This window comes from Oncorhynchus masou, chromosome 14, assembly GCF_036934945.1.
Source record: "Oncorhynchus masou masou isolate Uvic2021 chromosome 14, UVic_Omas_1.1, whole genome shotgun sequence".
In the NCBI taxonomy this organism is placed as follows: Eukaryota; Metazoa; Chordata; class Actinopteri; order Salmoniformes; family Salmonidae; genus Oncorhynchus; species Oncorhynchus masou.
In genome coordinates this window covers 27,600,178-27,672,266 of record NC_088225.1, presented here as the reverse complement: position 1 = coordinate 27,672,266, position 72,089 = coordinate 27,600,178, and the positions used below count along the sequence as shown (strand labels likewise).

The following is a 72,089-nucleotide window of genomic DNA, read 5'->3' as shown; positions in this document are numbered from 1 at the left end:
GTCACACCCCTTTGCTATGACATTCCAAGTTGAGCTCAGGTGCATCCAATTTCCTTTGATCATCCTTCAGATGTCACTGCAACTTGATTGGAGTCCACCTGCGGTCAAATCAATGATTTAGATAAAAACACACCTGTGTTTATAAGGTCCCACAGCTGACAGCGTATGTCAGAGCAGAGTCGCAGTTCAACAGCTCAGACACAAGACGTATGTGGCAAGGACTCCAGACAATCACGGATTACAAAGGGAAAACCAGCCACGTCACGGATACCGACGTCTTGCTAAACCCCTTCTTCGCCTGCTTTGAGGATAACCCAGTGCCACCGACTTGGGCCGCTCCCGAGGACTGTGGGCTCTCGTTATCCGTGGCCAATGTGAGTAAGACGGCCATCCCGAGCCGCATCCTCAGAGCATGCGCAGACCAACTAGCTGGAGTGTTTGTGGACATATTCAATTTCTCCCCATCTCAGTCTGCTGTCTCCACATGCTTCAAGATGTCCACCATTGTTCCTGTTCCCAAGAAAGCTAAGTTAACTGAACTAAATGACTACCGCCCTGTAGCACTCACTTCCGTCATCATGAAGTGCTTTGAGAGGCTAGTCAAGGATCATATCACCTCCACCATACCTGACACCCTAGACCCACTTCAATTTGTTTACTACCCCAATATATCCAGAGACGACGCAATCGCACTGCACACTGCCTGATCCCACCTGGACAAGAGAAATACCTATGTAAGAATGCTGTTCATTGACTACAGCTCAGCATTCAGCACCATAGTACCCTCCAAACTCATCATTAAGCTCGGGGCACTGGGTATGAACCCCGCCCTGTGCAACTGGGTCCTGGACTTCCTGACGTGCAGCCCCCAGGTAGTGAAGGAAGGCAACAACACCTTCACTACGCTGATCCTCAATAAAATATCCTCAATATACTGTATATCAGCCCCCTCCTGTACTCCCTGTTCACCTATGATTGTGTGGCCAGGCACATTTCCAACTCAATCATCAAGTTTGCAGTCGACACAACAGAAGTAGGCCTGATTACCAACAACAATGAGACAGCCTACAGGCAGGAGGTGAGGGCCCTGGTGGAGTGGTGCGAGGAAAATAACCTCTCCCTCAACGTCAACAAAACGAAGGAGCTGATGGTGGACTTCAGGAAACAGCAGAGGGAGCAGACCCATATCCACATCAACGGGCCGCGGTGGAGGAGGTGAAAAGCTTCAAGTTCATCTGCGTACTTATCACTGTCAATCTGAAATGTTCCACCCACACAGACAATGTGGTGAAGAAGGCGCCACAGAGCCTCTTCAACCTCAGGAGGCTGAAGAAATGTTACTTGGCCCCTAAGACCCTCGCAAACTTTTACAGATGCACCATTGAGAGCATCCTGTCAGGCTGTATCACCGCCTGGTACGGCAACTGCACCGCCCGCAACCACAAGTCTCTCCAGAGGGTGGTGCGGTCTGCCCAAAGCGTTACCGGGGGCACACTACCTGCCCTCCAGGACACCTACAGCATCCGATGTCACAGGCCAAAAAGATCATCAAGGACAACAACCACCGGAAGCACGGCCTGTTCATCCTGCTGCCATCCAGAAGGTGTGGTCAGTACAGGTGCATTAAAGCTGGCACTGAGAAACTGACAAACAGATTTTACCTTAAGGCCATCAAACTGTTAAATATCCATTACTAGCAGGCCTTCACCCAGTACCCTGCCCTGAACTTAGTCACTGTCATTAGCCGGCTGCCACCCAGTTACTCAAATCCTTCACCTTAGCGGCTGCTGCCCTATGTACATAGACATTGAATCACTGGTCACTTCAATAATGTTTAAATAATGTTTTACTCATTTCATATGTATATACTATATTCTAGTCAATTCCATTCTATTCAGCTATTGCTGTATATATACACAATTATATCTAACGTATTCTACAGATATACTATATATTCTATCCACATACTGTCCACAATGTCAATACATCCTATCACGTGTGTGTTTAGTATATCTGTGGATAGAATATTTAGTATATCTGTAGAATATGTTGGATGTAACAGTATGGAGACCCTTGACTTTTTCCACAATTTGTTACATTAGAGCTTTCTTCTAAAATGTACTTAAATGTTTTTTCCCTTCATCAATCTACCCCAATAATGACAAAGCAAAAACAGATTAACTATTTTTTTTATAGCTAATTTAGAAACATTTTTAAACTGAAATATTACATTTACATAAGTATTCAGACCCTTTACTCAGTACTTTGTTGAAGCACCTCTGGCAGTGATTACAGCATCGTACACCGGTTTCTCCCATTCGTCTCCGCAGATCCTCTCAAGCTCTGTCAGGTGGGATGGGAATCGTTGCTGCACAGATATTTTCAGATCTCTTCAGAGATGTTCAATCAGGTTCAAGTCCAGTCTCTGGCAGGGCCACTCAAGGACATTCAGAGACTTGTCCCAAAGCCACTCATGCTTAGTTTTGGCTGTAAGCTTAGGGTCGTTGTCCTGTTGGAAGGTGCATCTTCGCCCTAGTCTGAAGTAATGAGAGCTCTGGAGCAGGTTTTCATCAAGGATCTATCTATCTATACTTTGCTCCGTTCATAGTTACCTCGATCCTGACTCGTCTCCCAGTCCCTGAAAAACATCCCCACAGCATGATGCTGCCACCATTATGCTTCGCTGTAGGGATGGTGATAGGTTTCCTCCAGATGTGACGCTTGGCATTCAGGCCAAAGAGTTCAATCTTGGTTTCATCAGACCAGAGAATCTTGTTTCTCATGGTCTGAGAGTCCTTTAACTCCAAGCAGTCTGTGGTGCCTTTTACTGAGGAGTGGCTTCCATCTAGCCACTCTACCATAAAGGCCTGATTGGTGGAGCGCTGCAGAGATGGTTTTCCTTCTTGAATGTTCTCCCATCTCCACAGAGGAACTCCAGAGTGACCATAGGGTTCTTGGTCACCTCCCTGAACAAGGTCCTTCTCCCCCAATTGCTCAGTTTGGCCAGGCAGCCAGCTCTTGGAATGGTCTTGGTGGTTCCAAACTTCTTCCATTTAAGAATGATGGAGGCCACTGTGTTCTTTGGGCCCGTCAAAGCTGCTGAAATGTTTTGGGACCTTATATAGAGAGGTGTGCCTTTCCAAATCATGTCCAATCAATTGAATTTACCACTGGGAACTGCTGATGTTGAGATTGGTGTTTTGCGAATACTATTTAATAAAGCTGCCAGTTGAGAGTACTATTTAATGAAGCTGCCAGTTGAGGACTTGTGAGGTGTCTGTTTCTCAAACTAGACACTAATGTACCTGTCCTCTTGCTCAATTGTGCACTGGGGCCTCCGACTCCTTCTATTCTGGTTAGAGCCCGTTTGCACTGTTCTGTGAAGGCAGTAGTACACAGCATTCTACGAGATCTTCAGTTTCTTGGCAATTTCTCGCATGGAATAGCCTTCATTTCTCAGCACAACAATAGACTGACGAGTTTCAGAAGAAGGGCTTTGTTTCTGGCCATTTTGAGCCTGTAATCAAACCCACAAATGCATGATGGTTGCTTATAATGGGCCTCTGTACGCCAATGTAGATATTCCATAAAAAAATCAGCCGTTTCCAGCTACAATAGTCATTTACAACATTAACAATGTCTAAACTGTATTTACGATCAATTTTATGTTATTTTAATGGACAAAAAATTTGCTTTTCTTTAAAAAACAAGGCCATTTCTAAGTGACCCCAAACTTTTGAACGGTAGTGTGTGTATACAGTTGAAATCGGTAAGTTTATATACACCTTAGTCAAATACATTTAAACTCAGTTTTTCACAATTCCGACATTTAATCCTAGTAAAAATTCCCTGTCTTAGGTCAGTTTGGTCAGTTTGGATCACCACTTTATTTTAAGAATGTGAATTGTCTTTCAGCTTTTATTTCTTTCATCATATTCCCAGTGGGTCATTAGTTTACATACACTCAATTAGTATTTGGTAGCATTGCCTTTAAATTGTTTAAATTTGTGTCAACCGTTTCGGGTAGCCTTCCACAAGCTTCCCACAATAAGTTGGGTGAATTCTGGCCAATTCCTCCTGACAGAGCTGGTGTAACTGAGTCAGGTTTGTAGGCTTCCTTGCTCGCACACGCCTTTTCAGTTCTGCCCACAAATCTTCTATAGGATTGTCAGGGCTATGTGATGGCCACTCCACTACCTTGACTTTGTTGTCCTTAAGCCATTTTGCCACAACTTTGGAAGTATGCTTGGGGTCATTGTCCATTTGGAAGACCCATTTGCGACCAAGCTTTAACTTCCTGACTGATGTCTTGAGATGTTGCTTCAATATATCCACATCATTTTCCTCTCTCATGTTGCCATCTATTTTGTGAAGTGCACCAGTCCCTCCTGCAGCAAAGCACCCCCACAACATGATGCTGCCACCACCGTGCTTCACGGTTGGGATGGTGTTCTTCGGCTAGCAAGCCTTTTTATTCCAAACATAATGGTTATTATGGCCAAACAGCTCTATTTTAGTTTCATCAGACCAGAGGACATTTCTCCAAAAAGTACGATATTGTTTCCCATGTGCAGTTGCAAACTGGCTTTTTTATTGCGGTTTTGGAGCAGTGGCTTCTTCCTTGCGGAGCGGCCTTTCAGGTTATGTCGATATAGGACTCGTTTTACTGTGGATACAGATACTTTTGTACCCGTTTCCTCGGGCATCTTCACAAGGTCCTTTGCTGTTGTTCTGGGATTGATTTGCACTTTTACGCACCAAAGTACGTTAATCTCTAGGAGACAGAACGCTTCTCCTTCCTGAGCGGTATGGCAGCTGCGTGGTCCCATGGTGTTTATACTTGCATACTATTGTTTGTGCAGATGAACATGGTACCTTCAGGCATTTGGAAATTGCTCCCAAGGATGAACCAGACTTGTGGAGGTCTACAATTGTTTTTCTGTGGTCTTGGCTGATTTATTTTGATTTTCCAATGATGTCAAGCAAAGAGGCACTGAGTTTGAAGGGAGGCCTTGAAATACATCCACAGGTACACCTCCAATTGACTCAAATTATGTCAATTCGCTTTAAAGGCACAGTCAACTTAGCGCATGTAAACTGCTGACCCACTGGAGTTGTGATACAGTGAAATAATAGACTTGAAGATTTCTGTTCACCACCACTCCCCATCCATCTTAACAGAGCTTGAGCAAATCTGCAAGGAAGAATGGGAGAAAAGCCCCAAATCCAGATGTGCAAAGCTGATACAGACACAGTGCCAAAGGTGCTTCTACAAAGTATTGACTCAGGGGGGTGAATAGTTATGTAAATTAGATATTTTTGTATTTCATTTTCATTTCATGTGCAAATGTCCAAAACCAGTGATTTTTGTTGTGGTTTTAATCCATGTTGAATTCAGGTAACACAACATGTGGAATAGGTCAGGAGGTATGAATATTTTCTAACGTGACCGGGATTGACCAATAAGGTCAGGGACGTATTTCCATTGTGGTCCTACTGTGTATGTCAATACATATACAATTACAGAGACACATTACAGAGATACACACAAAAACATGGTTATACTGTTCACACATTAGCCAGCTTTTGACATTCTTTTAAAAGTGGTTATGGATGGTATGGCTTTGAGTTACTGTGGTAGTTTGTTCCACTCAACAGCGCCGGTATATAGACATTTGTTCTTACCAGATAGACTGTTATATTTAAAACAGTGAATGTTAGTCTCAGGCTATGGTCTTACACTCGGACAGCTTTAATAAATGAAAAACAGTTGGATAGGTTTCCTCTGGGCTGAGTCCATGATAATTCTCTGGACCAGAACTCGTTTTTCCACTGATAAGTAGCCGAGATGCTTTACAGGCCCGACCTCCAGATGAGTATGAGGTTCAATACAATTCTTACAAGCTTGTTTGGCTGGAGGCTTATTGTTGACATGTTTGGGGCTGCTGGTGAACCATGAAGTCAGGCATAATCAAAGTGACACTGGACTAGTGCCACAGTGTTTCTGGTGTCTATAACTAGGTTTCCATCCAACTGGTGAAAGATTTTCATGTGAATATTTTTAAAATCTGCATTAAAGCAATATGTGCATTTTCCCATCAGAGTTGCGTTTCCATCAAATTAACTTGTTGCAGATTAAAGTCTGTAAATACGTAATGCACATAAAAATACCTTGAGGTTAAATCCCCATGAACTCAATAAAGAAGGCAAGTTAAATGGGTTTCCATGGCGTTTTCAACTCGGCCTACTGTTGTTTTTGAGTAGATCTAGTGAATGTGCCCACTCTGGTGTTGACGTGTACTCTAGCCAACAGCTCACAGACACAGTGCAGGTACAGCCTACTACATGATGACATTATTATGGACAAAAGTGCAACATCTATTTTATTTGTCAAACGGCAGCCAATCATCAATCATGGCGGCAGTGTAGCCTAGTGGTTAGAGCATTGGACTAGTAACCGAAAGGTTGCAAGTTCAAATCCCCGAGCTGACAAGGTACAAAATCTGTCGTTCTGCCCCTGTACAGGCAGTTAACCCACTGTTCCTAGGCAGTCATTGAAAATAAGAATTTGTTCTTAACTGACTTGCCTAGTAAAATAATTAATTTTAAAAAGTCACCAGAATAAGACCCTCAATATGTATTGACAGGAGCATCAAACTATCCACCTCCCTCTATCAGTATGAATGGTGGATAGAAGACAGGATACACTGTGGTATAGTAAACGTTAGCACATGGGAAAAGCCTAATGCATGAGGGGAGAAGGACATAGGATGGACTAGATAGAGTATAGTAAAACCTGCAGAGTAAACCAGGAAATACACACTACCCTCCGCTGTGCCCAATAAAACAAACACAACGCTCCCCAAAGCAAAAACATATCTCAGAGAGGATGCCAAACATCATGCAGCGCAAAGTGAACATACTCTCTGTGTATGAGTGTGTGTATATCTTAAACATGTCTGAGGTACTGAGATCCATCTGACACCAATTACCCCTCTTATTAAACCACAGGCATTCTGCTTAATACCTGACATACCATACCACACACACACATACAGAGGGAGAGAGAGGGAGAGAGACAGGGGGAGAGAGAAACAGAGGTGGAGAGAGTCAGAGGTAGAGAGAGAAACAGAGGTAGAGAGAAACAGAGGGAGCGAGACAGAGGGAGCAAGAGACACAGAGAGGAAAGAGCAACATGAGACCTATCTTTCACCTCGGTCAATAATTCATGCTGTGCATGTATGCTCCTTGTGCATCATGGGAAATGTCCACTTCTGGCTGACCTTGAGTGACCCCTAGTGGCCCCCACCCCCCTCTTCCCTCTGTTTTTATCGGTGCCAGAGTGATAAAGAAAATCCCTCCGTTACAGACAGAGAGGAGAGATAGCCAGCTCTCACTGCTGCTCGGACTGTGTGCTTCCGTAACTAATGCCTAGGCTTCAGCTCAGTGGGTCTCAGGCAGAGACATGCAAATCACCTCAGATACACTACGGCTGGGCTTCTGACGGGGTCCTCTTCTATTATATAGTGACTCTAAAAAACTACGGTCTTTGGCTCTTTGAAAAGTGCTCTATAAATCCCACATTATTATTATTAAACCATTCTGATTGAAAACATCACTTTGACATACATCTATTGCTGAGCAGACGTGGGCTCCCGAGTGGCGCAGCGGTCTAAGGCACTGCATCTTAGTGCAAGAGTCCCTGGTTCAAATCCAGGCAGTATCACATCTGGGTTTGGCTCAGCGTTGTCCGGGTTTGGAGTATTTGTCATTGTAAATAAGAATTTGTTCTTAACTGACTTGCCAGGTTAAATAAAATTAAAAATTAAAAAATGACATCACTGAAATCATTCTGAATGACTTGAGTTCTCACAACAACCAATAGAGAGTAGTGTGTTTGTCCCACTCAGAAGCGGGCTTCAGCTCAGCTGTGGTGTTTCTCTCATAAACAAGGGCTGCATGGAGTCAACAGACTAGTAAACCTCTGAGTGCCTCATGCTTAACCTCTCCCTCCTTTTTTCTTTCTCTTTTCTCTCACTTCTCTCTGACTTTCCCCCTCTCTGCCCTTTCTCTCCCTCCCTCCCTCTCTCCTCTATTTGCTCCCTTCATCTTTAACACAAACAAGGGGCCAAAACAACCATTCTTCCTAAATGTTCATTGTTTCAATGCAAATATTTCTGAGGTCTGAATCTGGGCCTATTTTCTTTTGCTCATTTACGCAAATCTTGAGGCGCAGCACACATCTCTCCCCGACACTGTGACCGTAGCGCTGCACTCAGCAGTGGCTGGAAAGGAAAGTGGCCGATACTTTATGTAGAGTTTATCAGAACCAACATTACAGAAATTCGGAATCTCTCTTGCACACGAGCTCACACAGAAGAGGACCTGACAATCACGAGCCTTAATGGTGTATCCCAGAACATCTATGTCCCTTCTTACAACAACATAGTAAGACAAGGCAACAAAGAGGAAGACCAGGAGACAACATATTTGGAGAAGTTCTCTCTTGGACTCCAAGGTTAGGTTCAATAACCTCATCCATAGTGAACACATGACATGAGGATGGTGAGAAAGGTCAGGGGGAACAACCAGACCTTTCCACTCTTACTGGCCTAGTTCCCACTCTCAGAGGGTCATCGGGCCCTGGCCACCTCTCAATTAACACAAATAAAACTCGAAACCAGCCTTAAATAAACAGCCACTTATATAACACCATACAAACATATCATCAACGCATATAAAACCATAAACTAAACTTCCAAAAACATCCACTTATGCTAAATATGCAACACTATACAAACCCACCATTAACACATAAAACCCTAAATAAACCTATGTGATTGTATAACATTATACAATCACATAGAGAACCGTGGGTTCTGGTCCTGCAAGGTTTCCACAGGAGAGAGACAGCTTTATCACTGTGCAAGTGGGATTTAATAGGCCAGTGTCAACCACCACAACAGGTGGGAAGAGTCAATATTGGACGCCAATGTTTAGAGTCACACAGGCCTTTATCTGATGCTTTATTTTCACACCAATGGCCAGTACTTCCTACTTCTGCTTTAATCACCTCAGCTGCTATCCGAGCACATATTTGCCCTATCTTTTTTTGTATAAAATCATTTGATATAACTTTATTGTTCCCCATGTCCTCCTTCATGGTGACTGCTTTAACTCACCTCAGCTTCCACCCCAGGAACCACATATATATTTTTTCAATTCAATATTATTCAATTTATCTTTATTGTCCACTATGGTATTTTGCTCCTTTAACTCGATTGCGATTGTCACAGTTCAGAAACCCAGGAACCATATTTTTTTTAAAGTAAATTCAACACGGTACAGTTGAACTGAATCCAACTTTATTGTCCCCTATAGGGTACCCTACTTATTGCTTCCCAAACTACTACTGTATTAATCCTATCTATCACTTTCAGTGTTCCCAAAAAATCCCCCCAGAGAACCCTCTCCTTCTCTCTCTCCCCTTCCCTCCCTCCCCCTCTCTCTCCCCATCTCCTCTCCCTCCCTCCATGTGACTTCCCAGAGTGCCAAGGACCAGGTCTCTCCCACTCTCCTCTCGGCAGCTTCCCACGGACACATAGTGGCTACTGGGCTGGAGGAGGACTGTGGGAAGGCAGGGAGCCAAGGGCTTTCTGGGGACGAATAGTCACGTCTGTCAAGAACCCACACACAAACATATGTGCATGGACAAAATGTGCGCACACACGCAAACTCCCGATCACACGTGCAGATGCTCTGTGTGGGTGCTCGCGAGTGCAACCCTCTGCACCGATTCTAAAATATATTTGATGCTGTTCATAGTCACGTCATAGAGCTAAGTCTCAGTTTAAGGTAAAGATTGGGGGTGGGGTAATCTGATCAGAGATCTGCGGTTAGGGACAATATCTACCTCGAGAGACAGGGAAGAATGAGAAGGGGTTTTACAGTGTTGAGTCTATCAGAAAATAACCATGTTGCTTGTTCCCAGGCTGTCCCTATGGGAGGGGGGAGAGGGTTCCCAGAACCACCCCCACTCAACCTCATTCATTATTCTATTACTCTCTATCTATCTATCTCTATGTGTGAGTGTGTGTGTCCTTCTCTCTCCCTATCTCTGTGTGTGTGTCCCCTCTCTTCTCTGTGTGTGTGTGTCTCCTCTCTCTCTCTCTCTCTCTCTGTGTATGTGTGTGAGTGTCTCTCTCTCATTCAGGAGCCAGGGAGATTCAAGTCTTCCTCTGTTGAGGCCCAGGTGGAAACACCATTATGTGAGCAGGTTCTATAAATAGCGACTCGGTGAGTCCAGTGAGAGACTGGTGCAGAGCAGACTCTGGACTAGTAACACTGTCCACCACTAACATGACGTCCTGTATGTAACACTGTCCACCACTAACATGATGTCAGGTATGTAACACTGTCCAACACAAACATGATGTCAGGTATGTAACACTGTCCACCACTAACATGATGTCATGTATGTAACACTGTCCACCACTAACATGATGTCATGTATGTAACACTGTCCACCACTAACATGATGTCATGTATGTAACACTGTCCACCACTAACATGATGTCATGTATGTAACACTGTCCACCACTAACATGACGTCATGTATGTAACACTGTCCACCACTAACATGATGTCATGTATGTAACACTGTCCACCACTAACATGATGTCATGTATGTAACACTGTCCACCACTAACATGATGTCATGTATGTAACACTGTCCACCACTAACATGATGTCATGTATGTAACACTGTCCACCACTAACATGATGTCATGTATGTAACACTGTCCACCACTAACATGATGTCATGTATGTAACACTGTCCACCACTAACATGATGTCATGTATGTAACACTGTCCACCACTAACATGATGTCATGTATGTAACACTGTCCACCACTAACATGATGTCATGTATGTAACACTGTCCACCACTAACATGATGTCATGTATGTAACACTGTCCACCACTAACAGATGTCATGTATGTATGTAACACTGTCCACCACTAACATGATGTCATGTATGTAACACTGTCCACCACTAACATGATGTCACAGGATGTCATGTATGTAACACTGTCCACCACTAACATGATGTCATGTATGTAACACTGTCCACCACTAACATGATGTCATGTATGTAACACTGTCCACCACTAACATGATGTCATGTATGTAACACTGTCACTGTCCACCACTAACATGATGTCATGTATGTAACACTGTCCACCACTAACATGATGTCATGTATGTAACACTGTCCACCACTAACATGATGTCATGTATGTAACACTGTCCACCACTAACATGATGTCATGTATGTAACACTGTCCACCACTAACATGATGTCATGTATGTAACACTGTCCACCACTAACATGATGTCATGTTCAGTAACACTGTCCACCACTAACATGATGTCATGTATGTAACACTGTCCACCACTAACATGATGTCATGTATGTAACACTGTCCACCACTAACATGATGTCATGTATGTAACTGTCCACCACTAACATGATGTCATGTATGTAACACTGTCCACCACTAACATGATGTCATGTATGTAACACTGTCCACCACTAACATGATGTCATGTATGTAACACTGTCCACCACTAACATGATGTAATGTATGTAACACTGTCCACCACTAACATGATGTCATGTATGTAACACTGTCCACCACTAACATGATGTCATGTATGTAACACTGTCCACCACTAACATGATGTAATGTATGTAACACTGTCCACCACTAACATGATGTCATGTATGTAACACTGTCCACCACTAACATGATGTCATGTATGTAACACTGTCCACCACTAACATGATGTCATGTATGTAACACTGTCCACCACTAACATGATGTCATGTATGTAACACTGTCCACCACAAACATGACGTCCTGTTCAGTATGGAGTTACAGGATGTCCTGTAAGCTTTATGGACATACAGTGGATGTAAATTGATAGCCACTGGTCTTTATCACAGAGGTCCTACACTTCCCTACACCAGTTCAACCATTCTGACTCCATGTTCTATTTCCCATAAGAATATAATGAGGGCAGGTGAGAAGGACTACAATGTAAAAGAAGAAAGAGTAAGGAGAAAGAGGGAGAGGAATAGAAAGAGAGAGAACAGAAGACTGAGAAAGAGGGAGAGAATAGAAAGAGAGAGAACAGAAGACTGAGAAAGAGGGAGAGAATAGAAAGAGAGAGAACAGAAGACTGAGAAAAGGGAGAGAAGAGAGAGAGAACAGAAGACTGAGAAGAGAGAGAACAGAAGACTGAGAAAGAGGGAGAACAGAACTGAGAAAGAAAGAAGAGAGAACAGAAGACTGAGAAAGAGGAAGAGAATAGAAAGAGAGAGAACAGAAGACTGAGAAAAGGAGGAATAGAAAGAGAGAGAACAGAAGACTGAGAAAGAGGGAGAAAGAATAGAAAGAGAGAGAACAGAAGACTGAGAAAGAGGGAGAGAGAATAGAGAGAATAGAAAGAGAGAACAGAAGACTAAGAGGGAAGAGGAGAGAGGAAGACTGAGGGAGAGGAATAGAAAAGAGAGAACAGAAGACTGAGAAAGAGGGAGAGGAATAGAAAGAGAGAGAACAGAAGACTGAGAAAGAGGGAGAGGAATAGAAAGAGAGAGAACAGAAGACTGAGAAAGAAGGAGAGGAATAGAAAGAGAGAGAACAGAAGACTGAGAAAGAGAATAGAAAGGAGAACAGAAGACTGAAAAAGAGGGAGAATAGAAAAGAGAGAACAGAAGACTGAGAACAGAGACTGAGAAGGAGAAAGAGGGAGAGGAAGGGAGAGAAGAAGAGAGAACAGAAGACTGAGAAAGAGGGAGAGAATAGAAAGAGAGAGAACAGAAGACTGAGAAAGAGGGAGAGGAATAGAAAGAGAGAGAACAGAAGACTGAGAAAGAGGGAGAGAATAGAAAGAGAGAGATGAATAGAAAGAGAGAGAACAGAAGACTGAGAAAGAGGAATAGAAAGAGAGAGAACAGAAGACTAAGAAAGAGGGAGAGGAATAGGGAGATGAATAGAAAGAGAGAACAGAAGACTGAGAAAGAGGGAGAGGAATAGAAAGAGAGAGAACAGAAGACTGAGAAAGAGGGAGAGGAATAGAAAGAGAGAGAACAGAAGACTGAGAAAGAGGGAGAGAATAGAAAGAGAGAGAACAGAAGACTGAGAAAGAGGGAGAGAATAGAAAGAGAGAGAACAGAAGACTGAGAAAGAGGGAGAGAATAGAGAACAGAAGACTGAGAAAGAGAAAGAGGAAGAGAACAGAAGACTGAGAAAGAGGGAAGAAGAGAGAACAGAAGACTGAGAAAGAGGGAGAGAATAGAAAGAGAGAGAACAGAAGACTGAGAAAGAGGGAGAGGAATAGAAAGAGAGAGAACAGAAGACTGAGAAAGAGGGAGATGAGAATAGAAAGAGACAGAAGACTGAGAAAGATGAATAGAGAAGAGAAGAGAACAGAAGACTGAGAAAAGGGAGAGGAATAGAAAGAGAGAGAACAGAAGACTGAGAAAGAGGGAGAGAATAGGGAGATGAATAGAAAGAGAGAACAGAAGACTGAGAAAGAGGGAAGAGGAATAGAAAGAGAGAGAACAGAAGACTGAGAAAGAGGGAGAGGAATAGAAAAGAGAGAACAGAAGAAGACTGAAGAAGACTGAGAAGGGAGAAAGAGAAGGAGAGAGGAGAGAATAGAAAGAGAGAGAACAGAAGACTGAGAAAGAGGGAGAGAATAGAAAGAGAGAGAACAGAAGACTGAGAAAGAGGGAGAGAATAGAAAGAGAGAAGAAGAGAGAAGAGAATAGGAGAGGAAGAACAGAAGACTGAGAAAGAGGGAGAGAACTAGAAAGAGGAAGGAGAAAGAGGAGAGAGGAATAGAAAGAGAGAGAACAGAAGACTGAGAAAGAGGAGAGAAAGAGAGAGAACAGAAGACTGAGAAAGAGGAGAGGAATAGAAAGAGAGAACAGAAGACTGAGAAAAGAGAAAGAGAGAACAGAAAAGACTAAGAAAGAGGAAGGAGAGGAATAGAAAGAGAGAACAGAAGACTGAGAGGGAAGAAGGAAGGAGAACAGAAGACTGGAAAGAGGAATAGAAAGAGAGAGAACAGAAGACTGAGAAAGAGGAAGAGAAGACTGAGAGAGAGAGGAGACAGAAGACTGAGAAAGAAGAGAGAGAACAGAAGACTGAGAAAGAGGAGAGGAATAGAAAGAGAGAGAACAGAAGACTGAGAAAGAGGAAGGAGAAAGAGGGAGAGGAATAGAAAGAGAGAACAGAAGACTGAGGGAGAGGAATAGAAAGAGGGAGAGGAATAGAAAGAGAGAACAGAAGACTGAGAAAGAGAAGGAGAATAAAAGGGAGAGAATAGAAAGAGAGAACAGAAGACTGAGGGAGAGGAATAGAAAGAGGGAGAGGAATAGAAAGAGAGAACAGAAGACTGAGAAAGAGGAAGGAGAAAGAGGGAGGAGAATAGAAAGAGAGAACAGAAGACTGAGGGAGAGGAATAGAAAAGAGAGAACAGAAGACTGAGAAAGAGGAAGGAGAAAGAGGGAGAGGAATAGAAAGAGAGAGAACAGAAGACTGAGAAAGAGGAAGGAGAAAGAGGGAGAGGAATAGAAAGAGAGAACAGAAGACCATAAAAACTACAAATAATGATAATAATACAAGATATCAGAAAAGGGGGAATGAAAGGGTAGATGGAAAGAAAAAGTAGAAAATAAAAGAAAGGGGGAACAAACAAAAAATAGAAAAATAGCCGAGCAGCGAAATGGTAAAAAAAAGCTCAATAATTGGAGAGAAAGAAGAGAGAAAAAAGCATGGAAAGGAAGAGAAAGGGGTAGGAGGAGGCTGCTGTGTGGATAAGTAGTACTTCAGTTTGGAGCCTTTGGCTGGCAGGGTCAGGGCTCTTGGACCAACCCCAACCAGCTCACTGTTGTACTGGTTCCCCTGGGCAACACTACAGTGGTCCGGATTCCGTGTCGCCATCTTTAACTGGGCCATAATGATTAGGGAGCTGAACGTGCTGACGGCACCGGCTCATGTTATTACAGCAACCCTGATTTACACTACACCACCACCACTCATAATGGGGGGTGGAGATGGGTGGGTGGGTGGGTGGGTGGGTGGGTGGGGTGGAGATATGGGTGGGGGTGGGTGGGGTGGAGATATGGGTGGGGGGGTGGGGTGGAGATATGGGTGGGGGTGGAGATATGGGTGGGGGGTGGGGGTGGAGATGGGTGGGTGGGGGGTGGGGTGGAGATATGGGTGGGGGGGGGGGGGGATATGGGTGGGGGGGGGGGGTGGGGTGGAGATATGGTGGGGGGTGGGGTGGAGATATGGTGGGGGGGGGGTGGGGTGGAGATATGGTGGGGGGGAGATATGGTGGGGGGTGGGGTGGAGATATGGTGGGGGTGGGGGGGTGGGGGAGGGGGGGGGGGTGGAGATATGGGTGGGGGGTGGGGTGGAGATATGGTGGGGGGTGGGGTGGAGATATGGTGGGGGGTGGGGTGGAGATATGGTGGGGGGTGGGGTGGAGATATGGTGGGGGGTGGGGTGGAGATATGGTGGGGGGGTGGGGTGGAGATATGGTGGGGGGTGGGGTGGAGATATGGGTGGGGGGTGGGGTGGAGATATGGTGGGGGGGTGGGGTGGAGATATGGTAGGGGGGGGGAAGAAGTGAGACAGGGAAACCTTTATTTAACTAGGCAAGTCAGATAAGAACAAATTCTTATTTACAATGACGACCAACCCTGGACGACACTGGGCCAATTGTGCACCGGTTGTGATACAGCCTGGATTTAAACCAGGGTGTCTGTAGTGTCGCCTCTAGCACTGAGATGCAGTGCCTTAGACCGCTGCACCACTCTGGAGCACAAGAGGGAGAGAGAGAGAAACACACAGTAGATGGAGGAAGAGGCACTGCTGGGTGATTTGTATGTGTGAATCTCCGTAGTTGTGATAAACTGCTAGAGATGATTCAGGTTTGATGTTCTTGGAAAACATAATGGACTATATGGGACTAGTACATCTGGGCCTGGAGAACATGCATGAAGTCGTTTGTCTATTCCTGCAATTTACAGTCATTTGTTACAGGTGTATGTTACAGTGTGTGTGTGTGTGTGTGTGTGTGTGTGTGTGTGTGTGTGTGTGTGTGTGTGTGTGTGTGTGTGTGTTATATGGATCATAACTGTGGGTAAACTATGGAAGAAGAACGAGCCACAGTGGCATAAATGAGGAATGACAGTAACAGTTGTGAAAAACAGCTGTACATAAAGCATAGTTCATCCATTCTGAAGTGTCCCTTATTCCACACAGAATAGGGTGAAAACATGTCCAGACACACACGTGCACCGGCCCAGGAGCCAAAGCCCTGTGGTGTGTTTGTTGAATCGTGCCCTTGCAGGGGTCGGACCCAGCCAAGGTACACCTACAGAGCCGGGGGGAGTGACGCCACCCACAAATATACAGGGGGAGTGTTGACCTCAGACCAATTACTTTCACAGTCGTGTGGCAACAAGCATAGTGGTAGAATGCCCTCTGGCTGCACTGCTATGGATGACCAAGTAGAGTCATTAACACATCAGAAGAGAGAGAGCTCTGTGTAAAATAGTTGGATTCATTTGAACTGTTTTTGAGTTATCCTGTATAGGCCAAGATTGAGAGTCCTGTAGATATAAAATATTATATAAGGAATTAGACTACTTATAACAAACAGAATTCCATGCAATGTGTTGATATGAAAAACTCCTTTTAGATCACTTCTGTCCTGTTCCCAACTATATTATGGACAAATCTGAGACAGTATGTTTCTAAAAGTATCTATATCTGAGTATGTGACATGGTTACACCATTACTGATAGATATCCCATTACTTCACCTCGTTGGAAACCGATTCTAAGACACTTTAAAATAGGGTGCCAGCTGCCGACGGGCTGTAAGGCAACTCAGCAGTAGGAAGTATTCAATGCCTACCAATCTCCAAGTTAAACGGTGCAACAACATTCATGAATTAAGACACCATACGTGCCAATGAGAGACTTGACAATTGACACGTGCTTTTCTCAAATGCCAAGTGATTGACAGTCAAAATACAAGGCTGTTCGCTTTTCCATTTCATACATCAAGCCCATATGAACAATTATCCAAGAATAACACATATAGGCTGATAGACTAAAAGAAACATGGAGCCATTTTTTTTTTTTTTTTTTTGCCTTGCCCCAACTGTTTCTGTCAAGGAGGAGCGCGCAGCATATGAGCGCTGCTTTCCAGGCCCCTGCAGCAGACAGTAGTGTGGAGTTTTGAGCGCTCTGGGTCGCGTTCCAGCTCGCCTCGAGTCGCCCCTCCCACTCTCGTTAAAACTCTCCGTTCCATTCGCCAATAAAGCGCTTTTGTCTTGGGGTCGGGAAGCTTATGGGCTCTCGCCGGACACTTGAAGCGCATTCCTCGACGTGGAGCTTTCAACCACTCGCTAGACACCGGTGGCTGAAGAGTTAATGTATTTTAATAACGTTATGCTGCTGCACAGTTTCGAGGACTTTTGACAGAGTGCACCACGGACGACTAAAGGATTTCCAACTGTTTACTTGTTCTATGTGGGTCCACTTGGATAAAAATATTATGTAGCACACATTTCTGAGTGCTCCGCAACTCAAACTTTACGCAGGGAACAGAACCGGTAAGTTTTTTCCACGAACAGAATGGTTTTACGAATAAACTGTAACGTTTATATAGTTTATATATGCAAAGTTGTGTGACACAGATTGGTCAGTGCAGTTTGGAAAACAAAGCCCTATAGCTGAGAAAAATGTGGGGTAATGACTTTGGATAAAGCTTGTGTTTATCAACTCTGCATGAATAACTTAGGTCATTTATTGAAAAGCAATAACATTATTCAATTGAAAATGAATTATTTATTATTATTATTTTTCTTCATAAAGAGACATTAGTTTTTAAGAAACATATATGCTTACTAGTACACCCCAACCTTCTACAGACTCCACACTCCCACCCCTGTTATGTTATGCTGTTTTAACGTTCTATGACAGGAGTTGGCTGGAGGTGAAATGTTCACCCATTCCAGACACCTTCTCACTGCACTGAATGAGAACCCTACAAGACCTACAACCTGCTGTAAACAACAGGTTGTCAGCTTCGAATTTGTACCATGCAAACCGAGGATCATTTAAGCAGAAACATTCAAAATCACTTAAAAACATTAAATAATGTAGACATAATTTACAAATATTGAAAATCACTCATAGCCAAACGAGCGATAACAAATCAGTATAGGAAAGTCAAACGCCGCAGCATTTCTCTAATCTGTGCGTAAACAACAGCTGGAAACACTTCAATCGTAACTTTATCACTAACTAGTAGACTGCTGAAGTGTTGGACCACAGGACGCTGTGCTGGGCAGAGCTGGCGTCTAGACCGCGCCGGTCCTTTTTTTACCACCGGGAGAAGCTGTTTTCGACGTGCGGCTGGTGCTGGGGACCGGCCCAGATGAGAACACACACGGCATAGGTCATAGGATAGGGACGTTCAACAAACAACTGGTTTCAAAATACAAAAAGTAAGCGTCTAATTTGCTCTGTTCGCTACGAGTTCAAAGGTAGGCTAATGGTATAGGCTGGTCTAGTTCTGGAGGCAAATATGTTTGGTCACACCGGGTAAAACGAGATGAACTGTTATTATCCATGGGCTTGCTGTGAATTTGCAGCAGAACAGCAAGCAAGGACCTCACATTGATTTGGAGAACCTGCAGTCCCATGACAAAATAACCAATCATTTCAATTAAAAGATCAAGTGTTCGAACCAGTTGCCAGTTTTGGTTCCGTATTAGCGCAATTGAATTCGACTGTTTTTATTTCAACATAATGGTTATTGCTGCGCAGCAATACAAATAGTATCTACCTCCCCACCTGTAGGGTAGGTACTCAGTTATTAACGTTTCCATTAGCACCTGGAACATCTGGAAAACACTTGTTCCGGTTTCAAACAGCTATTGATCTTCAGTCTAATGATTCATGTGCGTCGGAGTTTGCTAAAGGCATCAGTAAAATCATGCGAGTTGCCTTTCAACTTAAAACTACTCAGACACTGAATAACGTCGGAGAAAACTCTAGGAAAACAGTTGTTAAAACGTTTTAAATTGAGGGGAATTATATAAATAAATCACCAACAGCTATCTCCTCATTGCTACAAGCCTACATCCCATGCGTAATTGAAATGCGTAACAGATATACGCAAGATACTTTACTCAAATCTATAGGATATATGTCTATATATCTAACAATTCCTCCCAATAACAAACTACATGGATATAAACCAGAGGCTATCAAAAAGCATGTGATAAATCATGAAAAGGCCTATTAACCCTTCGGGCCCAACGTAAACTACTCAATAACCCCCGCCCACACAGGCACGGGACAAATCGCTACTCAATTTGTGTCAACAAACTTTAATTAACAGTGATCATAATAAACGTATCCTGCCCACCTTCCCAAAACAACATCCAGATGACGGCACGGGGGCTGTTCATGTTATCTCGCCAAGTCCAACCGCTACATCTCATACGCCATCTTTGCGTCTTCGCCACTTCCGCCACTGAGCGAGATCCAGGCCAATTTTCCATACCCTTCGGGCCCAACAAAAATGTAATATTACTCCAAAATGGGCCCAACAAATATATTATTATTATTATATTTCGGGCCCAACAAATGGCGGGTAAACAACCCTTCGGGCCCAACAAATGGGCGGGTAATAATTCGGGCCCAACAAATGGCGGGGCAATAACCCTTCGGGCCCAACAGTCTTATTTCTGAGCGAGATCCATCTGCTGGCTCTGCGCGCCCGCACACAGGCACGGAAAATCGCTTCATCTTTCACTGCGGGCCCAACAAATGGCGGGGTAAACTACTCCAATAACCCTTCGGGCCCAACAAATGGCGGGGTAATCTACTCCAATAACCCGGGCCCAACAAATGGGGGGTAAACTAAACTCCAATAACCCTTCTGGCCCAACAAATGGCGGGGTAAACTACTCCAATAACCCTTGCCCAACAAATGGCGGGTAAACTACTCCAATAACCCTTCGGGCCCAACAAATGGGGGTAAACTACTCCAACAAACCCTCCAATCTGGGCCCAACAAATGGCGGGTAAACTACTCCAATAACCCTTCGTGCCCAACAAATGGCGGGTAAACTACTCCAATAACCCTTCTGGCCCAACAAATGGCGGGTAAACTACTCCAATAACCCTTCTGGCCCAACAAATGGGCGGGGTAAACTACTCCAATAACCCTTCTGGCCCAACAAATGGGTAAACTACTCCAATAACCCTTGGCCCAACAAATGTAAACTACTCCAATAACCCTTCTGGCCCAACAAATGGCGGGTCCAATAACCCTTCTGGCCCAACAAATGGCGGGTAAACTACTCCAATAACCCTTCTGGCCCAACAAATGGCGGGTAAACTACTCCAATAACCCTTCTGGCCCAACAAATGGCGGGGTAAACTACTCCAATAACCCTTCTGGCCCAACAAATGGCGGGTAAACTACTCCAATAACCCTTTGCCCAACAAATGGCGGGGCCCAACAAATGGCGGGGTAAAACTCCAATAACCCTTCTTCTGGCCCAACAAATGGCCCAACCCTTCGGCCCAAATGGCGGGTAAACTACTCCAATAACCCTTCTGGCCCAACAAATGGCGGGGTAAACTACTCCAATAACCCTTCTGGCCCAACAAATAACTCCCCTTCTGGCCCAACAAATGGCGGGTAAACTACTCCAATAACCCTTCTGGCCCAACAAATGGCGGGGGCCCAACAAATGGCGGGTAAACTACTCCAATAACCCTTCTGGCCCAACAAATGGCGGGGTAAACTACTCCAATAACCCTTCTGCCCAACAAAGGATCATCTTCTGGCCCAACAAATGGGGGACTATTTCAAATAACCCTTATGCCCAACAAATGTTGCCCAACAAAGGACTCCAAGATGCCCAACAAAGCTGTCCAATAATTCTGGCCCAACAGTCAAGTACTGTATGTAGCCTATAGCTGCAGACCTCTGCCCAACAAACAGGCTACATAATTATGTGTTGTGAAAGGCCAGACAGACTCACACAGGCTACATATTAGCCAGACAGACTGACGTTGGCTTGAACAGAAGTGTGGCTATTGACAGACGTATGTGTATGTGCTATACAGTAGACAATGAATGTTTCATTTGACTACCAAGGGCCATATATACAAAACGTTGTACCTGCCATGCATAGGTCATGAGAAGACAGGGGGAAGTGTGTCACTATAATGACAGACAGTAACAGAGACACAGTTCAGACTGGACCACTATGGTCATGAGAAGACAGGGGGAAGTGTGTCACTATAATGACAGACACAGTAACAGAGACACAGTTCAGACTGGACCACTATGGTCATGAGAAGACAGGGGGAAGTGTGTCACTATAATGACAGACAGTAACAGAGACACAGTTCAGACTGGACCACTATGGTCATGAGAAGACAGGGGGAAGTGTGTCACTATAATGACAGACAGTAACAGAGACACAGTTCAGACTGGACCACTATGGTCATGAGAAGACAGGGGGAAGTGTGTCACTATAATGACAGACACAGTAACAGAGACACAGCTCAGACTGGACCACTATGGTCATGAGAAGACAGGGGGAAGTGTGTCACTATAATGACAGACAGTAACAGAGACACAGTTCAGACTGGACCACTATGGTCATGAGAAGACAGGGGGAAGTGTGTCACTATAATGTAACAGAGACACAGTTCAGACTGGACCACTATGGTCATGAGAAGACTGTCACTATAATGACAGACACAGTTCAGACTGGACCACTATCTGTGTTTCTGTGTCAGACTTATGGTCATGAGAAGACCGCTGGTGGCACCTTATTTGGGGAGGACGGGTTCATAGTAATGGCTGCAATGGAATAAATTGAATGGTATCAAATACATGGTTTCCATACCATTTCCATTCACCACTCCACTTAATTCCAGACATTATTACGAGCCGTCCTCCCCTTAACAGCCTCCTGTGGTAGGTACTCCTCTGCTGTGTGTCTCAGTATTTGAGCACTGACTACTTGGCACAAGAGAAGACCCTGTCACTTCTCAGTGCTGAGAGACAGGCTTTCTGGACGGGACAGAGACGGTGGCGGGGAGATGGTAGGAATTATCAGGCGATGAACAGTGGATGAGAAAGAGAGAGAGAGAGAGAGAGAGAGAGATAGAGAGATAGATAGAGAGAGGGAGAGAGAGAGAGGAAGATATAGAGATAGAGAGATAGATAGATAGGAGAGAGAGAGGGGGAGAGAGAGAGAGATATATAGAGAGATAGATAGATAGAGAGAGAGGGAGAGAGAGAGAGAGGGAGAGAGAGAGGGGGAGAGAGAGATATATAGGGAGAGAGAGAGAGATAGATATAGAGAGGGAGAGAGAGATAGATATAGAGAGAGATAGATAGAGAGAGAGGGGGGGAGATAGAGAGAGAGGGGAGAGAGAGAGATAGATAGAGAGAGGGAGAGAGAGAGATAGATATAGAGAGAGAGATAGAGAGAGAGGGAGAGAGAGATAGATATCGAGAGAGGGAGAGAGAGAGGGGGAGAGAGAGATATATAGGGAGAGAGAGAGAGATAGATATATAGAGAGAGGGAGAGAGAGAGAAATATAAGGGATGAGAAAACATTCCTTTGTCTAGTATAGTGTGATACTTGACTAAGATGACAGAGACGATGGAATCACTGAGATTGTTTAACCTCAACACTGCCATGACCCTAGATTTAGACTAGGAGCACGTGTGTATAGATGTGTGTGTGGGCCTAAGTTTATGTCTGTGTGTCTGTGTGTTGAGGGTATTAACATAAAACACACACACACTGACCGGGTGGATAACCCAGTGGCCCTGGGACCCCTCTTGTGACTGGCTGCTCGTGGAGGTGAGGCCTGGTCAGGGGGACTCTGGGGGGGCTCGGCTATTTAACACCATTAAAATAATTAAACACATGTCTCCTGTCAGAGAGAGAGGCTGGCCCCCTCTTCTCCTGCTCACACACACACACTGTACATAATCATGCAGGCACGCACACATACACAGAAACAAGCACCCACACCCACCCACACACCGAGCGACCCACAGACAGGTAGCCACACACACACATTACCCCTGGAGGGACAGACAGGTAGTCACACACATAACCCCTGGAGGGACAGACAGGTAGTCACACACATTACCCCTGGAGGGACAGACAGGTAGTCACACACATTACCCCTGGAGGGACAGACCGACAGCCACTCTTGGCATTTGTTTCAGACATGTGACCACACCGGGGTTTAATCTCTGCTTCAGGGTAATACAGACATGTGACCACACCGGGGTTTAATCTCTGCTTCAGGGTAATTCAGACATGTGACCACACCGGGGTTTAATCTCTGCTTCAGGGTAATACAGACATGTGACCACACCGGGGTTTAATCTCTGCTTCAGGGTAATTCAGACATGTGACCACACCGGGGTTTAATCTCTGCTTCAGGGTAATACAGACATGTGACCACACCGGGGTTTAATCTCTGCTTCAGGGTAATTCAGACATGTGACCACCCCGGGGTTTAATCTCTGCTTCAGGGTAATTCAGACATGTGACCACACCGGGGTTTAATCTCTGCTTCAGGGTAATACAGACACCGGGTTTAATCTCTGCTTCAGGGTAATTCAGACATGTGACCACACCTGGGGTTTAATCTCTGCTTCAGGGTAATACAGACATGTGACCACACCGGGGTTTAATCTCTGCTTCAGGGTAATACAGACATGTGACCACACCGGGGTTTAATCTCTGCTTCAGGGTAATACAGACATGTGACCACACCGGGGTTTAATCTCTGCTTCAGGGTAATACAGACATGTGACCACCCCGGGGTTTAATCTCTGCTTCAGGGTAATACAGACATGTGACCACACCGGGGTTTAATCTCTGCTTCAGGGTAATACAGACATGTGACCACACCGGGGTTTAATCTCTGCTTCAGGGTAATACAGACATGTGACCACACCGGGTTTAATCTCTGCTTCAGGGTAATACAGACATGTGACCACACCGGGGTTTAATCTCTGCTTCAGGGTAATACAGACATGTGACCACACCGGGGTTTAATCTCTGCTTCAGGGTAATACAGACATGTGACCACACTGGGGTTTAATCTCTGCTTCAGGGTAATACAGACATGTGACCACACCGGGTTTAATCTCTGCTTCAGGGTAATACAGACATGTGACCACCCCGGGGTTTAATCTCTGCTTCAGGGTAATACAGACATGTGACCACCCCGGGGTTTAATCTCTGCTTCAGGGTAATTCAGACATGTGACCACCCCGGGGTTTAATCTCTGCTTCAGGGTAATACAGACATGTGACCACACCGGGGTTTAATCTCTGCTTCAGGGTAATACAGACATGTGACCACACCGGGGTTTAATCTCTGCTTCAGGGTAATACAGACATGTGACCACCCCGGGGTTTAATCTCTGCTTCAGGGTAATACAGACATGTGACCACACCGGGGTTTAATCTCTGCTTCAGGGTAATACAGACATGTGACCACCGGGGTTTAATCTCTGCTTCAGGGTAATACAGACATGTGACCACCCCGGGGTTTAATCTCTGCTTCAGGGTAATACAGACATGTGACCACACCGGGGTTTAATCTCTGCTTCAGGGTAATACAGACATGTGACCACACCGGGGTTTAATCTCTGCTTCAGGGTAATTGGAAAACTGCCATTCATCCATTCAGAAGAAGTGTGAATATAGGAGACTGTGATGACAAGTCTCAGTCTACCAGTCAGAATAACAACCTACCTGCTTTCCTGCTGTACTGTCCAAACTCTCTCACACACACACACACACACACACACACACACACACACACACACACACACACACACACACACACACACACACACACACACACACACACACACCTACCTAGGACCAGGCAACTGCTCTGCTCCTCTGGTCTCTAAGAGCAAAGGAATTTCATATCACACAGTATTCTCCAGCCAGTAGCCCCCTTTTATACCCAATTAGGAGTGGTCGTCTGAGGCCCTCCACCCTTTACAACCAGGGATTAGGGTGGAGGGCCTTCCACCCTCTGCAACAACGGATTAGGGTGTTAAAAGTCAGGTGGCGAGGCGAGGAGGCCTGGGGGGGGGGAGAGGATGGGAGCAGGGCAGTCACACAGCAGGCAGGGAGTTGGAGCTGGCAAGGCATAAGAAACATGTGTGTGTTTTTGTGTGTGTGCCTATGTGTGTTTTGTATTAGCGAAACCGTGTGAAAGCAAGCGTGCGTCCCAATTAGCAAGGGGGTGTGTGTCGGAGTGTATGTGTTACAATCAGCATGTTTGGAGTGTGTTTGTGCCTACACACACATTTGGTTGTGTGTGTGTGTGTTTATTTGGATCTTAGCTACAGTCGCAGTGTCACAATGAGTTCAATGTAGGCCTCAATCCTACCACCAGAATCAGGTGTTCCACAATACACAGGGCGGGCCACTGTTGACGTCCCAGAGTTAGAGCAGCTTTCTTGGGCAGGGCGCTTAAAGAAAGCTCCTGGCTTTAATCTCTTCAAAGGGCCTCGCACATCAATGCTGACCCGGCGGTATGCGAAAAGCAAACCGATCCCCTCACGGTGTTTGCCCGCCAAGCCAAATTGAAGAAGACTCAAGCCGTTCCAGCCAAATGATGCGTTCCAAAGAACCACTTCAAAAACTCTGTATAAATATACACGAGCACGCAAAGGCTACAAGCGGAGCCCGGCTTGAGCCGAACGCAAACCGCAAATAACTCCTGTCTCACACACTCCCTCTTGCCAACGCTCAGAATTGGCGTTTGAAGAGGAGAGATGGGGCTCCGAGACAGATGTTCCCCCTGAAAGACTGAATTACAGTTGGAAAGACAGACGTTCAGATTCAGAATCTCTCAGCCTTTTGACTGGAACCAACCTATTTCTCCCTCCTCCTCTCTCGTTCCCTCTTTCTCCTCTCTCGTTCCCTCTTTCTCCTCTCTCGTTCTTTCCTCTTTCTCCTCTCTCGTTCCCTCTTTCTCCTCTCTCGTTCCCTCTTTCTTCTCCTCTCTCGTTCCCTCCCTCTTTCTCGCTCTGTCTGGAAGTACATGGAAAATGGCAAAAATCTGAAAAACGGCCACTAACCAAAAGTGAGAACTGGGGCCAGAGAGAAAAGGCGAGAGAGGGATCGAGAGAGAGGACAAGGGGGAGGGAGAGAGAGAGCGAGCACATCTCAGAGAGCCACCGCAAATTGCCATGTTTCAGTGAGGCCGTAAAAAAAGATAAACGACTCTTAATCTAAGGTTGTAATTACCTCGGGCCAACACTGTCATTAGCAAATGAGCCTTGAACCAGAGAGATGGGAAGAGCGAGAGAGAGAGATCTAGAGAGTGTGTGTGTGTGTGTGGGGGGGGGGGTAAAGGAAGGGGAGAAAGATTTGGATGGTCAAAGAGGGATGGAGAGTAGTAGCTTTGTCCCAGATCTGTTGGTGCTATCATATCATGCTATCAACTCCTTGTCATGTCTGGCATGATGAGACAAACAGACTGGTACCCACCCAGGCTAAAATGGTCGTGGCTGGAGAAACTTAAAGGTGGGGGAATTCAGGGAGAGAGGGAATGAGAGAGGGGGAGAGAGGGGAAGAGAGGAGGGGAGAGAGGGGAAGAAAGGGGAAGAGAGAGGGGAGAGAGGAGGGGAAGAGAGAGGGGAGAGAGGAGGGGAAGAGGAGGGGGAAAGAGGAGGGGGAGAGAGAGGAGGGGAAGAGAGGGGGAGAGAGGAGGGGAAGAGGAGGGGAAGAGAGGGAAGAGAGGAGGGGAAGAAAGGAGGGGAAGAGAGAGAAATAGATTAAGAGAGAAGGGACTGCAACGGTTACTACAAACAGTGACTAGGCCTGCACACACAAAGAACACTCATACTTAGTTTAGTGTGACCCCAGCCTTTAACCTTGACTGGAGGGTCAGATATTTAATCATTGGCTATTAATGACTAATGGAAGTTCAACTAAAGAAACAAATGGTCAGATGAACATTAACTCGTAACGTTTACCCACAAATAGATTTAATGTTAAGTTAAAGAGTAATGATTAGGGGAATGGTGAGCTGATGTGCTGCTGCTGCTACTGTGTCTGCCTTAGGGTCAGTAGGCACAACTGAAATCACAGGAAGAGCTGACTAGTACACACACACACACACACACACACACACACACACACACACACACACACACACGTTTACCATAAACACCAGCTCTGGTTGAGTCACTGTATGTTTGAGATCCTTGGCCCCTGGTCTCCCCAGGGTCTATTTCAGTCACTGCTAACAGCAACGTTATCAGCTACCATACGCACAGAGAAGTGTGTGTGTAAAACTAAACTTCAACCGTATTATAGGATCAACGTCAGTAAAACGTGGTCCTATTCACAAGGCACGACACTGAAGACAAAACTGGGAAGTTCTATCAGAGGTTGTCCATTAAGAAACGCTTGTTTCCATTCTCCATTTCTAAATATTTTGCTATGCTGTGCCCGAATAAACATGACCCAGTTGTGATTGTGATACAAATCAGGACTAGTCAGGTCACATATTAAATCAGCAGAAGACTCTTTCTAAGAATCTTAGAAGTCCTAAGGGTGACTATTGAAAAATCAAACATCAACATCGGACAGCATCCAGTGTTTTCTCTACTTCGCTCCATGTATCCCACACAGACCATCTTCAATATGGTGATCTTGTTGTTTCTAATGTGGACATGTTGCCTCTGGTTGAAACTTTAACGCCACACTGCTTTGCTCTCAACAGCCTGGGGAGGACTGAAGTCATAAGTCACACAGACAGGAAGAGAGAACTGGGACAGTCAACAGTCGAGAGAGAGAGAGGTAGAGAGAGATCGTGGTGGAGGACTAAGGAGAGAAACAGAAAGATAGACTGAGGGAGGAGGAAATTCGAGATTCGGCAGTCGAGAAGGAGAGGGAGGCAGTCGAGAAGGAGAGGGAGAGAGAGATGAGAGAGAGAGATGGGGGATGGGATGGAGAGAGAGGTGAAAGATGGGGGAGAGATGGGGGATGAGAGAGAGAGTGGTGATGGGTCAGAGAGATGGGTTAGAGATGGGATGGAGAGTGAAGAGGTGATGGGTTAGAGATGGGATGGAGAGTGAAGTGGTGATGGGTTAGAGATGGGTTAGAGATGGATGGAGAGTGAAGTGGTGATGGGTCAGAGATGAGATGGTGAGTGAAGTGGTGATGGGATGGAGAGTGAAGTGGTGATGGGTTAGAGATGAGATGGAGAGTGAAGTGGTGATGGGATGGAGATGGAGAGTGAAGAGGTGATGGGTTAGAGATGAGATGGAGAGTGAAGTGGTGATGGGTCAGAGATGAGATGGAGAGTGAAGTGGTGATGGGTCAGAGATGAGATGAGATGATGGGATGGAGATGGAAGTGGTGATGGGTTAGAGATGAGATGGAGAGTGAAGTGGTGATGGGATGTGAGATGGAGAGATGAAGAAGTGGTGATGGGTGGAGAGTGAAGAGATGAGATGGAGAGTGAAGTGGTGATGGGTCAGAGATGAGATGGAGAGTGAAGTGGTGATGGGTCAGAGATGAGATGGAGAGTGAAGTGGATGATGGAGATGGAGAGTGAAGAGGTGATGGGTTAGAGATGAGATGGAGAGAGTGGTGATGGGATGGAGAGTGAAGTGGTGATGGGTTAGAGATGAGATGGAGAGTGAAGTGGTGATGGGATGGAGATGGAGAGTGAAGAGGTGATGGGTTAGAGATGAGATGGAGAGTGAAGTGGTGATGGGTTAGAGATGAGATGGAGTGGTGATGGGTAGAGAGATGGAGAGTGATGGTGATGGGTTAGAGATGGAGAGTGAAGTGGTGATGGGTTGAGAGATGAAGTGGTGAGAGTGAAGAGGTGATGGGTTGGGTTAGAGATGAGATGGAGAGTGAAGTGGGTGATGGGATGGAGAGTGAAGAGGTGATGGGTTAGAGATGAGGGTGAAGTGGTGATGGGTCAGAGATGAGATGGAGAGTGAAGATGGTGATGGGTTAGAGATGAGATGGAGAGTGAAGTGGTGATGGGTGATGGGTGAGTGAAGAGATGGGATGGAGTGAAGTGGTGATGGGTTAGAGATGAGATGGAGAGTGAAGTGGTGATGGGATGGAGATGGAGAGTGAAGAGGTGATGGGTTAGAGATGAGATGGAGAGTGAAGTGGTGATGGGTCAGAGATGAGATGAAGAGTGAAGTGGTGATGGGTTAGAGATGAGATGGAGAGTGAAGTGGTGATGGGATGGAGATGGAGAGTGAAGAGGTGATGGGTTAGAGATGAGATGGAGAGTGAAGTGGTGATGGGTCAGAGATGAGATGGAGAGTGAAGTGGTGATGGGATGGAGAGTGAAGTGGTGATGGAGATGAAGAGGTGATAGGATGAGATGGAGAGTGAAGTGGTGATGGGTTAGAGATGAGATGGAGAGTGAAGTGGTGATGGGTCAGAGATGGAGAGTGAAGAGGTGATGGGTTAGAGATGAGATGGAGAGTGAAGTGGTGATGGGTTAGAGATGGAGATGGAGAGGTGATGGGTTAGAGATGGAGAGTGAAGAGGTGATGGGTAGAGATGAGTGGTGATGGGTCAGAGATGGAGAGTGAAGTGGTGATGGGTTAGAGATGGAGAGTGAAGTGGTGATGGGAGAGAGTGAGTGGTGATGGGTTAGAGATGAGATGATGGTGATTGGAGAGATGAAGAGGTGATGGGTTAGAGATGAGATGGAGAGTGAAGTGGTGATGGGTCAGAGATGAGATGAAGAGTGAAGTGGTGATGGGTTAGAGATGAGATGGAGAGTGAAGTGGTGATGGGATGGAGATGGAGAGTGAAGAGGTGATGGGTTAGAGATGAGATGGAGAGTGAAGTGGTGATGGGTCAGAGATGAGATGGAGAGTGAAGTGGTGATGGGATGGAGAGTGAAGAGGTGATGGGTTAGAGATGAGATGGAGAGTGAAGTGGTGATGGGTTAGAGATGAGATGGAGAGTGAAGTGGTGATGGGTCAGAGATGGAGAGTGAAGAGGTGATGGGTTAGAGATGGAGATGAAGTGGTGATGGGAGAGTGAAGTGGTGATGGGTAGAGATGGAGAGATGAGATGGAGAGTGAAGTGGTGATGGGTCAGAGATGGAGAGTGAAGAGGTGATGGGTTAGAGATGGAGAGTGAAGAGGTGATGGGATGGAGAGTGAAGAGGTGATGGGTTAGAGATGAGATGGAGAGTGAAGTGGTGATGGGTTAGAGATGGAGAGTGAAGAGGTGATGGGTTAGAGATGAGAGTGAAGTGGTGATGGGTTAGAGATGAGATGGAGAGTGAAGTGGTGATGGGTTAGAGATGGAGAGTGAAGTGGTGATGGGTTAGAGATGGAGAGTGAAGAGGTGATGGGTTAGAGATGGAGAGTGAAGTGGTGATGGATTAGAGATGAGATGGAGAGTGAAGTGGAGATGAGATGGAGAGTGAAGTGGTGATGGGATGGAGAGTGAAGAGGTGATGGGTTAGAGATGGAGAGTGAAGAGGTGATGGGTTAGAGATGGAGAGTGAAGTGGTGATGGGTTAGAGATGAGATGGAGAGTGAAGTGGTGATGGGTTAGAGATGAGATGGAGAGTGAAGAGGTGATGGGTTAGAGATGGAGAGTGAAGAGGTGATGGGTTAGAGATGGAGAGTGAAGAGGTGATGGGTTAGAGATGGAGAGTGAAGAGGTGATGGGTTAGACATGAGATGGAGAGTGAAGAGGTGATGGGTCAGAGATGAGATGGAGAGTGAAGTGGTGATGGGTCAGAGATGGACAGAGACTTCAAAGATAGAGACTAAATCAATGTGTCTATTCTTAGTTTTTGAGTACATCTGTTTTCAGGGCTGTACTCCTATTTTTAGATGGTAAATATTTAGTCTTGAGGCCGGTATCACCCAGACCAGAACCACAAGACTCTGTGTTGAGGTCAGCAGTGATGACCTACACGGCCTAGCAGTGATGACCTACACGGCCTAACAGAGATGACCTACACTGCCTAGCAGTGATATACGGCCTAACAGAGATTACCTACACGGCCTAGCAGTGATGACCTACACGGCCTAACAGAGATGACCTACACGGCCTAGCAGTGATGACCTACACGGCCTAACAGAGATGACCTACACGGCCTAGCAGTGATATACGGCCTAACAGAGATGACCTACACGGCCTAGCTGTGATGACCTACACGGCCTAGCAGTGATGACCTACACGGCCTAGCAGTGATGACCTACACGGCCTAGCAGTGATATACGGCCTAACAGAGATGACCTACACGGCCTAGCAGTGATGACCTACACGGCCTAGCAGTGATGACCTACACGGCCTAGCAGTGATATACGGCCTAACAGAGATGACCTACACGGCCTAACAGAGATGACCTACACGGCCTAGCCGTGATATACGGCCTAGCAGTGATGACCTATACAACCTAGCACGCACCCACCCACCCACACAGCTGAATCTCCACTGCCTCCCATAGATAAATAAACACATGCACACATCCATGTCTGAAGAAGCCCACAAACACCAAGCCAAAAAGACAAACCCTGCGACCGGGGACTATTTTCGGACGGAAACGGTGTGTGTGTGTGTGTGTGTGTGTGTGTGTTCTTCACCATGATTGTGAGTGTGTATTTAACTGTGTGACTGTCAGCCAGAGGGTGAGTCAGAGTTGGTGTATACAGTGTAGTCTCTGGTGTTGGTGTATACAGTGTAGTCTCTGGTGTTGGTGCATACAGTGTAGTCTCTGGTGTTGGTGCATACAGTGTAGTCTCTGGTGTTGGTGCATACAGTGTAGTCTCTGGTGTTGGTGTATACAGTGTAGTCTCTGGTGTTGGTGTGTGCAGTGTAGTCTCTGGTGTTGGTGTATAGAGTGTAGTCTCTGGTGTTGGTGTGTACAGTGTAGTCTCTGGTGTTGGTGTATACAGTGTAGTCTCTGGTGTTGCTGAAGTGTTCTCTGGTTAGACTGTGTGCTCTTGGAGACATCTCCTTGTTTCACACCTTTATGAACACTTGGCTGAATGACAAGGTTTCTGGATGACAAGGTTTCTGGATGACAAGGTTTCTGCATGACTGTGGTGCAAGGATACTGGAGAAAAACAACTTGTTTTTCTGAATATGTTGTTGAGGAAGCCCCAGGGTCTAACGACTCTCAGCACCAGTCACCCCTATATCAAGCAGTTTGGTTCAATCCAATTCCCAAAGTTGGACTTGGATTCAAATACTATTCAAAATCGTTCAAATACTTTGAGCATTTGCTTTAGCTTGCCTGGAGGGCCAGGTGGGCGGGGTTTAGCTTGCCTGGAAGGCCAGGTGGGCGGGGTTTAGCTTGCCTGGAGGGCCAGGTGGGCGGGGTTTAGCTTGCCTGGAGGGCCAGGTGGGTGGGGTTTAGCTTGCCTGGAGGGCCAGGTGGGCGGGGTTTAGCTTGCCTGGAGGGCCATGTGGGCGGGGTTTAGCTTGCCTGGAGGGCCAGGTGGGCGGGGTTTGCAGTTTGTCATTTCAATACTTTTCTATTGGTTTCATTCCAATAGGCAAGATAAGTCAAAACACAGATACAGTATTTTAAATGATTTCAAATCGTATTTGAACCCAGGTCTGATGGAGAATAACACAAACACAGGGTTTGTGATGAACTCATGAAGAGGACATAGAGTTTGTCTCTAAGCAATTACGTTAGAAGTCAACATGAAAAGACAGACACACACAAACAGGCTGCCCTTCCATCAGCGCTGTCGCCCGAGGAGCGTTATGATGAAAAAGTGTTATTGGAGCTGTTGTGTACTTTTGATGCTGACAGCAATGTTGTTGTCAACAGTCAGTCTCTGGCGTCACACACACACAGCCCGATACGATCAGCTGAGACGGTATAGTGTGTGTGTTACTTGCGAGTGGCTGACACACAGGTACACTCATTAATTACACAAACAGGTTTATAACGCCGTTCTGTCAGTGTCACTTTACTGGTTTGGCTTTGGGAGAGTATCAAACATCTGTATGAATTATAGTTACACTGTGTACTTTGAGAGGCTCACAGTAATATGTGTCAGGCAGGGGGTCAAACCTACAGTTATTCAAAATCACACATCAGTAAAGTCACACATCAGCAGTCACTGCACAGCCATCTAAATACATAGGTTATAACCTGGTTCACACAGAACCCTGTAAAGAACACACACATTGAACCACAGACAGAGACAGCAGCTCTGTTAACACACACATATGTGGCACTTCCTTAACCTTGGTCTTCTGATGCTACAGGTGCAGTATGTGATTAGAGCCTAAGTACTGTCGCTGTGTTAAACTACTGTCTTACTATGATACCCTGCCTTCACTCACTAAGTACTGTCGCTGTGTTAAACTACTGTCTTACTATGATACCCTGCCTTCACTCACTAAGTACTGTCGCTGTGTTAAACTACTGTCTTACTATGATACCCTGCCTTCACTCACTAAGTACTGTCGCTGTGTTAAACTACTAAGTACTGCCTTCACTCACTAGCTGCTGTGTTAAACTACTGTCCTACCATGATACCCTGCCTTCACTCACTAAGTCTACTGTCCTACTATGATACCCTGCCTTTCACTAAGTACTGTCCTACCTATGATACCCTGCCTTCACTCACTAAGTACTGTCGCTGTGTTAAACTACTGTCTACTATGATACCCTGCCTTCACTCACTAAGTACTGTAGCTGTGTTAAACTACTGTCCTACCATGATACCCTGCCTTCACTCACTAAGTACTGTAGCTGTGTTAAACTACTGTCCTACCATGATACCCTGCCTTCACTCACTAAGTACTGTAGCTGTGTTAAACTACTGTCCTACCATGATACCCTGCCTTCACTCACTAAAAGTACTGCCTTCACTCACTAAGCTGTGCTGTGTTAAACTACTGTCCTACCATGATACCCTGCCTTCACTCACTAAGTACTGTAGCTGTGTTAAACTACTGTTAACTCACTAAGTACTGTAGCTGTGTTAAACTACTACCATGATACCCTGCACTAAGTACTGTAGCTGTGTTAAACTACTGTCCTACCATGATACCCTGCCTTCACTCACTAAGTACTGTAGCTGTGTTAAACTACTGTCCTACCATGATACCCTGCCTTCACTCACTAAGTACTGTAGCTGTGTTAAACTACTGTCCTACCATGATACCCTGCCTTCACTCACTAAGTACTGTAGCTGTGTTAAACTACTGTCCTACCATGATACCCTGCCTTCACTCACTAAGTACTGTAGCTGTGTTAAACTACTGTCCTACCATGATACCCTGCACAGTCTGTGTTAAACACACCAACATACTCGTAGAGTCAAAAACATACACTGTAATGCCGGTTTATGCACATGTCACCACACGGCCTGATACGATGGCCAGTAGTTCAGGGAGCTGACAGACAGAAGACAGCCTGCCTTCTTGCTCTCCTTTTCCTCCCTCCCTCACTTCCTCTGTCATTCTATCGTTGTCTGGTTCGGTCGTTCATCCTCTAGCTCCCCGTGCCAGAACGCCTCATACGCCACACGGCCTGCTGCCGCTCAGCACGCTCCCTACCTCCCTCCTCGCACCCCTCCCATACGGCGCTGGAATGCAGCATGTTAAAACAACACCACTTCCTGTTCAGCTTGTGGAGTGATGTGGAGAGCAGGACTGGAGCTGGGAGGGAAGGAGATGGGGGTTGTTGTGGGGTGGTGTGGAGAGCAGGACTGGAGCTGGGAGGGAAGGAGATGGGGGTTGTTGTGGGGTGGTGTGGAGAGCAGGACTGGAGCTGGGAGGGAAGGAGATGGGAGGGGGGTTGTTGTGGGGTGGTGTGGAGAGCAGGACTGGAGCTGGGAGGGAAGGAGATGGGGGTTGTTGTGGGGTGGTGTGGAGAGCAGGACTGGAGCTGGGAGGGAAGGAGATGGGGGTTGTTGTGGGGTGGTGTGGAGAGCAGGACTGGAGCTGGGAGGGAAGGAGATGGGGGTTGTTGTGGGGTGGTGTGGAGAGCAGGACTGGAGCTGGGAGGGAAGGAGATGGGGGTTGTTGTGGGGTGGTGTGGAGAGCAGGACTGGAGCTGGGAGGGAAGGAGATGGGGGTTGTTGTGGGGTGGTGTGGAGAAAAAAGGTCTGGTCAACCATAACTAAAACAATCCCCAAAAGAGGTGAGTTAAACTACTGTACCTACCTTAACTACAAGAGCTAGTCTGTGGGTTCTGACCACACCTCAACGGTCAAGATGATTGGTCAGTCACAAATACAGTGTGTGTGTTAATGTGTTTGTTCTGTTGTGTTGTCTACAGATAGAGGGGACACCACCACCGCCCCAGTCAAAGTGAAGTGAAACAGGAGGAGGCATCTTGTTGAGTGGGTAAGTTAAGGGTTAATTGTTTGACCGTCCATTTCACTCCTCTTCAATGTTTATATGACAGAGTAGTTAAGTTGCTGTACTACCAGAAATACAACTACTAACACTTCCATATGAAACAAGATAATACAAGTTTGTCAACAGACAGGTTTTTAGTTTACTCCAGAAGTATCATAGGGTAACATTTTTGGCGCATTTCTGAATGAGGAAACATCCTGTTGAATGATTGCATTCAAAGTTTCCAGAAAGCACACTTGGCTGTTGATAGTGTTAACCTCAACACATTCCTTCCTCATGAGTCCTCTTCACACTTGACTGAGTCCCTCAATGAGAAGTTGTCTATCTACCTACAACAAGGACTGAGAGCACACACATGCTATTTACTGAGCAGAGAGAGCTGTTGAGGAAGTATGGAGGGTGTGTGTGGGGGCAGGGGAGGCTTTTTCAATCACTGGTGATAATTGCCCCTCTCCACCCCCCTGGGCCGGTCCATTATAGATGGAGGGGGAGTGTGTCTGATCCAGCTGGGATGGTCTATTATGTGAGGCAGGGGGAGTGTGTCTGGGTCAAGCTGTGGTCTGGTCCAGCAGTCAGGCCCTGGGGCAGCGGGGGCTGTTGTTAAGGTCTGACAGGGACTGTGCAGGCTTGGAAAGTGTGCTTTTCCCCCCCCCCTCTCCTTTCTGACCCAGAACACAGCCCACTGCTCAAGGCCTGTGGGGTCTAGAATCATTAGTACACTCACTAATTGCCTTACAACCACCTCTACCTTTCCCTCCTCCCCACTCCTCAAACCTCAGAGAGAGACAGAGAGAGACAGAGTTGAAATGAGCGATACAGAGTGAGGCATGCAGTAAGTAATTGCACACGGACACACACACGGACACACACATTAGCCCCACTCTGGAGAGCAGACTTGTGGACAGACAAACACACACATGTACTGCAGGCAGACAGACAGGCAGGCAGACAGACAGACAGGCAAGCAGACAGACAGGCAGTGAGGCAGGAGGTCACTGTGTGCTGTAATTTGAGGCAGTGCGTTGGAGCTTTGGTGTTAAAACGACAGGATTAAGGTAGAAGCAGCCAGAAGACTATGTGTTGACACAAACCCTCTCTCACTAGATAGGGTATTATTTACCGCCCAGCAGCGTTCCAACCAGACACACATTCCGGAACTAGAAGAAGTGTGTCTGTATGTGTGTGTCTCCCAACCAGGGAGGGTCTGAAAAGGTCTCTGAAGTGTCAACGTAGGGGGCCATGACAGGGCTGAGATCATAGAGACTAGGGAGGGTCTGAAAAGGTCTCTGAAGTGTCAACGTAGGGGGTCATGACAGGGCTGAGATCATAGAGACTAGGGAGGGTCTGAAAAGGTCTCTGAAGTGTCAACGTAGGGGGCCATGACAGGGGGCTGAGATCATAGAGACTAGGGAGGGTCTGAAAAGGTCTCTGAAGTGTCAACGTAGGGGGCCATGACAGGGCTGAGATCATAGAGACTAGGGAGGGTCTGAAAAGGTCTCTGAGTGATAGGGGGCCATGACAGAGACATAGAGACTAGGGAGGGTCTGAAAAGGTCTCTGAAGTGTCAACGTAGGGGGCCATGACAGGGCTGAGATCATAGAGACTAGGGAGGGTCTGAAAAGGTCTCTGAAAAAGGGGGCCATGACAGGGCTGAGATCATAGAGACTAGGGAGGGTCTGAAAAGGTCTCTGAAGTGTCAGCGTAGGGGGCCATGAAGTGATCATAGAGACTAGGGAGGGTCTGAAAAGGTCTCTGAAGTGTCCAGGGGGCCATGACAGGGCTGAGATCATAGAGACTAGGGAGGGTCTGGGAGTGTCAACGTAGGGGGGGCTCATAGAGACTGAGGGAGGGTCTGAAAAGGTCTCTGAAGTGTCAACGTAGGGGGCCATGACAGGGCTGAGATCATAGAGACTAGGGAGGGTCTGAAAAGGTCTCTGAAGTGAAGTGTCATCATAGAGACTAGGGAGGGTCTGAAAAGGTCTCTGAAGTGTCACGAGGGGGCCAGACAGGGCTGAGATCATAGAGACTAGGGAGGGTCTGAAAAGGTCTCTGAAGTGTCAACGTAGGGGGCCATGACAGGGCTGAGATCATAGAGACTAGGGAGGGTCTGAAAAGGTCTCTGAAGTGTCAACGTAGGGGGTCATGACAGGGCTGAGATCATAGAGACTAGGGAGGGTCTGTCTGCTCCGTCACTGAGGACATGTCACTGCTCCTGGACGGTCTGACAGAGGCCCCTCTATAGGCTGTACAGAGTGACAACCAACACAATCACGGTGTCTGGAAGACTCCGTCCAGAAACACCTGGACACTGTGTGAAGGGACGTGTCGTTCTCCTCTCTGGGGGTTTACAATATGAAGCAGGAGTGATGTACCATGGTGTCTCTCTCTCTACTGAGCATTAACAACAAGACAGTGGGACTAACCCGTAGAACACATGTGGATTCCATCTGTGGGCAAACACACACGCAGAGATCTCCCAAAACCTCACCAAGGGCCCCGTCTCTCACCTCTCCCGATGGGGGGCACGAGGAGGCTCGGGGGGAATAGCTCTCAAATTGAATTCAGTGGTGTGTTGTTTAAAGTGGAGCGCCATGTGCAACACATGACCAGGCAGTGGTGTGTGTTGGCGCTCCAGTCTCCGCAGGCAGATCTCTCTCTCTCTCATATGGTTGTTTTCTTGAGGAATCTCTCCCATATCTAACCCAGAGAGCACAGCACACCTGTTGCACGTTAATTGCAGTGTTCCAGGGTCACAGTGATATAACCTTGTTGAAAGATCTCTCAGCTACAGAGTAGAGGCAGCACCGGCAGAAGCAGGCAGCAGTGAGCTCAGGAGGCAGGCGAGGCCACCCCGGGACAAGCCAAGCTGACAGGGGGACGTTAGAGGCGGTTGGTTGAGCTATGAGGCCCTGGCAAGTGACCAACACAGCGAGATGTCTTCTCACAATGCATTCTTTTGTGACAGTTTAAATCAGCCAAAGAGATCTTCTTGTCATAATTTATCTGTGTGTGTGTGTGTGTGTGTGTGTGTGTGTGTGTGTGTGTGTGTGTGTATGCATGTGTTTTATGGGATAAAGCCCCAAGGCTAGAATGGCTTAAAATCACAGACAGTAATTTCTACAGTACAGTAAACTACAGACCTGTAAAACAGGTAGATAGGTCTGTAAACAGGCTTATTGTCAAAGAATGAGGAAAGAAAGTGGAAATGTATAGATGTGAGAACCCTACACTGTCCTCTCCTGACACAATGACACAGACACACTACTGTCTACAACCCAAATCCCTCTCTCAGCCTCCAGATCAGACTACATACACCATGTGACGTCACTCAGATCCTAGAGAGACGTGGAGAGAGAGGTGATTAGATTCAGATGACTGATGTAGTCATTGTCACCACCTGGACCTACATAACTCACATCAACGTTTTTTAGTCACATACACATGTGCCTCTACTCCACAGATTGATAAGACACAGTGACAATTAAGTTGGCAACAACAACTAATTCCATTTGCAATAGCGACACCAAAAGTTGTGGTTACTCAAGCACTAACACTCTTGATTCAAGGAATCATCTCATCAAGGCTTTCATTACGAGCACTAACACACTTGATTCAACGAATCATCTCATCAAGGCTTTCATTACGAGCACTAACACACTTGATTCAACGAATCATCTCATCAAGGCTTTCATTACGAGCACTAACACACTTGATTCAAGGAATCATCTCATCAAGGCTTTCATTACGAGCACTAACACACTTGATTCAAGGAATCATCTCATCAAGGCTTTCATTACGAGCACTAACACACTTGATTCAACGAATCATCTCATCAAGGCTTTCATTACGAGCACTAACACACTTGATTCAAGGAATCATCTCATCAAGGCTTTCACTTGATTGAATCATCTCATCAAGGCTTTCATTACGATCACTAACACACTTGATTCAACGAATCATCTCATCAAGGCTTTCATTACGAGCACTAACACACTTGATTCAAGGAATCATCTCATCAAGGCTTTCATTACGAGCACTAACACACTTGATTCAACGAATCATCAAGGCTTTCATTACTTGAATCAGGTGTGTTAGTGCTAGGGCCTCCCTATGGGTCCTATGGGTCCCCAGGACCAGGATTGGAAAACACTGACCTAGAGAAACTCTACAGATTGATCTAAATTGGAAACAGTGACGACAAGTTTAATAAATGATCTTGTAAATCCCCAGGCCGACAGCCAAGTGACTAAACAATGTACTGCTACTGTCATCCTCACAGTGACACTGTCACCATTGTGTCCCTAGTGTCACACATTGTCCCATCTCTGGCATCTGTGGCATTCTTTACTGTCATAGACCTCCTACAGAACAACAGTGACCTTTCTGTTAAAACAACTTCAAGACAAGAACCAGAACAGCAGCAGCATCTCCAGCTGATTGACACAAATCCCTTCAGTGTTCTATGAAGGAGGTGTACTGTGACGTTTATCCTTCAAGTCAATTTAACGTCATTGTCCCCTGGAGGAAAATACATACTGGCTTTCTGTCCCTACCTCGCCCCTACCTGCTACGACACGGCTCATTGGTAGAGAGAGACATGTACGTACGTGTGTGTGTGTTTTTGAGAGAGAGAGAGAGAGTTGGTTCCCTTCCTGCGTGGATGTTTGACCTGTCTATACCTCTACAACCACCCTGACAGCCACTAGACACAGAGGGAGGAGAGGTTAGTGGTGTCCTGAAGAACACCTTCAGAAGAAACAGATGGGGAGAGAAAATAGGGCAACGGGGGATGAACAGGTGAGAACACAGATGTGCTATGAGGCTGAGGATGCTTCATACATGTGTGTCTCAGTGTATGTTGATGGGGTGTGTGAGACTGTGTACTTCAGACAGCCTGACCAGGTGCCATGTCCACTGACTTTCACATTAGTCACGTATCACATCAGCTGGAACGTAGAGAGTCCGTCATCGGATCACTATCAACTCTCTGGAGATCCTGATTTCTCCTCAGCCTCTATATCTGTTAACATTTGAGGTCAATTTACAGACCTGTTTTACATTTTTGGTGACGTGGTGGTGAAAGAATGCTACTGCTTGTTACCTGCTGCTCCTAGATTAACTGCAGGTGCATTATGAGACGTGTGTGTGTGTGTGTGTGTGTGTGTGTGCTATGGCGGAGGCTGCGGTGACAGAAATGTGGTTGGTACACTGCAGGGTAAATCCTCTCTGGAGACATGGGGTGACAGAGGTATTTGGTAGGAGGTGACATGTCAGGGCGGGGGACAGTGGCACGTGTAGCCAGAGGGAAGGACAACCAGACAGAGGGACACGGTGACAGAACCACTCAGAGAGTGTGTGTTTGTTTATCCGTCTGTCTGTCCGCCCACGGACTGCATGTGTCACAAACCCTTAGCTTTTGTTGACTCGACCTTTGTTTCCGACAGTCGACGTTCAGGGTTCAGAGGGAGAAGGTGTGACCAGACATATTCAGTCATAGGTACCTTCAATCCACATTTGACTGTTGAACAGAGGGACAAGGGTAGGGCTGAATGTAAACATACATGTACATCTTCAGTATCTGAATATGCTGATTCTTAAAAAATACACATGGCTCTATTTGACCAGGAGAGAAATCTTGAAGTTCAGACCCTCTTTTTCTAGATACACCGGGCAACAGGGTCCCAAAAAATAAATACTATTCTCTACTAAGAGAGAGAAAGCAGAATTAGGAGTCAGGTAAATCCCTGATCAAAACTATGTTTGATCTCCTGGATAGCCTTTGAAGTTGAAAATAAGTTGAACTTAAGTCAAGATAAATAGTTCATCATAGCAGTAATATCAGGGGGTGATGATGAATCAGTGTTTCATTCAAAGACATGTAACAATAAACTAGAGGTAAATACAGGATGATGAAAACAAGGTATGGAGGGAGGGAGAGAGAGAGATTGGAGTGTGCACATCACACCTGCCTTGTGTGTCAGCACACGGCCACGGAACAGGTTGAGCTGCCTCTAACTAATCCCTGACGCACACACACATGCACGCACACACACACACACACACACACACACACACACACTCAAACACACACATCATGAAGACAAGTACACACCATCCTCTGACACTCACACCCGGCAAACACACACACGCACAAAACACATACTCACTGACACCAGAAGAATGTACACCTGCTGGTTTGCATTATTGAAAACCGACAACGGACAAGTGCTTTCCCTGTACCCATACACTTACAGCCTCTTCATTAGAGTTATTAGTTCTATTATATGATCAAATCAAAGTGTGATGGTCACGTACACACTTTAGCAGATGTTATAGCGGGTGCAGTGAAATGCTTATGTTACTAGTTCCTAACAATGTAGTAAAATGTAGTAAAAGTCAACAAGTACACAAATGATGCCCCAAAAACATTTGACAAATCTTGAAACGTCAGAACGAATCTAATTAACCCAAATAGCATTGTAACAGTAATTCACATCTACACAGGATGAATTTACACGAGATATACTCAGAATGATATGTACAGCAGTAAATATATTAGAGTGAGATATATCAATAACCCAGTATTTAAATAAATACACCGTGTGTATAAACAGTGTAACTAAAATGCAATGTAGAAATATTAGAATGAGCTATGTGAAGAATACAGTATTTAAATGCACAGTACAAAACCCCATTAAAAAATGGATAGAATTGTAGAAATGTTGCAAAATATAAATACATATGGACAGTATGTGAATGGTGTGTCTAGACAGTATGTGAATGGTGTGTATAGACAGTATGTGAATGGTGTGTATAGACAGTATGTGAATGGTGTGTATAGACAGTATGTGAATGGTGTGTATAGACAGTATGTGAATGGTGTATATAGACAGTATGTGAATGGTGTGTATGTTCAGTATGTGAATGGTGTGTATAGATAGTATGGACAGTATGTGAATGGTGTGTATAGACAGTATGTGAATGGTGTGTATAGATAGTATGGACAGTATGTGAATGGTGTGTATGACAATGTGAATGGTGTGTATAGATAGTATGGACAGTATGTGAATGGTGTGTATGGACAGTATGGACAGTATGTGAATGGTGTGTATAGACAGTATGGACAGTATGTGAATGGTGTGTATAGACAGTATGTGAATGGTGTGTATAGATAGTATGGACAGTATGTGAATGGTGTGTATAGACAGTATGTGAATGGTGTGTATAGATAGTATGTGAATGGTGTGTATAGATAGTATGGACAGTATGTGAATGGTGTGTATAGACAGTATGGACAGTATGTGAATGGTGTGTATAGACAGTATGTGAATGGTGTGTATAGACAGTATGTGAATGGTGTGTATAGATACAGTATGTGAATGGTGTGTATAGATAGTATGTGACAGTATGTGACAGTATGTGAATGGTGTGTATAGACAGTATGTGAATGGTGTGTATAGATAGTATGGACAGTATGTGAATGGTGTGTATAGACAGTATGACAGTATGTGAATGGTGTGTATAGACAGTATGGACAGTATGTGAATGGTGTGTATAGACAGTATGTGAATGGTGTGTATAGACAGTATGTGAATGGTGTGTATAGACAGTATGTGAATGGTGTGTATAGACAGTATGGACAGTATGTGAATGGTGTGTATAGACAGTATAGACAGTATGTGAATGGTGTGTATAGACATAGTATGGAACAGTATGTAATGGACAGTATGTGAATGTATAGACAGTATGTGAATGGTGTGTATAGACAGTATGACTGTTGTTTCCCCTCAGTCCTTCCCATTTACAGCAGTACTTGCTGCTAACCCCAGCCTCCTGCTAACCCCAGCCTCCTGCTAACCCCAGCCTCCTGCATCCCAGCCTCCTGCTAACCCCAGCCTCCTGCTAACCCCAGCCTCCTGCATCCCAGCCTCCTGCACCCCAGCCTCCTGCTAAAGCCAAGCCTCCTGCTAACACCAGCCTCCTGCTAACCCCAGCCTCCTGCTAACCCCAGCCTCCTGCTAACCCCAGCCTCCTGCTAACCCCAGCCTCCTGCTAACCCCAGCCTCCTGCTAACCCCAGCCTCCTGCTAACCCCAGCCTCCTGCATAACCCCAGCCTCCTGCTAACCCCAGCCTCCTGCTAACCCCAGCCTCCTGCTAACCCCAACCCCAGCCTCCTGCTAACCCCAGCCTCCTGCTAACCCCAGCCTCCTGCATCCCAGCCTCCTGCATCCCAGCCTCCTGCATCCCAGCCTCCTGCACCCCAGCCTCCTGCACCCCAGCCTCCTGCATCCCAGCCTCCTGCATCCCAGCCCAGGTCAGACTGCACAGCCGTATAGTATTGGCCCTTGTGGACAAATATCTCCTTCATGACATGAAGACTATAGAGTTCAGGGTTCAGCTGAACACTGTGGCACCTTCCTGCTCCCTACCACCTCAAAAGGAAGAGCCATCAGTGAGAGAGAGCGAGAGAGGAATAAAAAGGAAGAGAGAGAGAAAAAGGGAGAGAGGGGGAGAGAAAGAGTTCTCCCACAGAGAGGCGTCTACGTCGGTTTGCCTTTTTACGCCACATTGGCATGTGACAGATGGTGCTCAGGTCAAGCAGAGTGGTCTCCAAGGCTTGGGGTCAGCGTGCATGGGTCAGTTAGTAAAGAGGCCAGGGGGCTAGTCGCTGTTTAAAGCTGACTGACCTGGGAACAGGAGCAAAGCCTTCTAGGACCAGAGCCGGTCTCTGAAGAATAGTCACAATCTAAATCAGATCCAGAGTCAGAAAACCAAGTGTATCAGTTGTAATTTGAGCACAGAGAGGCTAGTGTTTTACTTTATAGTAGCTGTCCCTAACTGACCTCAGACCTGCGTGTTAGCATTCTAATCTAATTGTGTTCATTATCTAGTAATTCTATTTCTATGTCCCTGATTGACATACAGTGTATGACTGGAGCTGGACAGTGTTGTACATTTGAGTCATTTAGCAGACACTCTTATCCAGAGCCACTTACAGTAGTAAGTTCATACATTTGATCCCCCGTGGGAACCGAACCCACAACCCTGGCGTGGCAAGCACCATGCTCTACCAACTGAGCTACAGGGGACTCCATAACCAGAGACAGTCTCTATCTGAAGAATAGTCTCAGTTTAAATGTGATCTAGAATCAGATCAGGAACCCAGTTTTCTGTCAGGAGACAGAGACAGGTGTTGGGGTATGGGATCAAACGTTGGTTCAAAACCCATCACAAAGGAAAGGAGCATACAGACCCATCCATTGTTCTGGTCTCTGCACACTTTGTATGAATGAGATATTTCTGTATGGTAAAGATCAGACGCCTAATGGGCGAGTCTCTCACCACGTGTCTGTATAAAGAGCTGTGATTGGATAATCAGCCAATTGACCACAGGGATGGTAGGTGTGTAACAGAGGGCTGCTTTGTGTCCATGTGAGTGGGTTGTGACCTCACTGATTTTATTAGTCAGAAAGTTCAAGGGTCACAGGGCTGGGTCACCTCATCAGTGCTGACTGAGGGAGGCAACGGCAGCCTTGTGTCAATACCTATACGATCTGCAAGGAGCAAGACAGAGAGTTAGTGTGTGTGTGAATCTCATCCAAGGGGATCTTGTCGGGCATCTAGAATCCCTTCCTCTGCAGTATGTTTAGAGAAAGAAAGGAGAGGAAATAGACAACTTTTCCTTTAGGATTTAAACTGAACCTCAGACCTTGAAGCTCAGAGGCGGTATAGACATCTGCTAACACAGACTATTGTCTGGCCTGGCCATCGTCTGCCTCTCTTCTCCTCTCCCGGCCTCGCTCCCTGGGAATGTAGCAGCCAAGGCAGCTCTGAAGCGCGGAGGATTTAACCTGGGTGGCATGAGTTGTACATACACACTTTGGAGGTTTTGGGCTTGGAAATGCCCTGGAGGAGTGCAGAAAGTGCACCTGTTGTGGCGGTGGGGCCAGTAGGTGGGCAGGAGGCTCAGAGGGGTGTGTGTGTTTCTGTCTCTGCATGTGTGCGTGCGATGGGTGTGTGCCTGTGTCAAACAGGCCCTGTTATCTGTCCTGTCTTGGTGGAGGGTTACACAAAGGACACAGTCGCTTTAGCAGCAGTGGAAACAGCCAATCTGACTCAGACCCCTGACCCCTAGGAATAGTAATATGGCTCATTGCTCTTAAGTCTTTGTTTTCCTGGCAGGTGATGGTTATCTAATGAGATGTATTAGTTCGGCCAGGGCTTCCCAAACATCTCCTCAAGCACCCCTAGCCATTCCATCTATGTCATGAGTTTCAGTATAAGCACATCTGATTGGTCAACCAATCACCAAGCACTTCATTAGTTGATTCAGGTGTGCTAGTTCTTCGAATACATCCAATCAGTGGAAATGTCGAGGGTTTAGGAAACCCTTCATTAGGAAGAAGAGATGAGTGGCTATGAAAGGTTTCACCAACTGCAATGCTATGAGGAGCAATTGCAGAAACCAATAATTTGCATATGCTCTCTCAACCATTGTGTGTTCATTGGTGTGCAGCCATCTCTGGTGGTGCTGGTAACCAGTGTTTACTGGTGTGTAGCCATCTCTGGTGGTGCTGGTAACCAGTGTTTACTGGTGTGCAGCCATCTCTGGTGGTGCTGGTACCCAGTGTTTACTGGTGTGTAGCCATCTCTGGTGGTGCTGGTAACCAGTGTTTACTGGTGTGCAGCCATCTCTGGTGGTGCTGGTAACCAGTGTTTACTGGTGTGCAGCCATCTCTGGTGGTGCTGGTACCCAGTGTTTACTGGTGTGTAGCCATCTCTGGTGGTGCTGGTAACCAGTGTTTACTGGTGTGTAGCCATCTCTGGTGGTGCTGGTAACCAGTGTTTACTGGTGTGGAGCCATCTCTGGTGGTGCTGGTAACCAGTGTTTACTGGTGTGTAGCCATCTCTGGTGGTGCTGGTACCCAGTGTTTACTGGTGGAGCCATCTCTGGTGGTGCTGTAACCAGTGTTTACTGGTGTGTAGCCATCTCTGGTGGTGCTGGTAACCAGTGTTTACTGGTGTGGAGCCATCTCTGGTGGTGCTGGTAACCAGTGTTTACTGGCGAGCCAGAGATTAACCCAGTTAGGGAGTCTGAAGAAACACACAATGCTGAGTGCCTAGGGAGAGAGATAGTAGGCTGAGTTACAAGGGAGAGAGATAGTATGCTGAGTTCCTAGGGAGAGAGATAGTATGCTGAGTTACTAGGGAGAGAGATAGTATGCTGAGTTACTAGGGAGAGAGATAGTATGCTGAGTTACTAGGGAGAGAGATAGTATGCTGAGTTACTAGGGAGAGAGATAGTATGCTGAGTTACTAGGGAGAGAGATAGTAGGCTGAGTTACTAGGGAGAGAGATAGTATGCTGAGTTACTAGGGAGAGAGATAGTATGCTGAGTTACTAGGGAGAGAGATAGTATGCTGAGTTACTAGGGAGAGAGATAGTATGCTGAGTTACTAGGGAGAGAGATAGTATGCTGAGTTACTAGGGAGAGAGATAGTATGCTGAGTTACTAGGGAGAGAGATAGTATGCTGAGTTACTAGGGAGAGAGATAGTATGCTGAGTTACTAGGGAGAGAGATAGTATGCTGAGTTACTAGGGAGAGAGATAGTATGCTGAGTTACTAGGGAGAGAGATAGTATGCTGAGTTACTAGGGAGAGAGATAGTAGGCTGAGTTACTAGGAGAGAGATAGTATGCTGAGTTACTAGGAAGAGAGATAGCTATGCTGAGTCATTTTATGCTGGGACCTTGTCTTTTAATGGAACAATGCTAGTAGTCTAGAGCATTAATAACAGTCTGAGTTACTACAGAGCCAGAGATCAGTCCTAGGGTATGTTCCCCTTGTTAGATTCACTACAGCAGTGCAGCATCCCACTAGCATTGGGTTCAAGCAGTTTCTATGGATTTACTGCAGTGTACAGCACTAGGGACGTGTATACATAACAATCATAAAAGATCACCTCAGCAGGATGGGAACACTGGTGTGGAGGTCTATCTGCCCCCTGGACCCCCTCCTCTTACCCCCAGATAGCTGCTGTCCTGTGAGATGAAACAGGAGGCACCACCCATCCTAACTCCACTGACAGCTGGACCCTGTTACCCACAATAGTAGGGTCATGCTGCCATCCCATAAACCAGGGTAGACAGGTCAGAGTGCAGCAGATGATGAATGGGTAAAAGGAGGAAAGGGGATTATTGAGAGAAAATGGAGGGAAGAAAAGAGGAGAGTTCTGGGGGAGTTTCTGAATTACTCGAAGACACTAAACACACTTATTGTTGATTCCCCCGGATAGTTTGGTAAACTGAAATCCACCTTTATGCTGAGTTGAAAACTAGGGAGAAGATACAGCCAATGAAAACATGTAGCGAGGCTGAAGTTACTAGGAGTTAGTGAGATACAGCCAATGAAAACTGAGTTACTAGGGAGAGAGATAGTATGCTGAGTTACTAGGGAGAGAGATAGTATGCTGAGTTACTAGGTTAGTGAAGATAGTCAATGAAAACTGAGGTTAGTAGGGAGAGAGGTTAGTAGTATACAGTCTGAGTTAGTGAAGTATACAGGAAAACATGGAGCTAGGTTAGTGAAGTATACAGTCAATGAAAACATGTAGCTAGGTTAGGAAGTATACAGTCAATGAAAACAGTGCCTAGCATGTAGCTAGGTTAGTGAGTCATTTTATGAGCTAGGTTAGTGAAGTATACAGTCAATGGACCTAGGTTAGTCAGTCAATTTAATGGAACAATGCTAGTAGTTAGTGAAGTATTCAATGAAAACATGTAGCTAGGTTAGGTTAGTCAATGAAAACATGAAGTATACAGTCAAAGGTTAGTGAAGATACTCCAATGAAAACAGAGCCAGAGATCAGTCAATGAAAACTAGCTAGGTTAGTGAAGTATACAGTCAATGAAAACATGGAGCGAGGTTAGTGAAGTATACAGTCAATGAAAACATGGAGTTAGTCAATGAAAACATGGAGCTAGGTTTGAAGTATACAGTCAATGAAAACATGGAGAGAGGTTATGAATTAGGTTAGTGAAGTATACAGTCAATGAAAACATGGAGCTAGGTTAGTGAAGTATACAGTTATGAAAACATGGAGAGGTTAGTGAAGTAAGTGAAAACATACGAGGTTAGTCAATGAAAACATGGAGAGAGGTTAGTGAAGTATACAGTCAATGAAAACATGGAGCTAGGTTAGTGAAGTATACAGTCAATGAAAACAGCAGTGAAGTATACAGTCAATGAAAACATGGAGCTAGCATTGGAAGTATACAGTCAATGAAAACAGTTTCAATGGAGGTTACTGTATACAGTCAATGAAAACATGGAGAGAGGTTAGTGAAGTATACAGTCAATGAAAACATGGAGAGAGGTTAGTGAAGTATACAGTCAATGAAAACATGGAGGAGGTTAGTGAAGTATACAGTCAATGAAAACAATCATACAGTCAATGAAAAAGATCAGGTTAGTGAAGTATACAGTCAATGAAAACACTGGTTAGTGAAGTATACAGTCAATGAAAACCCCATACAGTCAATGAAAACATGGAGCGAGGTTAGTGAAGTATACCCCAATGAAACCCCTAGCTGTTAGAGTCCTGTGAGATGAAAACATGGAGCTGAAGTATACCCCAATGAAAACATGGAGCTAGGTTAGTGACCCATCCTAACAATGAAAACATGGAGAGAGGTTAGTGAAGTATACCAATGAAAACCTAGGTTAGTGAAGTATACAGTCAATGAAAACATGGACGAGGTTAGTGAAGTATACAGTCAATGTATACAAAGTATACAGTCAATGAAAACAAGCTAGGTTAGTGTATACAGTCAATGAAAACATCGAGGTTAGTGAAGTATACAGTCAATGAAAAAGCGAGGTTAGTGAAGTATACAGTCAATGAAAACATGGAGCGAGGTTAGTGAAGTATACAGTCAATGAAAACATGTAGCTAGGTTAGTGAAGTATACAGTCAATGAAAACATGGAGAGAGGTTAGTGAAGTATACAGTCAATGAAAACATGGAGCTAGGTTAGTGAAGTATACAGTCAATGAAAACATGGAGCGAGGTTAGTGAAGTATACAGTCAATCAACTAGGTTATGAAGGTCAAAGGTTAGTGAAGTATACAGTCAATGAAAACATGGATGAAAACATGTAGCTAGGTTTGGTATACAGTCAATGAAGTATACAGTCAATGAAAACATTAGCTAAGTGAAGTAACAGTCAATGAAAACATGTAGCTAGGTTAGTGAAGTATACAGTCAATGAAAACATGTAGCTAGGTTAGTGAAGTATACAGTCAATGAAAACATGGAAGGTTAGTGAAGTATACAGTCAGCTAGGTTAGTGAAGTATACAGTCAATGAAAACATGTTATGAAAGTATACAGTCAATGAAAACATGTAGCTAGGTTAGTGAAGTATACAGTCAATGAAAACATGTAGCTAGGTTAGTGAAGTATACAGTCAATGAAAACATGGAGCTAGGTTAGTGAAGTATACAGTCAATGAAAACATGTAGCTAGGTTAGTGAAGTATACAGTCAATGAAAACATGTAGCTAGGTTAGTGAAGTATACAGTCAATGAAAACATGTAGCGAGGTTAGTGAAGTATACAGTCAATGAAAACATGGAGCTAGGTTAGTGAAGTATACAGTCAATGAAAACATGGAGCTAGGTTAGTGAAGTATACAGTCAATGAAAACATGGAGCTAGGTTAGTGAAGTATACAGTCAATGAAAACATGGAGCGAGGTTAGTGAAGTATACAGTCAATGAAAACATGGAGCTAGGTTAGTGAAGTATACAGTCAATGAAAACATGGAGCTAGGTTAGTGAAGTATACAGTCAATGAAAACATGGAAGGTTAGTGAAGTATACAGTCAATGAAAACATGGAGCTAGGTTAGTGAAGTATACAGTCAATGAAAACATGGAGAGAGGTTAGTGAAGTATACAGTCAATGAAAACATGGAGCTAGGTTAGTGAAGTATACAGTCAATGAAAACATGGAGCTAGGTTAGTGAAGTATACAGTCAATGAAAACATGGAGCTAGGTTAGTGAAGTATACAGTCAATGAAAACATGTAGCTAGGTTAGTGAAGTATACAGTCAATGAAAACATGGAGCTAGGTTAGTGAAGTATACAGTCAATGAAAACATGGAGCTAGGTTAGTGAAGTATACAGCCAATGAAAACATGGAGCTAGGTTAGTGAAGTATACAGTCAATGAAAACATGGAGCTAGGTTAGTGAAGTATACAGCCAATGAAAACATGGAGCTAGGTTAGTGAAGTATACAGTCAATGAAAACATGGAGCTAGGTTAGTGAAGTATACAGTCAATGAAAACATGGAGCTAGGTTAGTGAAGTATACAGTCAATGAAAACATGTAGCTAGGTTAGTGAAGTATACAGTCAATGAAAACATGTAGCTAGGTTAGTGAAGTATACAGTCAATGAAAACATGGAGCTAGGTTAGTGAAGTATACAGTCAATGAAAACATGTAGCTAGGTTAGTGAAGTATACAGTCAATGAAAACATGTAGCTAGGTTAGTGAAGTATACAGTCAATGAAAACATGGAGCTAGGTTAGTGAAGTATACAGTCAATGAAAACATGGAGCGAGGTTAGTGAAGTATACAGTCAATGAAAACATGGAGCTAGGTTAGTGAAGTATACAGTCAATGAAAACATGGAGCTAGGTTAGTGAAGTATACAGTCAATGAAAACATGGAGCTAGGTTAGTGAAGTATACAGTCAATGAAAACATGGAGCGAGGTTAGTGAAGTATACAGTCAATGAAAACATGGAGCGAGGTTAGTGAAGTATACAGCCAATGAAAACATGGAGCGAGGTTAGTGAAGTATACAGTCAATGAAAACATGTAGCTAGGTTAGTGAAGTATACAGTCAATGAAAACATGGAGCTAGGTTAGTGAAGTATACAGTCAATGAAAACATGGAGCGAGGTTAGTGAAGTATACAGTCAATGAAAACATGAGCTAGGTTAGTGAAGTATACAGTCAATGAAAAAACAGGTTGTGAAGTATACAGTCAATGAAAACATTAGGTTAGTGAAGTATACAGTCAATGAAAACATGGAGCTAGGTTAGTGAAGTATACAGTCAATGAAAACATGGAGAGGTTAGTGAAGTATACAGTCAATGAAAACATGGAGCTAGGTTAGTGAAGTATACAGTCAATGAAAACATGTAGCTAGGTTAGTGAAGTATACAGTATAATAATGTCAGCTTTGCTAACCACAGTGTTGTGCAACGTGTGTAATGCAATGCAGAGTATTTTTTACTTGTGTAAGAAATGTGCTGAAGTATTTATGATGTTGTGCACCGTTGGCCAGACATGTTTAACTTGCCATTGAATCTATAAGGGTTGAGGGAGGGAGGGAGGGAGGGAGGGAGGGAGGGAGGAGGGAGCAGGAAAGTGTTGATGGAGAGGAGGAGGTAGAGACTAATATGAAAGAGACGGGGGAGGAAGAGAAAGAAATTGAAGAACTTGTTTTCCCTCTTCTGCAATACGATCAAGGCTTTCGGGAACCATGCCAAGTACACTTGCAGCTTGTTATCCAGTGAATGATAATTACAAATGTAAATTATAAACTGCCTTTCTCTCCCAAGGTGCAATGCAACCTAGTAGTAAGCAGAGATGGATCTTGACATCGGAGAAAGCACAGTTGGCGAAGAATCTTCAGTCTGACACAAATAACATTCTGTCCTTTCTGACTTTACTAGAACCAGCCTTACAGAGAATTCAGTCAAAGATGAATCTGGCAATATAGAGAATAGAGAGAAGAAAAGGAAGGAAGGGTAATGATTTTACGACATCTGTCAGGGACAATGAACCTCTGGCAGCCACAGTATCTTTGTAGTGGTGTGAAGGGGGGGGGTTATGGGGCAATACAGTGAAACGAACTTTGCAAGCTGCTGCACACAACTCTCTCTCTGGTATATTTCAGGCCCACCACAAGAAAAGGGCCTGCTCAGGCCACATCCCAACATGCTATCCCAGCTCTCACTACCAGCCTGATGAATGTCAGAAGATCTTATTCCTTCAAACGGGCGCTTAACGAATATCAGGTCTGCTTCGCCTTCACATCCAGCCTTTCTCACTAGGCTCTGATGTTTAATCTTCCTCTCCCTCCATCTCCATCTCTTTCACTCATTGACCCCCGTTGTCTGAGATTGATGGTTTTGACCGAGTTTGCCCCCTGCTAGGACAGCGTGAGGGCCATACCATTAGAGAACCGCAGCCAGGGGAATGAGGGAAAGATGACACAGTGTTAAGATCGTAGAAGTGACGGGGGATCAAATTACTGCTCTGTGGGGGGATCAAATGGAGATAGATGTGATTTAGTAGATGTCTGCAGTGAGCACACACACACACACACACACACACACACACCCCTGTCCTTTCGCTGGAGATAAGGGCTCTTGACATTGGGCCCTGGGCCTGGGAGGCCCTGTGAAGCTGTAATTGCTGAAGCTTCACGACTCTCTCTCATGCAGGCTAGACCTTTAAACCCATCTCAGGCCTCCACCTGACTGATGAGTGACAGGACCGACCCTCCTTTCTGTTTCTCCTAGCTTGTTGGAACTTTCTTTTCCATCCCTCTCTCCTTTTGGTTCCCCCTGTTTTCCTCTATGTCTTGAGAAGAAAGAGAGGGATAGAGAGCGAGAGAGCAGGGGGAGAGAGAAAGGCCTTTCATTTCTCCGCTCCTCTTCGTTTACATTTTCAGCCACATGTTCTTCTTGCACAGTGTTCCACCAAGACGTTGCCATGCGTCCTCTCCTCTACCACAGCCTAGCTAGGCTAGCCCCTGGCCCGAAGCACCAGCAGTGACACACATTCATCCCTTTTTATAATAGATACGGTCACATTCAAACCCAGAGAGCACAGAGGTTAGAACTCTAGTTGTGTAATGAGAGTAGGAACAAAGAAAGCCCTACTCCCATAGAGATACATGTTGTTATATACTGTAAGTCCTCTCTAGTGTTCTGTGTCATTCTGTGCTGACTCCATCCACACATACAGTCAGTCCCTAGTCTGTTGAGAAATATATAGCTTTCCTAAAGGGGAAACGTCCTCTTAATCCAACGATGCAAAGGGCCGAGTGTTTGTAGACAGATGAGACTCGGAGGGAAGCTCCCTTTCAAACTGCTGCACATCTCAGGAATGTTTCAGGTTTAAACAGAGAGGAGGCAAAGAGACAGCAGAGAGGAAATGACTGAGGAGGAGAGAAGCTGACGCTCAACGGCTGCATTCCTCCCAGGATGACCTGGGTTCAACCACTGTCCCAAATCTTACAAATACTATGAGCGTTTGCCTTGGAGTGCCAGGTGGGCGTGGTTTCCACTTTTAGGACTTTTCTGTAGTATTTGAAATAGTATTTGAACCCAGGTGTGGAACAGTGGTTGAGGTGGTTGAGGCTCTATTCTCTACATTTCTATCTGCTCTGAACGTGTCACCTTTTATTTTTATTTCACCTTTATTTAACCAGGTTTAACCAGGTAGGCTAGTCGAGAACAAGTTCTCATTTACAACTGCGACATGGCCAAGATAAAGCAAAGCAGTGTGACACAGACAACAACACAGTTACACAATAAATAGGCCATAGTGGCGAAATAATTACAATATAGCAATTAAACACTGGAGTGATAGATGTGCAGAAGATGAGTGTACAAGTAGAGATGCTGAGGTGCAAAGGAGCAAAATAAATTAAATAAATAACAGTATGGGGGATGAGGTAGTTGGATGGGCTATTTACAGATGGGCTATGTACAGGTGCAGTGATCTGTGAACTGCTCTGACAGCTGGTGCTTAAAGTTAGTGAGGGAGGTAGAGTCTCCAGCTTCAGTGAGTTTTGCTGTCCCTTCCAGTCATTGGCAGCAGAGAACTGGAAGGAAAGGCGGCCAAAGTAGGAACTGGCTTTGGGGGTGACCAGTGAAATATACCTGCTGGAGCGCGTGTTACCGGTGGGTGCTACTATGGTGACCAGTGAGCTGAGATAAGGCGGGGCTTTACCTAGCAAAAACTTATAGATGACCTGGAGCCAGTGGGTTTGGCGACGAATATGTAGCGAGGGCCAGCCAACGAGAGCATACAGGTCGCAGTGGTGGGTAGTATATGGTTCTTTGGTGATAAAACGGATGGCACTGTGATAGACTGCATCAAGTTTGCTGAGTAGAGTGTTGGAGGCTATTTTGTAAATTACATCACCAAAGTCAAGGATCGGTAGGACGGTCAGTTTTACAAGGGTATGTTTGGCAGCATGAGTGAAGGATGATTTGTTGTGAAATAGGAAGCCTGCCCCAGCCTCATGGCTCCCTCTCTGCCTGCCCCAGCCTCATGGCTCCCTCTCTGCCTGCCCCAGCCTCATGGCTCCCTCTCTGCCTGCCCCAGCCTCATGGCTCCCTCTCTGCCTGCCCCAGCCTCATGGCTCCCTCTCTGCCTGCCCCAGCCTCATGGCTCCCTCTCTGCCTGCCCCAGCCTCATGGCTCCCTCTCTGCCTGCCCCAGCCTCATGGCTCCCTCTCTGCCTGCCCCAGCCTCATGGCTCCCTCTCTGCCTGCCCCAGCCTCATGGCTCCCTCTCTGCCTGCCCCAGCCTCATGGCTCCCTCTCTGCCTGCCCCAGCCTCATGGCTCCCTCTCAGATTCTCTGGACCCTGGTCAGAATGAGGCACAGTAAAATAAACATAGACCCCAGAGAGCAAGAATCACAACATTGGGTTTCTTAGGAAAATATTCCAAACTTCATCTACATAGCTGCCCTCTACGTCTCTCTCACATTCTTTCATGTCGGCCTCCCCTCTCTCTCCTCCTTTCCCGACACTCATACCTCCATCTATACCGCATGGCTCCCTTGATCTTGTGTATTCTGGCCCTGCTCCCTTACACCAGTCCCCCATCTCTTGCCTGTATCCTCCAGCACCTGATTGGCTTCCTCTGTTCAGGGAGAGGTGTGATTGGCTGATGTTTGTCTTGTACCACTTCAGACACATACCACACAAATGCATACTGCTGTATGTGTCTATGTTGTGACAGACCTGGGTTCAAATAGGATTTGTTTTCTTTTAAATACTTTGGGTATTCGATTGAGTCTGCCTGGAGTGCCAGATGATCGGGGATTGCACTTTAGGGACTATTCCATTGGTTCCATTGCGCCAGGCAAGCTTGCAAAATGTCTGTTTTTACCATCCTTCAACTGTTGCTAGTTTCTCTTTCCCCAGCCTTCATCCCCTGTTATTCTTTCCCCTTTTCTCTACACACAGCACAGCACATCCATCCAGCAGTACACACAGCACAGCACATCCATCCAGCCACACAGCACAGCACATCCATCCAGCCACACAGCAGATCCATCCAGCCACACAGCACAGCAGATCCATCCAGCCACACAGCACAGCAGATCCATCTAGCCACACAGCACAGCACATCCATCCAGCCACACAGCACAGCACATCCATCCAGCCACACAGCACAGCACATCCATCCAGCCACACAGCACAGCACATCCATCCAGCCACACAGCACAGCACATCCATCCAGCCACACAGCAGATCCATCCAGCCACACAGCACAGCAGATCCATCCAGCCACACAGCACAGCAGATCCATCCAGCCACACAGCACAGCACATCCATCCACACAGCACAGCACATCCAGCCACACAGCACAGCACATCCAGCCACACAGCACAGCACATCCAGCCACACAGCACAGCACATCCATCCAGCCACACAGCACAGCACATCCATCACACAGCACATCCATCCACACAGCACATCCATCCAGCCACACAGCACAGCACATCCAGCCACACAGCACAGCAGATCCATCCAGCCACACAGCACAGCACATCCATCCAGCCACACAGCACAGCACATCCATCCAGCCACACAGCACAGCACATCCATCCAGCCACACAGCACAGCCATCCAGCCACACAGCACAGCAGATCCATCCAGCCACACAGCACAGCACATCCATCCAGCCACACAGCACAGCACATCCATCCAGCCACACAGCACAGCAGATCCATCTAGCCACACAGCACAGCAGAGCCATCCAGCCACACAGCAGATCCATCCAGCCACACAGCAGATCCATCCAGCCACACTCTCTTCTCGGTCTTTCCATCTACCTCTTCATCATTTCCCAACCCTGTAATACTACCAGCCTTCCTGCTTTTTATTATAGGCTGTATATCAGAAGAGCCCGGGTTCGTGTCTCTCTGTTGACTTTATGGCTGAACCGAAGGCAAAACTCAAGCCACATTTTAGAAACTTCCGCAAAGGCACACATAAGCCGAATGAAGTCATAGTTAAGAACCTGCTAGTAGAAAACTCTATTTAATTTAGAATAACTTTCTTCTCCTGTGAGGGAAGTTCTATCCACATGTAATGTTGAAGAGCAGTTCAGACGGACCACCAGCTACATGAGCATGGGCAGAAATCCATTACAACCCACTGAATTCCATTATCAGTCCATTTAAATGTGTTCCCTCAGGCGTTGTGTTTAAACCCATGGGATAACTGCGACCCCTCACCCCTACTACCCATTACACTGTGGTCAAATGGCAGACTGTACCTCCATCAGATGCTATCTTCAATCTCTGAACGAGATTTTCCAGAAACAATTACTAGGCCTATACCTAATGCTGATTAAGTCCAACACAGTACTTTTTGCATTGTTGGCAAAAAGAAAAGCTAAGTTAGTAGTTTTTGCACTGTTGGCAGAAGTTAAGAGGTATTTCTCACGGAGTTAGCAGGTGTTGGCTGTTGATAGCTGTTAGTGAGTTAGCTGCTGGTTACTTTGTTAACCTGACCCAATGGCACAATACTAAAGCTACTTTATTGGTGTTTGGCTGGATAACAATACATCTCTGCCCAGCCTTGGCTTTAACATGTAATGACTTGGAACATAACAATAGGAATGTGTAGCTCAGGGAATGCATCCAAGATATTACCACTATACCCTCTTCTTTAACGTAATCCGGTTTCAAGGAACTACAGGGGAAAACATTTTCATTTCAAGGGTCCTGATTTCCAGGAGGAGAAGAAAGAGGAAAGAGAGGTGAAAGAGGAGGAAGATGCATACCAGTGGTGGTGTGATGTGGAGGGATGATACTGGGCTAGAAACTAACCCCCCGCCTCCCTCTTCCCCCCGCCTCCCTCTCCCTCTTCCCCCCCGCCTCCCTCTTCCCCCCCGCCTCCCTCTTCCCCCCCTTCCCCCGCCCTCTCCCTCTTCCCCCGCCTCCCTCTTTCCTCTTCCCCCCGCCTCCCTCTTCCCTCCGCCTCCCAGCCCTTACATCTCCTCTCCAACTCTTGACATTCGAGGCCGTGTTTTTCAGTAAAGAAAATGTACAAGCGAAATAAAGAACAGCAAAAGAGAGCAGGGAAACTCCAGAGGGGGGAAACAGATCGCAGATATGCAGTGGAAGTGGACCTCGGTGGCTCCGTTTCAACCCTAATATCTACTTGGCACAAGCCCTGTGCATCTCTGCTAGTTTTATATGGCCGCAACTAAAACCGGCTTTTGGAGGAAAAGATCGCATGGCTGCCAGTGAATTAATGAAACGCCAGCCGCAAGAATGCAAAAAACCTGCTCTGTTTCCTTCTGCAAAGTTCATCATATGTCATGGCCATCATCAGCGGGGGCTCAGTGATTATAACAGTTGTATTACACACAGGCTCATACAGCTTGTGTTACCTGCTGAGAATAGGAGCTACAACGAGACAGAACAGAGATAGAGTGAGGGATAAAGGTGAAGATGATGATGGTTCATTCATCGTTAGAGAGACAAGTAAGCAGAGAGAACTTTTCGGACAGATAAACTTGGATAAAGGACTCTCCAGACTCTGGGAACAACGTGGCAATGGCACACAACAAAACAACCAGATTATTCTTCAATGTGACGCAGAAGCAACTAGACCAAGTTGAATCAATTCAATCAGTAATGAACTAGAACAGCGTGATTAGCTGTAAGATTATGACTTGTTGTGGGCAGGCGGCTACAGTATGACCTAGTGCAGGATGAGATAATGTGTCTCTCTGCAGGCAAAAGACTCATTTATCAAAGAGTTAGATAGAGGAACCTTGAGAATGACAGGCAATGTTTGGAAAAAGTGGAAGTGTAAGGGCGCTAGTTACCGTAACCATGGTGACACTATCTCTGTAGCTCAGGGATGTGTTTTCAGATGGGAGAGTGTGATCTCTGCCTCACAATGTTGCTACAAGGTTGCAGCAAAGTTGTGCATTGGCTGCACGGGTGGGTCAGTGCTACAAGTGAGTAACGACAGACAGCGAGGCGGAAAGGAAAATTAAAATGGGAAAGTCTCAGTCATTGTCGAGGATGTTTTTAGTGTTGTACTCTTTCAACCCCTCAAGCACCTCAGAACAGAGTTCTCTGGGAGTATTATGGGTACATTTGTCAGGACAAACCCTACAATACAAGAACAATTCAGGTCATACCCCAAACAGGAACCAGTACCATTAAAACAGCACTTAAGAAACTCCCTTAAGTGAACAAATTCAACCTGAACGTGTCTGCAATTTCCACTCACACAGCAAGCAGCCCCCCCCCCAATCAACTTAAATCATGACATTTTTTCTAAATGTTGAAACCTGCTTTCCAAATAAAAGCAGAATGAAAGAGAAAGTAAAAACACTGCAGGTGGAGAAGATGAACAGTTGAATATAAATCAGGTGATTGTGTCTGCGTGGCTCATGTTTAAAGGGAGAGAAAATAATGGCCACCGTCGCAGTCTCCCTGCAGTGTCCAATAAAACTAAGCTTGGCGTATTTCACCCCGACATGAACTGCGGATATTAAAACCCCCACGCTGTCCTTATAAGCCCAGAGAGCGAGAGAGAGAAAGGTAGGGAGGGAGAGAAAGAGAGAAGTAGGGAGAGAGAGAAGGGGAGGACAGAAGGAAGGAAGAAAGATTGAAAATCTGTATTTTAGGGAGAGAGAGAAGGGGAGGACAGAAGGAAGGAAGAAAGATTGAAAATCTGTATTTTACTCTCTCCTCGCTCAAGGCCACTAACCCATGCGATTACTCCTTGGAACGAAGGATGATAAACGTCTTCAATGACTCACTTGAGCGGCTCATCTTCCCTTTATATGCCATCCATTCCCCCCTCTTTCTTTCCTCCCTTCCCTCGCTCTCTTTCAACTCAAGTCTAAGTTATGTGATCTTACAGGTGTCCTGTCTCGGGCCTGAATATGCTGGGTCTCAAGTGAATCCGGGGTGTAAATTACTTGACATGCCCATGTGACACTATCCTCTCTTTGGATACAAAAGCGCCTCTCTCAGCATCTCTGAGTTTCTACTGTATTTCTCAGATGTGTTTAGTAAGGAGCGTTGGCCAAAGTTTTGAGTAATGTGATTTATACTGAGCGTTTGTCAGGAAAGCAGCTCCAGGATATCGATAACGACACAAGTTTAGAGCACTGCAAGCTAAATCACACACAGATGCATGCACACATGCACTATATCGTATATCACATAATTACAGTCACAAACAGAGACTTGGTACAGTTGTAAAAGTGGAGAAATTAAAGGGAAACAAGGAGAAGTTTGTACTGCAGCATTAAGACTTGTTCTGTTTTACACTGAGACACACAATCACACACACTTGCTCTCATGTCAATCCTCCAGATCAAATGTTTTTTTGTCACAGGTATAAAACAGCTAACAGCAGGTATAAAACCGTTAACAGCAGGTATAAAACCACTAACAGCAGGTATAAAACCACTAACAGCAGGTATAAAACAGCTAATAGCAGGTATAAAACCACTAAAAGCAGGTATAAAACCGTTGACAGCAGGCATAAAACCGTTGACAGCAGGCATAAAACCACTAACAGCAGGTATAAAACAGCTAATAGCAGGTATAAAACCACTAAAAGCAGGTATAAAACTGTTGACAGCAGGCATAAAACCGTTGACAGCAGGTATAAAACCATAAACGACAGGTATAAAACCACTAACAGCAGGTATTAAACCACTAACAGCAGGTATAAAACCATAAACGACAGGTATAAAACCACTAACAGCAGGTATTAAACCACTAACAGCAGGTATAAAACCACTAACAGCAGATATAAAACCACTAACAGCAGGTATAAAACCGTTGACAGCAGGTATAAAACCGTTGATAGCAGGTATTAAACCGTTGATAGCAGGTATTAAACCACTAACAGCAGGTATTAAACCACTAACAGCAGGTATAAAACCATTAACAGCAGGTATAAAACCACTAACAGCCGGTATTAAACCACTAACAGCCGGTATAAAACCACTAACAGCAGGTATAAAACTGTTGACAGCAGGTATAAAACCATTGACAGCAGGTATAAAACTACTAACAGCAGGTATAAAACCACTAAGAGCCAGTATTAAACCACTAAGAGCCAGGTATTAAACCACTAACAGCCAGTATTAAACCACTAACAGCAGGTATAAAACCACTAACAGCAGGTATAAAACCACTAACAGCCAGTATTAAACCACTAACAGCAGGTATAAAACCACTAACAGCAGGTATAAAACCACTAACAGCAGGTATTAAACCACTAACAGCAGGCATTAAACCCCTAACAGCAGGCATTAAACCGCTAACAGCCAGTATTAAACCACTAACAGCAGGTATAAAACCACTAACAGCAGGTATAAAACCACTAACAACAGGTATTAAACCACTACATCTACCGCAAAAATGCAGTACAATATCCATATCAATAATAATAGAAAAGTTGAATCTAAAATAATAAGTCAGAGGAAGGTAGTATCCATAGTAACAAAACAGATCTAATAAGATATACAGTATAGATGATGAATGTGTAATGATCAAGTAGAACTGTGTTCCAAATGTAAAGTGGTTAGTGTGTGTGTGTGTGTGTGTGTGTGTGTGTGTGTGTGTGTGTGTGTGTGTAGTTGTGTGCAAGGGTTGGACGTGTGGAGAGTCAGTGTAAACAGTCTCTACGGTGCAGTTCTGAGCAGGTAAACAGCTAGGGTTAGTTGTTTAACAGTCTGATGGCCTGTTGGTCCGAGACCCGATGCTCTGTTATCATTTGCCAGATGGCAACAGTCCGTGGCTTGGGTGACTGGAGTTCTTGACAGGCTTCATCGCCTCCCTCAGACATCGTAATCTGAACAATTTGTGTGTGTGTTTGTGTGTGTGTCTCTAACGTGGTTTTCACAGGCTAAAAGAGTTTGTCGTAAACATGGAGAAAATGGTTAAATGTGCTTCCCGTTCAACCACAGTGAGGGGAGAACTGTAAATGGTAGTGGGTGGGCTGGATAGACCCTGAGAGAGAGACAGACAGACACAGAGAGAGAGACAGACAGACACAGAGAGAGAGAGACAGACAGACACAGAGAGAGAGAGACAGACAGACACAGAGAGAGAGACAGACAGACACAGAGAGAGACCGACAGACACACAGAGAGAGAGACAGACAGAGAGAGAGACAGACAGAGACACAGAGATAGAGATAGAGACAGGACAGGACAGGAAGGAAGGGGACACAGAAAGAGGGAGACAGACATACCTAGAGAGTGAGAGTGAGAGAGACAGAGAGACACATAAATGTGTTTACCAGTCCACAGCACCAAGTACTACCAGGATCTATAGCAAGGTTTATGTTAATGAAGCAGCTACCAAACCTGCTACCACAGTAACTAACAATATGCTTGAGGAAAACACCTCAGAAAGGAAAACAACATCCAGGATCCACTGTGTCTGATACAATACTATCAAGTTCAAGTCACCTTGGTCAGAGTGTGGCTCCATTATATTGCTACTCTCTATCGACGGGAACTTTCTTTCCCCTGAGTGCAGTGGAAAATGACTCAAAGCCCTGAGGTCACTGCCGTACCACGGCCCATTGTTTGAGGAGCCCTGTGTCAAGAGACCACGTCTTTGATCCTTCATGTGTGCTCAGACGACGATAATAACGCCACATATTGTGCTCACCACATGAAAAAAGAGAAACTAATACATCATAAAGATCTATACAGATTTGTGACGCATTATACAGATCTGAAGGGTAGTTATAGTACAGAATTGCTGTATATCTCAATTTAGCACTTCTACACCTCTATGCCCTATACTTCTAGTTTGTCTCTATATCCTATACTTCTAGGTTGTCTCTATGTCCTACATCTCTAGGTTGTCTCTGGATATCCTATACTTCTAGGCTGTCTCTATGTCCTGTACTTCTAGGGTGTCTCTATGTCCTACACCTCTAGGGTGTCTCGATGTCCTAAATTTCAGGTTGTCTCTATGTTCTATATCTCTAGGTTGTCTTTATGTCCTATAATTCTAGGTTGTCTCTATGTCCTACATCTCTAGGTTGTCTATATGTCATACATCTCTAGGTTGTCTCTATGTCCTACATCTCTAGGTTGTCTATATGTCATACATCTCTAGGTTGTCTCTATGTCCTACATCTCTAGGTTGTCTCTATATCCTATACTTCTAGGCTGTCTCTATGTCCTGTACTTCTAGGGTGTCTCTATGTCCTACACCTCTAGGGTGTCTCGATGTCCTACACTTCAGGTTGTCTATATGTTCTACATCTCTAGGTTGTCTATATGTTCTACATCTCTAGGTTGTCTCTATGTCCTACATCTCTAGGGTGTCTCTATGTCCTACACCTCTAGGGTGTCTTGATGTCCTAGAACTTCAGGTTGTCTATATGTCCTACATCTCTAGGTTGTCTCTATGTTCGACACCTCTAGGTTGCCTTCCTTTCCCATGTCCTTCACAGTTTCCAGCAAGACATGACAAAGATAAGACTCTGTCTGTGTATATCTATTACCCAGTGGCCCTGCATTTAAAGCATCTCTTTCTATAGCTGACCTTGTCCTTGATCTGTCCTTTCAGGCTGAGAGAGGAGACAGAGTGACTCCAGTGGCACCATGAAGGCCTTCTTCCTCCCTCCGCTGACGCCCTTCCTCCTTCTCCTCTTGATCCGGCTCCCTGGCAGGACTCTGGCCAGCGACTGTCCCCAGGACTGCACCTGCTCCACCCCAGAATCCATCTTCTGTTTCCAGCGCCGCTCTGCCACCATGCCCAAAGACGTCCCGGAACCCACCAAGAACCTCTACCTCTTCGCCAACGGCATCGAGACACTGGCGGAGGAAGACTTTCTGGGCATGGAGAGCCTGGAGATGCTGGATCTGAGTCAGAACAAAGTCACGGTACTGCCTGACCGGGTGTTTGAGCCTCTGACTTCCCTGAGGAACTTGGACCTCTCAGCCAACCAGATCACCCATCTGTCAGAGGAGAGCTTTGCGGGCATGGCCCTACTGGAGAGGCTGTACCTCTACAGCAACCACATCCGGACTATACACCCTGCCGCCTTCCACGGCCTGGAGCAGCTGCTGGAGCTCAAGCTGCAGGGAAACCAGCTCACCTCGCTCCCCGCCCTAGCCATGCCCAGACTGCTGCTGCTGGACCTCCGCTTCAACACCCTCCCATCCCTGGGGTCAGCCGACCTCCAGATGCCCAACCTGGAGTCTCTGAAGCTGGCCGGCCTGGGCCTCGAAAGCCTGAACGAGGACCTGATGGCCAGCCTGGGGAACCTCCACGAACTGGACATCTCTGGCAACGAGCTGGGCTCCTTCCCCCTGGCGCTGAGGGAGGCCCAGGGCCTGATCTACCTGAGCCTGGCCGGGAACCCCATGGGCCCACTGAAGCTGGAGGACCTGAAGAACCTGAGCGAGCTCCAGGAGTTGGACATCAGCAACCTGAGTCTGCAGGGCTTGCCTGACGGGTTCGCACAGCTTTTCCCTCACCTGACTAAGCTGACAGTGGCCGAGAACCCTTTCAACTGCCTGTGCACCCTGGCCTGGTTTCCCGGGTGGCTCAGGAACCAGGGGGTGACTCTAGGCAGGACGGAGGAGACCCGCTGCCACTTCCCTCCCCTCAACGCTGGGAAGGTGCTGGAGAGGCTGGAGCACAGGGAGTTTGGCTGCCCCACCACCACTACTGTCACCGCTAGCACAGCCAGAACCAGCACCACCATGCCCCCTCCAGTCACCACCCTGCCTAGCACCTTCCCAGCCATCCCTGCACCCGGGCCCAGTGAGGAGGACAACTCAACTGGGACAGACAGCCAGCCCCCGCTCCCCGACCCTGCCTCTCCCAGCAGCAGCAGCCAGGACCCAGAGGTGGACTTCTTCTGCCCTTCCCAGACCTGCTTGAATGGGGGCACCTGTCGGCTGGACGGGCAAGGCCATCTGGAGTGCACCTGCCCTCGTGGCTTCTACGGCACCTATTGCGAGAACCGCCACCACTTCCACCCCCCTCCCGATCAGGACCACAATGACAACAACAATTACATTTCCACGGCAACTGTCACCGCCGATGCCCCCGACATCAGCTCGCGCCTGGTGACCAGCTCCTCCATCCTGCTGGACCTGCACCGCTACATCAAGGTCCGGCCCTACATCCGCGGCATCCGTCTGACATACCGCAACCTGTCGGGGCCCGACCGGCGTCCCATGCAGCTCAGCGTGCCCGCTTCCTACCCGGAGTACACCCTGAGGGGGCTGCGGCCCAACTCCACCTACACAGTGTGCGCCAGCCCGCTGGGCGACCTCAGCGGTGGGGACAGCGTCTGCACGGTGGCCCACACAGCGGCCCAGCAGCACACTGCCACAGGGAGGCAGGTGGAGGACAAGAGGCTGACCACCATGCTGGTTCCAGCTCTGGCCATCCTGCTGCTCCTAGTCCTGATTGCAGCCGCCGTGGGGATGGTGTGCTACATGAGGAGGAAACGGGCCAAGGGCCACCTGGATCTGGAATGTGAGCCAGCCCAGCTGGAGCTGGAGGGAGTCAAGGCTGGTTCCAACGTTGGAGGGTTGATGCCCCAAAAGCAGCCGGAGCCGGCTGTGGTTCAAAATGGCGGCCTGGAGTACGAGGTGCTGCTAATACAGGATCATTGCTCGCCGAACAACAACATGGCTCTCTCTCATCAGCCCTCTTATTTCTGACGCCCATCTCTGTTGCTACTCAGACCCAGAGGGTCAGACTAAATACCTCTAGCTACTCCTTCCCTCACGGACTAGACACCAGCTAGTTGTTGGTGACAGTGGAGGAGAAAGAGAGGACCGGCCAGCCATGTGTCAGCAATTGAGAAACAGAACAAATATTAAACTGTGCAGACACTAAAATATGTTTGAAAGGATTATTTGAAAATAAGGGAGCCTTTTAAAGTGCCTTTATTCTTATTTCCACACGTCCTGCTTTGTTTCTACAATCATATTGCTGGACTGGCGCCCCGCGGCTCGCTACTGAGTGTGCCCACTCTCCACAGCAGGTCAAAGGTCAAGCGAGACTGGGCCAGGCAGAGAGACATCAGGGTAGTGACCTAATCCCTGCTGTGTCTACTCTAAAATGGGCTCTGCACTGAAATGGGGGTGTATTGCTGTGCACCCCTTGTGATACCTGAACTATGTAAAAAGAGTATAAGCAATGATTTTGCTCCGTAGCACCTCAGCACTACCCCAGTGGCGCTTGCTGTGAATGACATCCGAGTCACCAAATGAAGAGAACTTTTCCCAGTAATTGAAAAGCCTGACATTTATCATGCTTTGTTTCAGCTGTATTGCTTAGTGAAATTGTACTTTTTTTGTTGTGTTTGTAAATGTTTTTATACTCTTGCTGTTGTTGTTGTTCTGTAAGTATGTGACTGTTACCACCCTTCATCCCCCCTTAACTGCTTGTGATTTAACAGACAGATTAAACCCCAGATTCAAATCTTTGAAGATTAAAACTCGTTTGTACCAGCAAAGTCAATCAAAGGCTTTACCCTACGAATGTCAGACAGTCTAAGCAGTTGTAAGTCTCGTACTAAATCCCCTCTCCATTCTCTGGCCCTCAACCCCGCCCCCCACACACAAAAAGCACCGGTAAACTTTTTCAGTTGGCTGAAACCTTTACATTTGCTTCTGTGCTGCAGCGAACTTCAAGCATCCCCTGAGCCTGCCTCAGATCAACCACACACACATGATTACTACAGAGAGAAAGGGGAAAAATAAACAGTTCATTTATAAAGGCTTTTTGAATTGTTTATGTCCCCAAGAGGGAACACAGTTACTTCAGTAAACCGCAATTCACAAGAACGCACTTAGCCTAGCTTAGCCTAGCATCTCAGAGAGAGATGCTTGTGGATTTCCCTCAGGCAGAATTAGCCTCTATGGTGCTTTGTTGTGCACCATTAACTGGTCTTTGGAAAAAAGAGGGTCCCACGTCTTGCTCACTTGCAGCCAAGCAGACTATGAAAAGTCCAAGCGTAGCATATAGTTGAAGGTTTTATATGGGCTCTGTCTGGGACGAGGGACATTGAGGAAAAAATGTGTACACCAAACTAGAATATGCTGAAACACCAGTGTTGAGATTCAAATCTCAGAATGTGAAAACAGTCTAAGTAACTTTTATGTGTCTGGCGCTACCTGCCTGCCCCCGATGAGGATCTCAGTGCCGACTACAGTATGAAGATCTCTGTCGGTAAACAGATCAGTGATAATGTGGAAGCATGTCCCGTCTTGTGCACAGAGAGGCAGACATCAAGTCACTGTCATGCTTCAGTAGTACTGTATCCCCCACTAAACACACACACACACACACCGCACACACATATGCCCACCTACTCCATCCACTACATTTAAAGACATTCTCTAGTACTTTTGTATAGTTTTTGCCATTAGTTCTGAAAGTAGCATTCATGAGACAAAAGTGGTCCCTGTGTACTACGTTGCGTGTACTACGTGCAGATATGTGCCCCACGTAATTTCTCTTTCTCATTCTGCATCTAGCTAGCTAACGCTCAAATGGCAAGGGGCTAAAGCTCATTGGCTAGAACTTGAATTGCTAGGGGGAAAATGTAGAGAAAATGGAGCAGCACAGCTTCGAGAAAAAGTTCCTTTTAAACAAGGCATTAAATGGCTAATTGAGGTAAGACAGTAATTCTGTGAATAGAGTATGCATTTTGAACCACACATTGACACATCCAGCCCAAAGTGGGAGGTTTAACAAATACTGAGCAGTCGCTAAAGTTCCAGAGCATGTATTTAAAGCTCCTGAAATGGGCATGTCAAGACAAGGGTCCCCTCTTCTAACATGCTTAGTGACCAGGCGGTGTACATTATGACTATTATTTTAGTGAAAACAACACAGGAGATTAAGATTGGAAGGGAAGGAAGGGTTGGTGGATGCTGTCTACCACTAAATCTTATACCATCTAAACAAATACTTAGGCCTCAATATTTAACACTTAAAATTACATCTGTTTAAAGTGTGTAAAACTACCAAAAAACTTAACTGGAATACTTGGTTTTACAATACAAAAAACATTGAAAATATCCAGAAATATTTTTGATATTATTCCTAATTTCCCTGTTTATTTTGGGAAGCTTTTCGTTGTTACTGTTCATCTCTTTCAATGTCCTTTTGAATTAAGTGAACATATTTTTATGAGCAAAAAAAGACAATGTTGACATTATTAAAAAAGTTTAAATAAAAACTGAAAACAAACATTTGAGGTTACGTCTGTTTGATTCTTCTAAATCAGGGCTCTCCAACCCTGTTCCTGGAGAGTTAGTCCAGTAGGTTAACTCCAACCCTGTTCCTGGAGTGTTAGTCCAGTAGGTTTTAACTCCAACCCTGTTCCTGGAGAGTTAGTCCAGTAGGTTTTAACTCCAACCCTGTTCCTGGAGAGTTAGTCCAGTAGGTTTTAACTCCAACCCTGTTCCTGGAGAGTTAGTCCAGTAGGTTTTAACTCCAACCCTGTTCCTGGAGAGTTAGTCCAGTAGGTTTTAACTCCAACCCTGTTCCTGGAGAGTTAGTCCAGTAGGTTTTTAACTCCAATACTGGACTGTTGCTCTCCAGGAACAGGGTTGGAGAGCCCTGTTCTAAATCGTCTGTTTTTCTCTGTCCCAGTAGAACATTTGACTGGCAGTGGAGCAATAGATGAAGTCTATCATCAACTTCACCTCCTTCATTCATCCATCACTCTGGGAAGCGAGGGAAGAAGGGGCCAGCGGGAAGAGAAGGAGGCATGATTGAGCCAGTTATTAAACCTGTCAGGATGTCAAGTCTGGCAGGCAGTTTGCAACCCCCCCCCACACACACACACAGACACTCACGTACCTCTTTGCTTCCTCCCCACACATACACACCGATGTGTGAGCCTGAGAGAGAACACATTGTTTTTATGTATCCGTATCTGTTAGCTCTTCCATGTCCTTGGATCTGACTACCACCACCTCCAAGAAGTGCTTCATTAATAATCCAATGTATCCAGAGTGTTACATTCCTCCCTCCAGCAGAGCACCACCCAACACAAACTTCTCACCAGACTGTTTAGGGGGGGTCTTGGTATTTTTCCCTCAATAGCTGGAGGCGAAGGTAAAAAATATGATTGAAACCACACAGAGGCTAAATATTAATAGTGATTTGTACCGCAGACAGGGTCCCTGACCCTGGGCTAAAGGGTTAGCATTGTTTGTTAGCGTATATAATATATTAACCTCTGACCATACACAAGTTTACAGGTACAGGCTTGGCAGGGGCTGACTGTACAGTATGTCCACACACACACAGCTTGGCTCAGGTACAGGCATCCAGCTGCTAGCTGTTGTGCTCAGTCCCAGCACCAACACAAACACATAAAACAGCTACACTGCGGACCTGAAGACACCTATTATTTCACTTGGTTCTGAGTGAAAACAAGCGAGTCACCAGTAACACACACGCAGCAGGTTCAGCCTTTGTTTTTCAAACATTTTCTTCTTCTCTTGTCTCCCTCCCTCTCACCTCATATGTTGGAATAGTTGGGGGAAAAAATCAGTATTCTGCCTCGCAGAGTTAACCCAGGTTCAACTGGAGTCTCAAACAATCACGTATGTGACGGTGACAACTAATACTTGAGCTCTGTGTGGATAAGAAAGAAAGAAAGAGAGAGAGAGAGAGAGAGAGAGAGAGAGAAAGAGAGAGAGAGAGAGAGAGAGAGAAAGAGAGAGAGAAAGAGAGAGAGAGAGAGAGAGAGAGAGAGAAAGAAAGAAAGAAAGAAAGAGAAAGAAAGAGGGAAAGAGAGAGAGAGGTAAAGAGAGAGAGGGAAGGAAAAAGAGAGAGAAAGGGAAGGAAAGAGAGAGAGGGAAGGAAAGAGAGGGAGAGGGAAGGAAAGAGAGGGAGAGGGAAGGAAAGAGAGAAAGAGGGAAGGAAAGAGAGAGCGAGTGAGAGGGAAAGAGAGAGAGAGAAAGAAAGAAACACAGGGAGAGCAAGTGTCTGTTTCTCTCTTTTCCTTCTGTGAAACAGGCCTCTTTTCTTCCCCTTGGCTTTAACAAACCTGGCCTCTGGCGAGGGGCCAACCCCGACGCTGCTCAAGCTGCATGCGCCAATCAAAGGAGCCATTGTAGCCGTGAATGAAGCCTTTTTCAAATTATCATCCTGAAAAATTCCACACAAAATTATTGCTGAGTAAATATTTTTGAACTTTTTTCTCAATCGTTCTTTCCCTCCAACACTCCCGCTCTCTTCCCTCTCATTTTTAGTTTTAGCTTCTTTTCCAAAACCAGGGCTTGAAGGGAGTCTGCCAAGGACAATGTGTTAAAACACGGGGTCGTAGTGTGGCTTCGAATTGGCATTTCCACTCCCTCTCTCTGGAATAATAGTAAAGATGTGAGAGCTGAAGGGTGGTGTACTACTGTACAGCTGGCACTAAGTACAGCTGGCAGTAAGTGATGCCCTGTGCGTTCCCTCTCGTGCCAAAGCCAACGGTTGGATCAAAGGGCATGAGAGGGCAGCGGATGCCCGTCTGACAGTGAGGGATGACAGGAGAGGAAAGAGGAGAGGAGAAGGAAGGAGAGGAGGCTAGGGGGGAGGCTTTGGTTTGGTTTTATGTGCTTTTCACTGCAATAAATTGTGGTGAACACATGCAGTCGATTTCACATGCTGTTCAGTAGATTATGAGATATAAAACAAACAGGATCATAATCCCCCTGGAGATACACCCTCCCTCCCTTTCTACTCTGTGGTCGAATGCTTACTGGAAGTCAGTCACATGGGTTGGCTGAAGGCAGGTGTGGATGTGCTACAGTATATCTATGGTAAAGCAGGGTAGAGGGCAAAAAGCAGGGTAAAACGATGGCGAGCAATAGAGGGAGAGAAACTGTGTCAAATAATGATTAAGGTCCATGCAGGGCCACGGAGACTGAAATCCCACGACTCTGCAAAGACTAGTTGCTGACGTGTGAAGAATTGTTCACGGACAGGGGCTGGTGTGTGGGGGTACGTTCAACATGGCTTCCAAAAGTGAGCCTGGAATTAAAGCACATGCATCTAATCTGAACAGCCTGTCATTCTGGAACGCACCACAACTGTGCTTCTCATTTCATAGGAATGAGGGGGGGGGGGGAAGAAGCTGGGGTGGGAACGGGGATGTTATTTATTCCGGAAGAAAGAGGGGGGTAAATCTGGCATTAATGAAACAGGGAGGTGGTTGGAAGAGAAACACATGTGTTTGCTTGGTCCACTGATAACAACAGTTTGACTGATCTGATGAATCAACAGAGATTCCAGAGATGAGATGAGCTCAATTAGACTCTATTGGCCAAGAAAGACAAGACTTGATCCCCGATTGGTTCTCGAAGTGACCAATGACCACGTGTTATTACTGCTGGGGATAATGTCAGTGTACCTGGCTAGTGGCTACAGCACATTTCTTGGTTTAAAACATTTTACAACAGAAAACAAAAATGAGAGTCCAGGTCGTCCCTCCTTATTTCAGTCCATTTTCCTCCATTTAGTGTCTAATGAACAGGACCCAGCTGTTTCTGGGTTGTTAGTCGATCTGACTTGTGTGTAAAAGTATGTATCCTATGGGAGATGTCCTTGAGATATTAAGGCTACTTGAGGCTTTTGTTTGACTTTGTATGGAGAGAGGAGCCTGCTGCTTTGTAAGGCCTTCTGAGAACCTTGTTCTGTATTGAGGAGTCACGAGGCTGCCTCTGTGTTGATTTGTCACAGCTGTTGTAGCCTTGAGCCATCCTCTTACCTGGGACATATAAGAGCTGTTGTAGCCTTGAGCCATCCTCTTACCTGGGACATATAAGAGCTGTTGTAGCCTTGAGCCATCCTCTTACCTGGGACATATAAGAGCTGTTGTAGCCTTGAGCAAGGCTCTTTAATTCAGATGTTCCTACTTGAGCCCCGCTGTAATAGATCAGAGCGTTGGGCTAGTTATAACAGCCAGCTGTCTGGGACTGGTAGTAATGTAATGAATCCCAAATCGATCCCTAGCACCTAGCCTCTAGTCCCTAGACCACAGGCCCTACCCATTAGACACTCGTATATAGATCTGATTGGATAAGTGTAAGCAGCATGGCGGAAGTAATTTTACTTTAAAGGGGAAGTTTCCACAACATGAGGTCAGAATAATACTGTGAAATTGTGAAAATTAGGATAACGCCCCTTTCAGTGTAAGAGCGGTTTGAAAACACCGCCTGAAATTTCAGCTTGTCT

General features: G+C 45.8%; 2 protein-coding genes across 4 annotated transcripts; one reads left to right on the top strand and one right to left on the bottom strand.

The window, feature by feature from the left end:
- Nucleotides 1-17,352: 17,352 nt before the first annotated feature.
- On the top strand, nt 17,353-66,330 carry vasnb (vasorin b). 3 transcript variants are annotated; one of them, XM_064987078.1, is made up of 4 exons: nt 17,353-17,707; nt 35,456-35,523; nt 52,512-52,632; nt 63,447-66,330. In XM_064987078.1, exon 4 carries the CDS (start codon nt 63,482-63,484, stop codon nt 65,558-65,560), a length of 2,079 nt encoding a protein of 692 aa, XP_064843150.1. In that variant the 5' UTR covers nt 17,353-17,707; nt 35,456-35,523; nt 52,512-52,632; nt 63,447-63,481; the 3' UTR covers nt 65,561-66,330. The 3 variants fall into 3 exon arrangements, with proteins under 3 accessions (XP_064843150.1, XP_064843149.1, XP_064843151.1); XM_064987077.1 differs by lacking the exon at nt 52,512-52,632 and having other exon boundaries at nt 17,354-17,707; XM_064987079.1 differs by lacking the exons at nt 17,353-17,707; nt 52,512-52,632 and adding an exon at nt 35,002-35,317.
- LOC135553851 (keratin-associated protein 5-1-like) lies at nt 55,796-56,662 on the bottom strand. Its single transcript, XM_064985782.1, has one exon. It carries the CDS (start codon nt 56,660-56,662, stop codon nt 55,796-55,798), a length of 867 nt encoding a protein of 288 aa, XP_064841854.1.
- Nucleotides 66,331-72,089: the final 5,759 nt, after the last annotated feature.

Coding starts and splice junctions, on each gene's coding strand:
- LOC135553851 (XM_064985782.1), bottom strand. CDS start 56,662: ATGGATCTGCTGTGTGGCTGGATGGATCTGCTGTGTGGCTGGATGGCT.
- vasnb (XM_064987078.1), top strand. CDS start 63,482: ATGAAGGCCTTCTTCCTCCCTCCGCTGACGCCCTTCCTCCTTCTCCTC.